The 72089-nt window shown below is 50.0% G+C and overlaps 1 pseudogene; it reads right to left on the bottom strand.

Annotated features, from left to right (window-relative positions):
* Window positions 1-39945: 39945 nt before the first annotated feature.
* LOC149338259 (uncharacterized) lies at window positions 39946-71674 on the bottom strand (annotated as a pseudogene).
* Between the last annotated feature and the right edge of the window lie 415 nt (window positions 71675-72089).

Genomic DNA, 72089 nt, shown 5'->3' with positions numbered 1-72089 from the left:
GCACTCCTCGGCGGCGGCCGAGATGGAGGCGTCCGTTACGACGAGGGAGGCGTCCACTACGTCTACAATGATCGTGGACAACCAAATGTGCGTTCAAGTTCAACCGTACTCCTCGGCGGCGGCCGAGATGGAGGCGTCCGCTACGTCTACAATGATCGTGGACAACCAAATGTGCGTTCAAGTTCAAGGCAAAGAGATATCACCAGAGGAATACCACAACGACGCCGGATGGACGCTCGCGGGGGAACGCATGTCGAGGCTGCGCCAGCGGACCCCCGACGGCGGCAAGCCTGACGGACCCAGCGGGAGTCAAACAAGCCCGAGATCGAAATTCCACAAGAACGTCAGAGCCTCGGCCATCAAGGCAGCACGCATGCCAGCCATGCCACTGGAAGAGAGCAAGATAGTCGTCAGACCCAGAGGGGGACTGGACATCGTCAAGACCGGCACCACCACCGTCGCTGCGGCCATACTCGCCGCGGCCAAGATCACGAGCGAGGAAAGCGCCGCGGACACCATCTGCCCCAACACGCAACAGATCATGGTCGTCAGTACACCGAACGAAGACAACGCGGCTAGGTACGCTAAAATCCAGGAAATCTATATTCAAGACAACTCCTACGAAGTCAGCGCATATCGCACGGCTCCTCACGACACCGTAAAGGGCATCATCAGAGGCATCCCCATCGATGCAAGCACCGACGAGATAGATAGGAACATCGTCAACGAGAGAAACCCGCTAGCAGTGGGCGCAAAGAGGATCGGCAGCATGACCACCGCGATCGTGGTGTTCCAGGGACCCAAGGTACCGAACGTCGTCCGATACGGAGTCACCCTGATACCGTGCCGCCTCTACAGGAAACAGATCGACGTTTGCAAGCAGTGCGGCCGAGTGGGACACCGAAAGGACGTGTGCCCGACCCCCAATATCAAGACGTGCCTGGCCTGCGGACTCGCCAACCCCAAAGAAGACCATCGCTGTACCCCTAAATGTAAGCTGTGCGGGGACGAACACCCGACCGGAGACCGAACGTGCAAGGCGAAATACAAGATCCCCTACGTAGTGCGCAAGCGACAATGGGAGCGCCGACAGGCCGAACGCCAGCTGCTGTCGGAGAGCGATTTCCCGCCACTCGACAAGCCGCCAGCTGCGGGAAAATCAAGGACTCCATCTGAGAACCGCGCGCCAAATTCCAGAGACAGCAGCTGCAAGAGAAGCCTCAGTAGGAAAAGGTCACCATCACGTGAGCGAGTCAGCTGGGCTGACGCAGCTAAAGGGAACAATATAAGGAACGCGCATAAAATCACCGAAGCCACGAAGAAAGACGATATAAACAAGATGCGAGAAGCCAACGAGACATTAAGACAAGAGAACGCGGCGCTGCGCACGACCATCAACAGCCTCACGAGAGAGATCGCCGAGATCCGTAAGTTGCTGCAATGCAACAACGAGCCTCCACAGAGACTCACGTCAAGCACAAGCACGACCGACGAAACAACCATGAACACCCAGGAGACAGCCGTAGAGGAACCGGCACCTAAGAAGCGAGCCGCCGAGGCCACGCGCAAGCAAACAGATAACAATCGAATCGACAACCCCGAGGCCAAATTCGAAGCGACGTTCACCAAACTCGAACAATTAATCACGGCGAACATCGCAGCAGTGACAGCAATGAAACAAACAATGGAGATCTACCAAGCCGAGAACACGAACAGATTCGCCTACATCGAAAGGACCCTACAGCCGATAGTGAGCCACCCGACGTTTGCGCCCCTCTTCGCGCAACACCCACCCAACCAGGGAACCGCGTACAAACCAACGCAACCATGGCTGCCAACGCAACAGCAGCAGCAGCCGTAACAGCGTGGCAGTGGAACTGTCGCGGCCTCGCAAGGAAAAAGGCAGTCATCCAACAGCACATCGCACATGCCGCGCGCAAACCAGACGTGATCCTATTACAAGAAACGCTCACCGACGCACCGTCCCTGCCCGGCTACAGAGTGCACAAGGGCCAGCCCGACGGGAGAGGCCTGTGCACCCTGGTCAGGAAAGGAATCACGTTCGTTGAGCACGAGCTGCAAAGCAATATCAAGATCGAGCACACACTCACCGAAATCATCCCGGGCAAGAATAGAAAAGGAAGCATTTTTCTGCTCAACATATACAGCAACCCATCGCAGAGAAAACAGAGATTCAAAACAATACTACACAGAGCCAGCACCGCGGCAGGCCGCAACAATGAACCCGCAATGAACCCAGCCTGGGGCTACAACAAGTACACAGCAAAGGGCCGCGACCTGTACCAAGACGCCATGGAACTCGACTTCACCCTCATCACGGACCCGGCGCACCCGACGACAATCGGTAACTCTGTGTCCCGGGACACCACTCCGGACCTCACGTTCGTCAAGAACGACGTCCGGGGCGCGATCACCTGGCGAAACACGGGAACCGACCTCGGCAGCGACCACACCATCGTGGAAATCAGCATACCGGAACACAACGACTCCAGCATCAAAACACACAGATGGGTAGACTGGGATGCCTTCCGAGACGCCAGAAGCCAGAAGACTGACGCTGACGGCGAGATCGAAGACATAGAGACGTGGACGGCCGAAATCACCAAGAGCGTACGCGACGCGACCAAAGAAATTGAAACGGACGCTGCGATTGATAAAGTAGACAGCCGGCTGGCGCATCTCATCGAAGCCAAGCAGTCAATACTCAGTCGCTGGAAGAACCAACGGCTCAACCGCAGACTCAGAAAGAAGGTGGCGGAGGTCAACCGAGCGATCGAGGAGCACTGCCGCGCTCTATGCACGCAACAGTGGATCGAGATCTGCAACGCGGCAGACGGGCAGATGCATAGCGGGAAGACGTGGAACCTGCTGCGGCACCTGCTCGACGAAACCAAGACCAAGTCGCACCAAAGGGATAGACTCGCCAAGCTCATACATCGGGCTGTCTCGGTACAGGGCGCTGATGAAGTCACCAGGCGCAGCAATGACAAATACCTGCCCACTACGCCCACCGAACAACACGCGCCGTACGGCGGCCTACCCAACGCGAAGCTCGATCGTGACATCGACGTCGAGGAGGTCCGCGCGGCCCTGCACGCCCTCAACAGCCGTTCGGCAGCTGGCCCGGACCTCGTCACGAACAAGGCGCTCAAGAACCTCGACGACGGCTCGATTGAGAACCTCGCAAAATACTTCAACAAGTGCTGGAGAGCGGCCGCGCTACCAAAGCAGTGGAAGACCGCCAAGACTATCCTGATACCCAAGCCGGGGAAGCCACCGGACACGGACAACCTTCGGCCCATCTCGCTCACGTCCTGCGTGGGCAAGGTGCTGGAGCACGTCCTGCTCAATAGGTGGCAAGACTACCTGGAACGAGAGGGGCTGTATCCGGCCACGGTGATCGGCTTTAGACAGCACTTCAGTACGCAGGACGCGATGCTGCAGCTCAAATACCAAATCATAGACAATGGCGGCAGCGCCCGCGACAACAAGGCAATCCTGGGTCTCGACCTAAAGAGCGCCTTTGATAATGTGAAACACTCGGCGATTCTGTCCCAAGTCTCTAAGCTCAACATGGGCGAAAGATACTACAACTACATCAAGGACTTCCTCACGGACAGGACTGCCCAGCTACGAGCAGGCGACCTACAAACGCAAGAGAAGAAGCTCGGGAGCACCGGCACACCGCAGGGATCGGTCATTTCGCCGATGCTGTTCAACCTGGTAATGATCGGAGTGGCCGAGAAGCTCGCGGACATCGAAGACGTCAGGCACACCATCTACGCGGACGATATCACACTGTGGGTGACCGGCGGCAGCGACGCCCACATCGAGGGCGCTCTGCAAGCCGCCGTCGACGCGATAGAAGACCACCTGGAAGGCACCGGCTTGAGATGTTCGCCGAGCAAATCGGAGCTCCTCATACTCCCACCTACCAACAATGGCAGATGCAAGACCAGACAACGTGAATGCGAAAAAATCAGAATCGTAACCAAATCCGGCAACGTGATCCCCGAGGTCAGCAAAATCAGGATCCTAGGCATGGTCATCGAAAAGCATGGAAGAAACGGCGAAACCATCGCCCGTCTCACGGCAAAAGCGGCCAACGCTATGCGACTCCTCAAAAGAGTCACTTCCCGGAAGGCTGGCATGAGAGAGGAGAGCCTAATCAGGCTCGTCCAATCCTTCATCATCAGCCACGTAGCGTACGTTGCAGCCTACCATAGATGGCTGCAACACGAACGCAACAAAATTAATGTAATCATCAGGAGAGCGTACAAGGCGGCGCTGGGCCTGTTCGAGTCCACGAGCACGACCCGCCTCTTACAACTCGGGATCCACAACACGCTCGAAGAAATAGCCGAAGCGCAACGGACCTCTCAACTGGAGCGGCTGTCCACGACCAAAGCCGGGAGGAAGATACTGGACGACCTGGGAATAGGACACTCGAACGACGCGGAGACGAAGCTCCCCGTCCCCGAAGAGGTCCGACGCCAGACCAGAATCGACCCCATACCCAAGAACATGAACCCCGAGTATAACAAGGAAAGAAGAGCGGCGAGGGCCAAGGCTCTCATCGACCTGCACGCCAACGACGAGCACGCGCGGTACGTGGACGCGGCCGAATACCAACGGGACGCCTTCGCAGCGGTCGTCATAGAGGCGTCGACCGGCGCCACGAGGACGGCAGCGAGCGTGAGAGGCGCCGGAGCGGAACAAGCGGAGGAGGTGGCCATCGCCCTGGCCATCGCCGACGCAGACTGCTACACGGTGCTGAGTGACTCGAGACAGGCGGTGCGAAACTTCGCCAAAGGCCAAGTCTGCAGGGAGGCCGAGCGCGTACTACGAGCGACTAAACTGCAAGACAGAAGAGTAAGAATCAAGTGGTTTCCGGCGGACGCGGGCGACGCGTCGGAACGCAGTGCGAACCACAATGAGACGGCACATGCAGCGGCGCGAGCGCTAACAGACCGTGCCCCGGCAACACACCGTCCGACGTGGTTCGGAGCCAAGGACCGCATGACCGACTACAGCGAAATCACGAAGGCCTACCGCCTGGCTCGCAGGACTCTCCCACCCCCGCACCCGAGGCTGAGTCGAGCGGAGGCGGTACTACTGAGACAGCTCCAGACCGGATCGCTACCGAGCCCGGGACTGATGCATCGCATGTACCCCGAGACCTACCCGACCGATACGTGTAGAGTCTGCCGGAGGGAGCCGGCAGATCACACGCACATCTTGTGGGACTGCATCAGAAATCCAAAGGAAGCAAGATCAGGAACAATCCCGCCGCGGCTGGAGGCAGCCGCGAAGAGCAACGACCATGACCAACAGCTATGGGCCGTCCAGCAGGTCCTCGGGGCGCTCGAAAGGCAGGGACCCAGCGAGCCGGCAACGGCGAGCGGAGACCCGCGCCGAGTAACGGCAGCCTCGTAGACGACGTAGGCCCTCGTCGGGGAGCGCGAGCGCCCAACTGCAGGCACAAATAAAGTTTACTCCAATCCAATCCAATCCCAGGTGGACACCACCGCCACGTGAATGAAGGCGTGATTGAGGTGTCCACTGACCCAGCGGTCCAGTTATGCGCGTCTTCAACTTTTTCGTCGTCAATTTACTCAATGTACAGTCGCCGTCAAAAGTAAATGCAAGGCGACCTTGTCAAAAAAATTTAATTTCTTTAAATCTAAAGCATAATGGTCCATGTTAGTTGGTGCAAAGTGCAATTCGCACAATAACAATTAGTCTGCACATATGTATTCAAGGATGCATGAATTGAACGGGCAATGATTAAATTTTTTCGTTAATATTGTCATGTTGTAGTGACGGCAGTCCAGCGGTCAGGAAGACACCAACAAGACTTGCAAACGAAGCTCTTTATTTGGGCTGACTTGCGCCCGCAAAAGAACTGAGTCACTCGGCGGCGGTGTAAGCAACAAACGTGCTCGTCGGTCGTCGAACTACGTATGTCCGCCGCTCGCGGCATCGCTCAATTTAAAGCCGGCAAGGAAACTTCCAGATAGCAGGACAAGATAATCTACAGTAATCTGGAAAAACCTAGATGCAGCCTTTCATGGCTGCGATCAATCGAGATTAGACTGGTCGCTTCTCGCGTCACGAACAAAAATGATAACACCCCTTTCCTGCTACCTTGCGCGAACGAACGGGCCCTACAATGATACGCGGCATTACCCCCCTCCCAAAGAAGCATCGTCTCGATGTTTTAAAATGAAAATAAGCACGGAGAATGCAAACTTCGAGTCCTTTAGCGTTCATAATATGGCTTCAGGCGTACGACATGTACGACTTCCGGGCATGTGCGGCGTCGCTGAGATGCTGTAGTGGCGTCGGGGATGACTTCATAGTCGAGGTCACCGATGCGACGGAGAACCCTGTACGGGCCAAAGTAGCGTCGCAGTAACTTTTCACTCAATCCACGGCGGCGAACTGGCGTCCATATCCAAACACGATCACCTGGCTTGTAATGCCTGTCTCGTCGGCGCAGATTATAGAGTCGGGCGTCGGTGTGCTGCTGGTCTTGAATGCGAAGCCGCGCAAGTCTGCGGGCTTCCTCGGCGCGATGAAGGTAGGCGGCGACGTCAAGGTTGTCTTCGTCGGAAACGTGCCGGAGCATTGCGACGAGTGTTGTCGTGGGCTTCCTGCCGTATACCAGCTGGTCTCCTGGACGGCAGTATTATAGGCGAAGATCACGTAGGGCAGAATGGAGTCCCACGTCTTGTGTTCGGCGTCGATGTACATGGAGAGCATGTCTGCGATGGTCTTGTTCAGACGCTCTGCGAATGATAGGCAGTCGTCCTCCGATGGCTTGTCCGGCTGTAGTTTAAAATGGCTTGCGTCAGCTCCGCTGTAACCGCCGTTCCTCTGTCTGTGATGAGCACTTCCGGGGCGCCGTGTCGCAGGAGAATTTGTTCGGCAAAAAATTTTGCGACTTCTGTTGCGGTACCGCTTTTGCTTCGGCGTAGCGGGTCATGTAGTCAGTGGCCACGATGATCCACTTGTTTCCTGATAAAGAGGTCGGAAAGGGGCCGAGGAGGTCCATCCCTATTTGCTGAAAGGGCTTGGTTGGCGGTGGTATGGGGTTCAGGAGTCCGGCTGGTCTAGTCGGAGGCGTTTTGCGTCGCTGACACTCACGGCACGTTTTCACATAATGGGAAACGTCGGCAGCTAGCCGCGGCCAATAGTACTTCTCCTGGATGCGGTGCAACGTGCGAGTAATTCCGAGATGCCCCGCAGTCGGTTCATCATGACATGCCTGCATAATTTCTTGCCTAAGATTCTTGGGCACGACAAGAAGATGTACTGTCCTGTTGGACTCGAAGTTCTTCATCAGGAGGACATTATTGTGAACGACGAAGGACGACAGTTGGCGCTTGAATCCTCGAGGAGGCGATGCAGTCTTGCCTTTCAGGTAATCAACTATGCTTTGCAACTCAGGATCGGAGCGCTGCTGCTGCGCGAAACTGCTGGCGCTTACCAGTCCTAAGAAAGCATCGTCGTCGTCTTCTTCGCTTGCTGCGTCGACGGGGGCTCGCGACAAGCAGTCTGCGTCAGAATGCTTGCGGCCAGATTTGTAGACTACAGTTATGTCGAATTCTTGAAGACGCAGGCTCCAACGGGCAAGGCGGCCGGAGGGATCTTTCAAATTGGCTAGTCAGTACATAGCATGGTAATCGCTCACAACCTTGAATGGTCGTCCGTACAGGTAGAGGCGAAATTTCGAAGTGGCCCAAATAATGGCGAGACATTCTTTCTCGGTCGTCGAATAGTTGGCTTCGGCTTTCGACAGTGAACGGCTAGCGTACGCGGTAACTTTTGCCTCTCCACCATTTTTCTGAACGAGCACAGCTCCTAAGCCCACACTGCTCGCATCAGTATGGATTTCGGTTTCAGCGTTTTCATCAAAGTGCCCGAGCACAGGAGGGGACTGTAAGCGGCGCTTTAGCTCTTTGAAAGCTTCCTCTTGCGGCATATTTCCCATTTAAAAGGCACGTCCGCCTTGGTAAGTTGGGTCAAAGGCTCAGCGATGCGCGAAAAGTTCTTGACGAATCGCCGGTAATAAACGCACAATCCAAGAAATCTGCGTATAGCTTTCTTGTCATTAGGCTGTGGAAACTCTGCGATCGCAGCCGTCTTCTGAGGGTCTGGGCGAACTCCATCCTTGCTTACGACGTGACCATGGAACAGCAGCTCCCCGTGGGCGAAGGGGCACTTATCTGGTTTCAGTGTTAGGCCTGAAGACTTGATTGTTTCCAGCACTGTCCGAAGCCTTCTGAGGTGGTCTTCAAAGCTTGTGGAGAAGACAACAACGTCATCTAAGTAGACTAGACAAATTTTCCACTTCAATCCTGCGAGCACCGTATCCATTACTCGCTGGAACGTCGCTGGGGCAGAGCAGAGGCTGAATGGCATCACCTTGAACTCGAAGAGTCCGTCTGGTGTGATGAACGCAGTCTTTTTGCGATCTCTTTCGTCGACTTCAATTTGCCAGTAGCCGCTCTTCACGTCCATCGATGAGAAGTACTTAGCGTTGCACAGCCGGTCCAGTGTATCGTCGATGCGGGGGAGGGGGTAGACATCCTTCTTCGTAATGCTGTTCAGGCGGCGCGGTAATCGACGCAAAAGCGAAGGGTGCCGTCTTTCTTTTTCACTAGGACGACTGGTGCTGCCCAGGGGCTCCTCGAATGCTGGATGACGTCGTCACGAAGCATTTCCTGAACTTGCTTGCGGATAGCTTGGCGTTCTAGCGGCGATACGCGGTAGGGGCTCTGTCGCAGTGGTCGGGCGTGTTCGTCTGTGACAATGCGGTGCTTGGCAAGCCGGGTTCGTCGCACATTCGATGCTGATGAGAAGCAATCGCTGTACTTTTGAAGAAGACCGCGTATTTGGTCTTGTCTGCGCCGTGGTAATGCTGAGAGAGAGAAAGGAATTTTAATGAGGGAAAAGTGGAGAGGTCGGCCGGTGGTAACATGGGCCTGGCCTGCTACTCCACACAGGGGAAAGGGGAGAGGAGGAAAAGGAAAGTGCGAATGAAGGCTGATGATGGCATAATACAATGAGTTTCACGGGTGATGTCTACACACACACACACACACACACACACACACCACATTGGCTGGCACTCGCATCGCGGTTAGTAGACGCACATAAAACTCATAAAACTGGTGTCTGCAACACAAACACCGACACATGTCATTAACCATGTAGGTTGTGCACAGGCGGTCACAGACGAGTATCCAGGCCTGTTTCAAACAAAAAGTTGAGCAGGGCCTTTATCACACGCCACCAATCAGAACGTCTCGTCCTGGCGCCCAGAAGAGTTTCCTCAGAGAGAGGGCGAGAGTCCAGTAGTTTCACGGTCGCCTCCAATGTTCTTCTTTCAGCAGTATAGTTCGGGCACTCACAAAGAAGGTGTCCAATCGTGGTAATGCTGGGTTGATATCAAACTTTGGTTGATGGCGTTGGTCAGATGGTTCTACGGGTTGGTCGGGTAGGGCAAATATCTCTCTGATGTCTGCCAACTCGTCGAGGAAAGCGATCGTCGTACCTTTGTTTAGATGCCGGTATTCATCGATGAAGTTGGTTAGCAACACCTGGGCTTGGCCATTTCGGATTTGGGTGACCCCCTTGCGACGCCCAGTCCTCGATCAAGGAGTTACTGGGTGTTCCCCTCGATGACGCCTTTGGCAGTTTCGATGTCTCCTGTACCTATGCAGGCGACGACACTTGATCGGGCGGCACGCTCAGTGCTTCGTCGAGGACGTTTAAGGCAACGCGATGAGTCGCTGTCGTCGCTGCAGATATGGCTTTGTCCGTGGAAAGCTTTATCGACTTGGATCGAAGGTCGATGATCGACCGATGTTCATTCAGGAAGTCCATTCCCAAAATCACGTCTCGCGAGCATTTCTGTAGGACCAGGAAGGTTGCAGCATAGGTTCGCCCATTTGCTGTAACTCTCGCGGTGCAGCGTCCTGACGGCGTAATAAGGTTGCCACCTGCGGTGCGGATCTGCGGGCCATCCCAAGTTGTTGTCACTTTCCTGAGTCGGACAGCGAATGGCCCACTCATGACGGAGTAGTCAGCTCCCGTGTCGACCAAATTGATCAATTCGCGCTACAAGGAACATACACACGGAAACACAAACGGACGAAGCACATACTTCCTTATGCGCTTCGTCCGTTTGTGTTTCCGTGTGTATGTTCCTTGTAGCGCGAATTGATCAGTATGAAGCACCAACTACCCCCCGCTCTTGCATTGTGTCGACCAAGGCAGCAACCGCGTGACCGTCGACCGTAACTTCAAGGTCACTTGTTCGCGTTCTTGTATTGCACGTTGTCTTTGGTGTCCGATCTCGGCTTCGTCGGTTAGTGAGGCTGCGGTGGGCGTACTCCGACGTTAATGCTATGGGCAGCGGTAAAGGCGTCAAGTCTGGCCGCGTCGTCGTCGTCGTCGGTGTTGTCGTCGAAGTTGTCGTCGTAGGTGTCGTCGGAGTTGTCGTCGATGGAGGATCTTTGTCCTTGCGCTTAGAAGCAACCTCACCTCCAGAGGCTGCTTTATTCAGTTTAACCTTCGGGGGCTGGGGGAGCGTCCACGCACGGCGTAGCCTCGGCTAGGAGATAAGAAGCGCGGTGACGATGGCGACGGGGAACGTGATAGGCGGCTGGGCGTTGAGTATTCTTCCCGACGCAAGAACTCATCGATTTCGGCTGTTCGCTGGCCGGGTCGGGGTCGTGGGGCGTCGTAAGAGAACCCTCGGATGCCCAGTCCTCTGTATGGGCAGTGCCGGAGGACGTGACCGGCTTCGCCACAGTGGAAGCATAGTGGGCGGCGCTGGTTGGGAGTTCTCCACTCGTCGCATTTCTTCGGCTGTATGCGTCGCTCGTAGGACGGGCGGGTTGGGGCGAGAGGGCAGCGGTCCAACGCAGCTGACTGAGGGCGATAGGGGCTTGGGTCCCGTCGTCGAGGGGCAGGACGGCGCACTGCTGCGGCGTAAGTCATGGCTGGGGGCTGCAGAGGCTGCGTGGGTGTCGGCGTCACACCCAAGGCCTGTTGAACCTCGTCCCGGACGACGTCAGTGAGCGATGAAAGCTGCGGCTGCGTTCCTGTTGGCAGCATTCGTCGGAGCTCTTCTCGCACAATTTCACGTATAACCTCCCGCAGGTTGTCGTTTTTAGCGGTGTCCATGCAGCTTGCTGACAAAAAGCGCTGCTGGCGGTCATACTGGCGGGCTCTGGCATCAAGAGTTTTTTCCATGGTGGATGCCTCTTCGACGAATTCCGCGACGGTTTTGGGTGGGTTCCGTACGAGGCCCGCAAAGATTTGCTCTTTGACTCCTCGCATAAGAAGCTTTACTTTTTCTTCTTCTTTTATGTCTGCGTCGGCACGCCGGAAGAGACGCTTCATCTCCTCAGTGTACATTGCAACGGTCTCGTTTGGATGTTGTATGCGAGACTGTAGCAGCTGCTGGGCTCTCTCTTTTCGCACGACGTTCGTGAAGATCTTCAGAAGCTGATCCTTGAAGGTTTCCCAGTTCGTGAGGCTAGCTTCCTCATTCTCAAACCAGATTCTTGCTGGTAAACCCACATTGGTGTGTATCTAATAGTTGCCGAGATTCAAGTACGAAGGTCAGTCTGATGTTTATTATTACAATTTCGAAAGATTTAGCAATGCAGCTGGTGAGGGCTATTGATCTGTAACTGCTGTTTTCCGGGTTTGAGAAAAGGTATTATGACTGCTTTTTTCCACTCGTCAGGTATATTTCCAGTTATCCAGATTTCATTAAAGAATTTTAACAGTGCCTCTACAGCAGCCTCGGAGAGATGGGCAAGTATAGCGTAATGCACGTTGTCTGGTCCTGGTGCTATCTTTTTTCCGGAAGATAATACCTTATTTAATTCTTGCAGTGTGAGAGTGTCATGATATCGTGGGGGGCTTGAGTTTTGGTTGGCGCCGAAATTATATTTAATCGGGCCAACCTGCCCACTGCTGCACTCTCCGTAAGTTCGGAGGGGGAGGAGCGACAAACCTCTCCACCCCGCGTGCGGAATATGTTCGGAAGATGTGCGGAAGAAGAGAAGCACTATGTTCTCCCACGATGCTGGTGTCTTCTTCATGACATGCGCGGCCGCAGTTAGGAGAACAATTCGCAGAACTCGTGGGCGCGCATACGGCTGCCCTCGGGACAGGGGAAGGCTTCGCTGAAGAACCTCTGCACCTGGAGGACTTCGTGCCCCTTACGCTACCAGTAGGATCCGCAGTGGCGGTACATGGCGGCCACGTAGAAGAGCTGCCGGGATCGCAGGCTCTCCAGGCCGACGAGGTGCTGCCTGTCGGGCTCGGAGCCACGCTTGACGAGGAAGGCCGTGAAGGAGGCCTCCATGCCGGCCACCTCCTCCACGTGCTCCTTGCCGATGTTTCCGGCCACGCACTTGCGGAACTTTTCGGCCGCTGGTGGTAGCTCAGTGCGTGTGCCCAAGAAGTAGAAGGCTTACGCAGTGAGCACCGCCAGCGACGACCCCGGGCTGCCGTACCTGCCGCACAGCGAGTCAAGTCGACTCAAGTCGTCCTTACGCTCTAAACACAAATGCACAAAGATAACGGTGGGGCTCTGAACGCTCCCGCCTTTACAGCTTCGCCCCATTTCCCATAGCCGCTAAGGGGAAACCAGCGGAAACACGGCGGTCAGTAGAAACACGCGCCCATGTTGGAACAAGGGAGATCGCCCCCTCTAGGTCGGAGATCATACGCTCTCGATAACGATTTAGAGGTAAACGATGGGCACCCGGGACGTCACGTACGCGTACGGTCTAGGTAGTGACATTCCACCTGAAATCAGGAAGATCAGAGGATCATAGGTGCAGAGAATTGTGTGAATAAACAGCTGACATGGATCAATAGAGTAGCGGAGCGGAACAGGAGGTGGAAAACACTTGGATAAGTACATTAGATAAAGAATTTGCGTGGTTAAGATGGCTGCGACTGGCCACCACAGTGTTACACTGCAGATTAGTCAGAGAGGCATTCAACCTGTAGTGGACGTAGACAGCCTGATGATGATGACGCATTCGGGCTGCACTGTCAAAAAGAATTTTAAGACGCTGCAACTACACGTCCGTACTCTCCGGGCCATGCATTGTGGCAAACAGCACATAAGACGACGGACTAGGAAACATGAAGTACACAGTACACGTTCTTATCCTCAACTGAGGCTTTATTCACAAAAAATATAGTTTAAATAAAAAAACACAGAAGATATATGAGATGACAAGCGATAAGGACAAAAGGAAAAGAAAATGTTATGCGCAGTCATCAAGAAGCTGCCGTATGGTTCGCCGCAATCACTTCCCGAGTGGTCCTATTTATATGCATAAGCGGTTAATGTGTGCGTTCAAGCTATACGGTGCAGTCTACCTCGCCACTCCTAGTCATCCGTTAGATGAGAGTGTAGGTTACCATCTGCTCGTTTCTTGATAGGCGCACATAACCCTTAAGGCTTTCCTTTAGCACGATCCCTTGTCATGCACTTTATCGTGTGTATTTTTTTCCTATTTAAACAAATAAAGCAAATAAGCCTCGGCTGAGAGTCCACGGTCAGCCTGTGTACTTCTTGTTTCCTATTCCATCGTCTCCTGACACTGGCGCTAGGTGGAGGGGGGGGGGGGCTAGCCAATCTATTGTAGTGTAGCAGCCGTGCTCGCTCACTGTGGTGAACTGTAGTAGTGAAAGAAGACGACGATCCTGAGGTGTGACGCTCGCTCGCAGCCCGAACGTTTGGCCTGCCCCTTACGAAAATGGCAGATATGGGCCAGATATATTTTATATATGGCTGTATATACTCATATATGGGATCATATACAGTTAAATAGGTCCATATATGGTCGTATATACGGCCAGATATGACCATGGGAAACCTGATATGCCGCAATATACGGCTATATATGGGTGTATAAGACCACAAATACGGGCAGATACGGCCATAATGTACCTTATATAGTGCCATATACTGCTATATATAGTCGTATTTGCGTCCTTATATAGATGCTCTTTCTTTATATGGGGACCTTCAAATCCTTATATGGAAACAATCTCGCATATATGGAACATATCCGACCTCATATATGGGATTCTTGTGCCATATACTTCCGAACTTAAATAATTAACTTTGTGTCAAACATGATATTATTGGTTAATTAAGATGGTGAAACACACCGCACAACAAGATACTAAGCTTTTTATGATTGCGGCTTCAATCAAATTAGACTGCTATTACGTAGTGGTGTTTAATTAATGTGAATTAAAGTACAGTGCTATAAATCACATTAAACTTTGCTATGATTTAAATGCACTAATACATGCATATATGCGCTTTCTATCTTCGGTGGACTTCGAACCTTCCTGACGAACTGAACCTTCCTGACTGGGTCTAAATAAGCGGATTACAAGTCCAACGAGTTGGTTGCGATCGAAATCATAGTTTCTAGGAACATTGATAGATTATAGAGTCCCGAACGTACAACAAGCGCTTGGGGATCGAACTCAGCCCTTTCGCAAACATGATGAATACTCAAACCATCAAGCCGGTGGTGCGGTGTACGTTCCTTCTTTGGGCGCTGTTCCCCAAAACTATGTCGTTCTTAAGGAAGGGGAAACCTGCATTGTTTGCGGTAATGCCAGACAATAAACGTTTGCAAAACCGCTGCAGCATACAGGCATTTCTTGTCCAGGAGCCTAAATAACACATCGCTGCTTGCGGCACAGGGATGAAGATTAAAACGCTCTGGTATAATTGTCAGAGAAAAAATACAAAATGTTTGGAAATTCATCTATCTAGAGTTGCCAGCAAAACGTTTACAATGCAGACGAGAAAAACTCAACAGCTGCACGCAAATCTTTTACCCATCGCCTGTTCCGCGCCGCCGAGTCTCCGTGGTGTATTGACCAAGCTCGCCATTCTACTCCGACTGTTGTGCCACAGCTGAACAGTTTGTAAAAAATCTTCTGCAAATAGTTTTTGATACTATGCGCGTTGGTCTGTTTCTTTTCACCTCAACTTTTTCTTCCCTTTATAATCCACCCTCCCCTGCCGGCCGATATTCAGATGCCAGTTCTCAGACCGGCAGTCACGGGGAAGCAAGACATACTTTATTTGCGTAATAAATGAGTCGCCGCTGTGTCCACGGTCAGCCAGCACCCACGGCAAAATGTTCCTTACCCTACTGAGCGAGAGATGGCGCTGCTGAGGCGGTGAAAAAGCGGACCCTCGAGAACCCCCCTCCCAGAACAGCAGAAAAGCGACACATCGCCGCCTTCGGCAGTGCTCAGTTAGAAGATAGCTGGCGGGTGGCTAGTCAAGCTCCGTGTCACTTTCTCTCTTTCTTTCGCTCCGGAAGGCACGCCGAGGGAACCAGAGCTTGGCAGAAGGGCGCTACAAGCGCGAGTGAAAAGCAGCGTCTCCCGCGACTCCCCACAATTGACCGGGCAGACCTGTCACCCCTCCCATTGAGCCCTTTCTTTCGAAAAAAGACCAGTTCCGCACATGTTTTACACGTGTTGGACTGCCTGGAAATCTGTTTGCGCTGACGCTTGCTTTTTCCTTCGTGCTAGAACGCAGACGAAATTAAGAGGACTAGGAAAATGTACAAGGGCGATAGAAAATAATGTGAACAGCATGTTGCCTACGCACTGCGAAACTGGAATTCATGTCTGTAGCGTACTTATGTTCGAATTAGGCGCCGCGCTGTTCGCATTTCCTTCAATCGCGACAGTACCCTCTCCGGTGTAGGTTTCAAGAAAGAGTGGTCAGCGATTTTTTTTTCTGCGCCGACTTGAAAAAAAAAAGAGAACTGACAGTGCATCAGGTCCACTTCGTGGAGCAGATTGTTTACGAAACCGTCGTTACCGTTGCGGCGAAATGTGTGTCGCAAGAAAATGGCAAGTTTATTTATGACGCGGAATTCGAGCTTAATACCTTTTTTTTTTATGGCAGGGAAATTTTCGCAAAATACTTAATTTTGTTGGGTAGCTGAGCAGTTCGATGTACGCAACTTTCTTTGCCAAATAGTTGGAATTTCATTACGTTTTTCGCTGAATAATAACGAGTATGTGTTTATTTGGACGTAAAATAAAGATAGGCGAGGCTGAAAAGAAAAACAAAACACGCGCGAAATGCGTTTACCAGATGCTGGCTGACGGCTAACAGAAAAAATGCTCTAGTTTGGTCAATCACTACGCAGTGGTTGTTACATTTAATGTAATGCCGATTGCAGCGCACGTGCATTCCCAAAAGAATTTATTTGCAGAGCCATCTCTCATATTCAAACGCTCGCTCATGTGCAAGCTAATATCTTTACTACTTTTACTTTGAGACATTTTTTACATCTAGCAAAATAACTTCGGAAATTGAGCCGGGCGTCACACAAAGGAACAATGAGGCGATCACTGACCTTGCCTCACACGCGTCTGCCTAACGCAGCTGTTGATGTCAGCCTCCAAAATATTTGTTTGAGTTACCTGACCGGCGGAGGGCTTTACTGGCAAAAAAAAAAAAAATTGTTTCCTTAGCGCGAGCTGTACGACTAAACACTGCATGCTTAGTGAATTACAATGAAAATTCGTCAGAAATAATACACACGCGCAACATACCAAACCAATTTAGCAAGAGAAAACCGCCTACTTCAGCTTGCGCACAGAAGTTATCCAGGCTTGCCGTCTCGTTCTCAATCATTTCACAGACAATTCCGAGGAAAACCATTTTTGAATGGGAAAAAGTGTATGAACGCATTTTTTTTATACACTGGAAGATTTCACTATACCAACCTCCCGTCGACATGCTTGCATTGTTTTTGTTTTTTTCTGTCTTGCTATTAAGGTTTTTGTTATCGCTCGATGCGAGCGATGGAAAAGTTTTGCAAGATTTTGCTACACATCGAAAAGATTCACCATTACCTCCAAAATTTCCTCGGCAGTAGATTACAAATTTCGAGTATTGAATTTTTTTTTTTTTAGGAATGTGTCCAGGAAATCTATAGAGTTCCATGGGCTGCTCTTGGCCGTTGATGTTGTGAGAACTATTGTGGCAGCACCCGACACAACAATACGTTTCTTCACTCCCTCAACGTCGCGGCATTCCAGTCATGACTCACAACGAGCGGCAACCCCTCTTTTGTGCACCCACGAGCAGGACGGCACGTGCTCACAATGAAAGAGAGTGTCAGCAGCGCGAGCAGCACGGGTACCAGTCGAGGCGTTGCTGACTCCATGCGCTCCGCCGGCGACGTGCCCACACAGAATTTCGAAAATGGAAATGACAAGCAGGCATGAAAAAAGTGCAATATAATCGCTGTTTTACATTAGTTACAAGTCCGGATAGTGAAGCTGGCTGACTGGTTTCAGCATTGTAGGGAATTAAAACGAGGACGCAGCGATTATATCGCAGTTTTTCATGCCTCACTCACTGACGTCCCACTCATAGTTGAGTTATTGAACTTTAAACAGCAAGAGAAAAAATCGGTAATAAATTATTTAGCAGTTGTAGGAACACCACGTGGTACTCCATGTATAATAATGACTCACGCATCATTACAAAGAAGAAAACACGCACCCAAAAGTTAGGTGTCCATACTCCTTTAAGTGCCCTTGCAGATTGAAGGACAGGTGTCTAATTCACTCACATAATGAAATCAGCCGCATACCTAACATCCACATACATAACATGGTCGGCTGGAATTGCGGAAAACGCATCGTTACTACACACAGACAATGGTAGTGCTATATACTAGATGTCTTCAGGATGAACACTGCTTTGTTTTATGTACATGTATTCCGCTCAGAGAAGCATTGGTGTAAGTAAACAAAAAAACTAAGCATTTCTTGCTGAGTATGTTACAGGACTTTTGTGTTAGGTATTTCCTCAGGGCATTAATTTAATTAGGGACAGCAAAGGAATTTGGCCGTGATGTATCGCATTGTGATGGTAAACTTCAGGAAGGGTTTAGTGATGTAAAATTCAATAAATTACGTGACAAAATGTAAAGTATTTTCTAGTTTTTTTTCTATTGATCCAGAAAAGGATTTTAGATGGCGGGAATTCACCGGTATCAATATAAAAATTTTAAATCCGCTCTATGCAACGTGATACAAACCCATACAGAAAAACTTATAAGCGAAACATCGTGAAAAACTGCATAAGCACGCTCAGAAAAACTACATCGTACCCACAACGCGCACGCACGCATGTAAAAAAAACTGCCCTAACCCGCTGAACCACACAGATGTATAAAAAACCGTAGTCTGAAACTAAAGATGTCCTCTCCAAGAACGCCCCCAAAAACCACTGCCTATTATTCAGCGCATTCCCTCTCTTTACACAAAGAAACAAAACAACTCCTAGGACTCCTACCAGTGATGGCACCTTGAAAACACCCCAGATTATGTAAATCCGCTCCCAGTTTGCACTCATGAATTTAGCTCCAAAATAGACTCCGTTCCAGTGGACCCTCATATGCATGCGCAAGCATGCATGGTCTCCATGAAAAGAGATGAAATTTTAATTTTGATATATAAACACAGCAGTAGGTCGAGCCTCCCATCATTAGCGAAATTTGTTTACGGTTTGGGAGGGAATATCTTGGCGCTCTCCTAGCTGACTGCAAACTGAACGAGAGAGCAACGTCCACCTCCCCCCCCCCCCCTTCCCTGTTACCCAGATGACGTCACTCGTGCTCGCCAAACTGCAGCGCATGGTGCCAATACTTAACTTCGACATCCCAGCCGGCTATTAAAACCCCATTCGAAACACCATGAGAGAAAAAAAATGCAATGTATATTATTTACTGGTCACATGTTAATAGCCCATTTTGTTCCGTCTACAGCATGGCAAGCGAACAGCGCATGCGAAAAAAACAAAATATTTTGCCTGTCTACTTTCAACTGTAGTGCAGAACTAGCCTGATTCCTGTGTCTGGGTGAAGGGTCTACCGAAGTACATATTTTTAAACTGGCTGCAAGTGAACACCTCTCTGCAATGTAGAAAAAGAAGGCGATATGCGTGTTCGCGTTTCATTCCGGCTGGATTGTACAGCCTGAACCTTATAATGAACCTGACGCTCACGATCCTTCTGTTTGCTTCTTAGTATGATGACTCCCCATATTACTGCAAAAAATACTAAATCAGAGAAAGATAGCTTTTGTCTCTAGAATTGAACTCCATTGTGCATGCAACCAGACCATATCACGGCGCTTTCCGAGCTCTCCAGCGCCGTCATTAGCTGCTTCGATGAGACCCTTGCTTTCGACGAATAAGAGCTAGTCGGCATTGTTCGCGTATGTGGTCTCGGCTTTTGTGGAGAGCGAATACACAAGTTTGGCGAATGCAAATGGTCATAAGTGAAGTTTTGGAAACTGCAACCCTTAGCGGAGGATTGCTGATATCGCAGGACGAATAGAACGACCGGGAAGCACCGGTGTCACCCGGCATGCCGAGCATTGCTTTAGGGAGCCGTCAACAGTCGACCACTGGCGCCGCTCGTGGATAACAAAAGAGATCATTTTCGTCGATGCGATTAATCGTCGAACATGCTTCTGGATAAAGCAGTTCAGCACCGAATATTTGTGGTATGGAAGAAAGCGGATCTACCACGACCGGAAAGCGCCAGTTCTCCGGCTATCAAGTGTTTCGTCGCAAACATCCGGTCTTCTTGCAGTGATCATGCTCTGTAAACAAGTACAGTTACAATCCGCGCATCAGAAAGGGAATATTTAACATAGCTTGCGTTTTATGCCATACAAACGATCACAGGTATGCAGACAACGGTGGTACTGCAGTGCAGTCGACATTTGTGTATTCCCGCTGAAATTTCACGCACACGCTGTAAATGCTGAATGACGAGTCATTAACTTGAAGCACTAAATTAGCGACAACGCAAGCAGTGTGCTAAACAAAGAGGAGAAGAAACAAGTGAGCAGCAGATGTCGAAATCAAGAGGGCCGAAGCAGTTGCGGGACGCGGCTCTGAGGCAAGATAACGGTCACCGCCAATCACAGGGGCGGTCTCTGTTCGCATTTCGTAAGCATTTGAAACCGTCGAATGTCGGCCGGACGCCGAAGAGTGCTCAACTTTCCGCTAAGATATCTTTTTCTCAATTTCCGCAAAGCTCCGTCGACTCGAGTGGCGATCGGTTCGACGGGATTTCAAGCAACGACACAGCAGGGGTATCGTTAGTTATATTTATTTTGATAAAGATACACGCGATATAAAGCCCCATCTCGATGGACACTTCTAAGGCATACACGCGAAGCGCCTGCGCGCCCAGCACGTGCCGCGACGGGCGTCGAAAAGTGGCATGAACCTCCATGCTCCTGGTGCTGGCTCGCTCCCCCTCGGGAGCCGACTGAAAAAAATGTCAAGCCGTGAACAAGAGATGGTTGGGGATCTGCAAGGATTCCAAGAAAATTTAGGGGAGGCTGAAAGAGCTTCAAGCCATGAAGAAAAAGAGTCCCCGAGAGCCCCCGCGGTCCTCCCATTGTTGTAAACCGGACCCCGCTTCTGACGCGCGCGTGAGCGCCCGTGCGCAGGTGCCGATGTCTGACATGCACAGACAAGCACAGATATCTGCTAAGGAAGGCATTGGTGGCGCCACCCTTGACTGTCGTCTGTTGCATAGAGCTAGAAGCCGGAATCTGCAGTAGGCTACGCACTTTCCTGCCGGACGAGCAATTTCCGGTTATACCCGTTGTTGCATCCACTTGTTTTCCCTTTGAAATCATGGTACAGCGCCACACTTGTGCGTTTTGAGGAAGAAGACACTTTTGACGGCGTTAAAATGACCTGCGCCAAGCATGCATGGGATGATGAGCCATCGGAAGGATCCAGGGTGCAAGTGAGCGGGAAATACCAAGGTTTCTGTGAACCTGCAATCATCAATATTTCAGGTAAGCGTGAACAACCATTTACTGTTTTTCCCGTATTGCTTTGTTGTTTACCTTTGCCAATGCTGTCGGCAGTTTTCGATGATAGGGCTATAAATTAAGCTAAATGGTATCATAATGCATGATTTATTTGTAAGCTGGGCTATGTGCAGTCGGAGAGTAATCTCTCATTTTTCAGTAGCGAAATTTTTACCGCCACCGAGTTGCGTTCCTGCCAGCGGTAGTTCAAGTGCATGACATCAATTGTGTAACGCAAAAAACATAGACTAACCTCACTAAGCACATTGCGGGGCTAGTTAGGGATGTATTTTCTAAGTAACGAGACGTAGACAGCAAGCTGTAATGGATTCTCTCATATGCACGTGTCAGGAACTGAACCCTTTTAATTGTCGTAAGTAATAGTGCTAATTCTATTTTAACACGGGATCAGCATTGCTGCGTTCTGCGTATCCAATTAGGTTACAATGGCCCCATTACATTTGCCACAAGGCTTGCGCTCTACAGCTAAGCAGGAGCAGTGGAATGAAGAGCTTTTACGCGTTTTATTTCGGGTGGTTAGTGCGAACGAACGTGTTTCAGAAACAATTGGCGTATACCTGTTTCTGTTCGCGGTTGTGCCAGGAAACTTTAATGGTAAAGCCCGAAAAAGGGGCATCGCGATGATTTGCTCTGTACCAGTTAATATTATTAAATAGATTCATCATGCGTTCCAGAGACCAGAGCAAAAAGAATTATTGAAATCGGGGCATGCAAGCGAAAGTTATTCCGCTCTGAAAATTCGAAATGAAAAGCTCAGACGAAAACGCATTTCACTCTTCCATTTCACTCACCCAGTACCGACATTGGGCGCTACCAATCAGAACCGCACCTAGCGCCCACGCAGCGGAAGCGTGCATGCAGTTGTTGCTTTGTCGGGGCTGTAGACAGCCGCGCATTTTGACGGCGTCTTCCCCCCGTGTACGCGACTAACGACAAAGGAAGCTCCCCGAATTTACTTTTTTAGTCGGACTGTAAGGCTGTCAGCGGTAGCCCCCCTCCCCCCCAAACTCGACTCCCGTCTCCTGTCCGGCCTTTCTCTTCACATTTTGGGCAAGGTGTGTCGACTGGCTTTTTTTTCGCTGCCGTCTTGGTATGGTCACGGCCGGTCTCGACGCGCGCGCTTTCTGGTCTGAGCCAACGTTTTTTGAACAGCGCTGGCCGCCATGAAGGTTTGAAGCGGAATCGAAAGTGTCGCCCCTAGCTGTATTCTTGTTAGTTTTCGTTCGCTTTCCCTGCTTCTTTCCAGTTTTTGTGGCATGCGAAAAAGCTTGCAGTACTCAGAGACATAATATTTTGGATCCATTTCGCAAGTATGAAGGAACAATATGCAAAATGGACGCCCAACCAATGAGAAAGGCAGCACCCTATCTAGATGCCACCTCATTTCCGCTGCCGCAAATGGCCGCCGCGTTGCGACACCATCGGCTCGAAACAAGCATTTCTAGCGAAGATTAAAATATCAAATATTATGATTTCGGTGATCTCATTGCGCGTTCGGGACTCACAATGTCCCTTACTCTGCATACAAAGATTAAAGAACCCATGCTTTATGTACGTCGCAGGGCACCTTTAATAGTCCACAATGGATTTTATGGTAGGCTGTCTCAGATTCAGTGCATAATTCTGCGCAGATTTATATCATGATCGCTCTAAATTATCTCCCACGCAGCCTACACAACGGGCCTGCCGACCAAGAAGGGGCGGGAGCTCTCCGGAAAGCTGCTGTTGCTGGCCGTGGGCACTAAACTCAGCGAAATAAGGAGCGAGAAAGAAAAGCATCGACGATAAGAAGCATACAGAACTATAGAACCACAAGAGCATTAAATGTACCCCAATAAAATTTCCTGCGCAATTTCTGTGTGGTATTTGTGTTACTTGTGTTACCTATGCTATATGATTATCAGGAGCTTTAGAGCAGTATAAAACCGAGTGGTTTTTCAATTTAAAGCAGCGCTTAGAGATGTATTGGATGACATTTTTTAACGTTTACAGATTTTTATTTTACAAAGTGCGAGAGATATGTTGGTTTGGTCAGTGAAGGTGGACCGTACAGCAAGACGGGCATTATGTACGTAATAGAGCTCAATAATCTGAAAAATGATTAATTATATCTAACTAATCAGCTTTCATAATTTTGATTTTGGGACGTAAGTCTGTATCGCGAAAATGAAGGCCGTCAGTAAAGAAAGATAACCTTAGCTTTTAAATTTTCGTAATCGTTAATGTGGTTCGAAATACTGAACATACACACTTGCAAGCTCAGTGAATTGCCTTGTCCGCTTCGCATATTCATAAACGCGTCGCTGCGCGTCGTATCATCGCCGAATTCAAAGAAACTTTTTCTACATCATAAAATACACAAACGGTGTCCGTGTTTGATGCATAAAAAAAGTGACCGACAGTTTTATGCATTTTCAATGCGGGTAAACCAACTCAGCGAGCTTTGAAATGCGCAAAATCTGGCGCTCGATATTTCAAACTCCTATACCAATTAAAAAAAAAAAGTTAGAAACTAGGCTCACCTTTTACGATGACGGCCTTTAATTTCGCAACATAATATCGCCCCTTAGAATCAAAATAAAATGTTCATTAGTTAATATTAGTTAATTAATTGTCTATTAAATCAGGTTTATCGCTTACATAATGTTAACCATCCTGTATAACCCCCCTACACAGCGCCAACGTATCTCAAAGTTTTAAAATAAAAATCTACGTCAAAAATTTAAGCTGTATTACATATCTGAAGTAGTAGCAGTAAGGGCGTACTGCACAGTCGCTCACGTCTGCATGTGGCGAAAACGGCATATGTATGACAGCATTCTGCAATGGTTGTAACTAATTTCATTACATCTTTTGTTTGGCCGCCCTCCATCACTGTTTGGAGACGCCACGCCCCAGGTTCACTCTTTATTGGCTAATGTGATATTAGCAGCCTGCAACATTGGAGAAGGGGAGCCTAGGTGCTTGCAGAGATTGCAGATGAAGCGCGCCGCAAATCGTTGGATTTCTTCAATTTTTTTTTGTACCGTCTCCTTCGGTAGATCTCGCCGTATGAGGGCACATATACATAGGCTGTCATTTATTATATATTTCCGTATGAAAGCTTATAAGGTTTTAATAAGGGAGTAATCACTCATTTTCATTCCGCCAAGCAGTCACACGGCTACAAAGGGACCTGACACAGCTTCCACAGAAACTTTTGCTCTTTCTTAAAAAGATTCGTCCTGGTCTGGGGACATGGTGTATGACTGTGCTTGGATGGATGCGAATAAGTAATTAATACCTTAATGGAAGTCTGCTCCGCCTTAGGGAAAATTTCCTCTCAACATTTAACCAAAAGTATATAAGGTTATGTGCAGATCTGTCAGTATATGTTCGTATATAGAACTAGCTCCATATATAAGCTCTAGCCAAATATGGACATTACAGATTTATCTATATTTGGCCATATATGGCCCATATAAGTATATTCATCCATATATGACTGTTCGCAGATATGGCTATATACGGATTTGGCCGTATCTGGGTATATAAAGACCATATATAGAAATCCCATATATGGGCTCCATCAGATATGGTCATATAAGGATAGGACATATCTGGCTATATAAGGACCATATATACATATATTTCCATATATAAGTTCAAACCATATATGAATATATAGGGAATTGGGCATATCAGGCTATATATGCCAGATATATCCATATATGAGTTCAATCATGATATGGATATATAGGGAATGGAGCATATCAGGCCATATATGCCAGATATATCCATATATGAGTTCAATCATGATATGGATATATAGGGAATTGGGCATATAAGGCCATATATGCCAGATATATCCTTATATGAGTTCAATCATGATATGATTATATAGGGAATTGGGCATATCAGACCATATATGCCAGATATATTCATATATTTTCATATATGAGTTCAGTCATGATATGGATATATAGGGAATTGGGCATATCAGGACATATACGACCATATGCACATATATTTCCTTATATGAGTTCCATTCACATAATGGTATATAGGGAATTGGGCATATCAGGCTATATACGCCCGTATATTCATATAAGACCTTATATGCCCAATTCCCTATTTGTTCATATCTGGATTTTTTCATATCAAACCAGATATGACATTTCCGTACGGGCCACTCTTTCCTTACCTTCTCGGAGCAGCTTGCGCCACTCAAAAAATGCCTGGTCTACCGATGGCAGCGTCACCGTAGGCCTCCTTAATCATGTCGTGAGTCTCTTTGCCCGTTTTACCAAGATTTACACAAAATTTGATCGCGTATCGCTGATCCGGTAAACGCGCCATGATCTTGCGTGACGAGACGTTTCGACAAGGGTTCACAGTACAAGCGACCTGCTCTCTTCAACGGCCGAGAGTCACATGGCGATTTTCCCCAGCATTCCCAATATCCCCCTTCAACGATCCTGCACGCATAGACCGCTTCTCGTCCGCCCGTTCGCCCAGGAAAAAACCAGTCCTACTACTTTCAGAACAGACCCTGTATATCAAAGAACGCTGTGACGTCATTGCTAGGTCATCGCGTGGCGTCATATCAGGCGATGCGAATCTCTAAAGGTCAAAGGGCAAACGGCAAGGTCAAGTGTCCCCTGGTCATTGGCCACCTGGTTTCCGGTCATTAGCTATGACCATACCATACAGGCTAGCTACACGCAGCAATACACATTCAAACATTGTACAGCCTTTATCAGAAGTTTAGAGCCCACGGGGCTTGCTTCTGGGCCACACTGTTTTGCTCGTAATGCGCGCTCAGCGTCCCAAATCTCCTGAACGTAAGAAGCTTATTTGTCCTGCTCCCTCCGATGCGTAGGACTTCAATGAGTGCTACAGGAGCGCCACAATGGTGCTTTGAAGCAAACCCCCTGTGTTCTAAACTTTTGACAAAAGGCTGTACGTCTTGGGTGTGTGACCTTGGTTTGACCTTGGTCGGGCTTCAAGGTTAAACGCGCGAAGTCAGGCAAATTCTGAGTTGCACGTCGAGTAGCACAACTTTTGCTCTACAATCAGGCGTTCTGTTATAGTCTTAAAACAGGTTTATTTGACCGGAACGATATGTCAGTTGGAATGAACCGGCAGTTTTGACGCGATAACGTTAAGACTCCCCTTGTGCAGAAAATGGGACGTTGCGTCCTTGTCGCCGGCGTTCTGAGCGAGAAATCTGGATTGTGTTACCTGCCCATAAAATTGTGAGCAGCCTACCCACCGCGGTAGGTGGCAGTTAATGATTGTGCTCGACTGGTTGTTAGGGGAGAGCTACCTTGGTCTCACAAGCCAAGGTAGCTGTGTTTGAGACAACCACCTGCTGAAGAATTGCTTAACAGTTGCTCCACTGCGCCAGAAGTGGTGTGAGGATTCCCTGCCATCTATGGCTATTTTGCAGAGAGTCCCCATTGCCGCATATATGGGCATAATGGTAGAACCTTGGCGACATAGAAGACGCACTTGCAGGGGAGGAATCTCTATTGCTGTCGCTGTGTAGGCCAGCATTATGTGGCGGTGAAAGAAAGAACACTATTCGTATCTGCAAACTGATACGCAAATTTGAGAACCCCAGGTTGCTGGAGAGACCCATTAACGATATCGCGCCATAGCCTTGAGACTTGACTGAACTACCACCACAAGTTTTCCCTGAATTTTTTTAGTTAACGTACTCCCGGGACCCGCCAAGGGTCTCGACAGAACCGAGGAGTGCCACCTTAGACGGCTCCAAACCGGGTCTTTCTTAAAACCCGCCGTACTGAAACACGTGGACCTGTCATTCACGGGCAGGTGCAAATTCTGCGGCCAGTATGCTGACATATACCACATGGTGTGGGCCTGCCAGCACAATGCGCATATAGCCGTTACAAGTCAGCCAACTAGAGAGGGCTGGGAGGAGGCCCTGTCCAGCTCGGACCTGGAGGCCCAGCGGGCCCTGGTCCAGAGAGCACGGGCAGCGGCGGCAGCCACTGGCGTCCCGGAATAGGAACTGCCACCAAGCTCAACACCATCCCCACCTCCCTTTCCTAATTCAGTACAGTATTGCAATAAGCGTTTTCTCCTCCTCCTGGAAGAATTAATAATAATTTTTGTCTCGAGCTGACCTAGTTTCTCTGAGTTATATCTGTCCCGCTATTTTTGCGAAGGCTGAAAAGAATACAAAAAAAATGTTAACCTGCCGTAGCCACCCCTGAAAAGACGCTGTTGTGTGCGATGGCTTGGACCGGGGTGAGAGAACGAAGTGGTAAAAATCAATAAGAGGTGGATAGCAGTGGTAGCGCAGATGACGAGGATTTGAGGCTTAAGGCAAACAAGGAAAAACAAAATGTCAAACTCTTAAGTGTGGCTTGAGCTCCAATACCCTGCCACTTTAGTCTAAAATATTCACTTCAGAGCGTGTGGGACTGTGCCTGTGATACATATTGGGTGCTTGTATACCCAGAAGCAAGTGTCTCGTTTTACGACAGTCTGTCAAAAAAAATAAACTGGCGGTTTAGCATTGCTAGCACGAGATATTGCCCGAAAGCAGAGTTTTTCACAGGTGGCGAACGCTGGATTCATGCCGCCGGAGCAGACGTGTTCACATCGGCTCTGTCACTGCTAACCAATTACGCAGTGCTAATTGCCTCGAAACAAAGTTTTCCTTGCACCAATGTGTCCGTGAAGGCGAGCGGCATCGACCGATACCAGCTGACCCTAGAGGTGCGTTTTTCTTTGCCAACTTTTGTGACTTTCTCTACCGCTGCCGTGTGAAAGAGTGCTAGGCCTAAGCTTGTCCCGCGGACGCTAGGCCCAGCACCGTCGCACCGGTCGCCGCCTGCCGCACTCCTCGGCGGCGGCCGAGATGGAGGCGTCCGTTACGACGAGGGAGGCGTCCACTACGTCTACAATGATCGTGGACAACCAAATGTGCGTTCAAGTTCAACCGTACTCCTCGGCGGCGGCCGAGATGGAGGCGTCCGCTACGTCTACAATGATCGTGGACAACCAAATGTGCGTTCAAGTTCAAGGCAAAGAGATATCACCAGAGGAATACCACAACGACGCCGGATGGACGCTCGCGGGGGAACGCATGTCGAGGCTGCGCCAGCGGACCCCCGACGGCGGCAAGCCTGACGGACCCAGCGGGAGTCAAACAAGCCCGAGATCGAAATTCCACAAGAACGTCAGAGCCTCGGCCATCAAGGCAGCACGCATGCCAGCCATGCCACTGGAAGAGAGCAAGATAGTCGTCAGACCCAGAGGGGGACTGGACATCGTCAAGACCGGCACCACCACCGTCGCTGCGGCCATACTCGCCGCGGCCAAGATCACGAGCGAGGAAAGCGCCGCGGACACCATCTGCCCCAACACGCAACAGATCATGGTCGTCAGTACACCGAACGAAGACAACGCGGCTAGGTACGCTAAAATCCAGGAAATCTATATTCAAGACAACTCCTACGAAGTCAGCGCATATCGCACGGCTCCTCACGACACCGTAAAGGGCATCATCAGAGGCATCCCCATCGATGCAAGCACCGACGAGATAGATAGGAACATCGTCAACGAGAGAAACCCGCTAGCAGTGGGCGCAAAGAGGATCGGCAGCATGACCACCGCGATCGTGGTGTTCCAGGGACCCAAGGTACCGAACGTCGTCCGATACGGAGTCACCCTGATACCGTGCCGCCTCTACAGGAAACAGATCGACGTTTGCAAGCAGTGCGGCCGAGTGGGACACCGAAAGGACGTGTGCCCGACCCCCAATATCAAGACGTGCCTGGCCTGCGGACTCGCCAACCCCAAAGAAGACCATCGCTGTACCCCTAAATGTAAGCTGTGCGGGGACGAACACCCGACCGGAGACCGAACGTGCAAGGCGAAATACAAGATCCCCTACGTAGTGCGCAAGCGACAATGGGAGCGCCGACAGGCCGAACGCCAGCTGCTGTCGGAGAGCGATTTCCCGCCACTCGACAAGCCGCCAGCTGCGGGAAAATCAAGGACTCCATCTGAGAACCGCGCGCCAAATTCCAGAGACAGCAGCTGCAAGAGAAGCCTCAGTAGGAAAAGGTCACCATCACGTGAGCGAGTCAGCTGGGCTGACGCAGCTAAAGGGAACAATATAAGGAACGCGCATAAAATCACCGAAGCCACGAAGAAAGACGATATAAACAAGATGCGAGAAGCCAACGAGACATTAAGACAAGAGAACGCGGCGCTGCGCACGACCATCAACAGCCTCACGAGAGAGATCGCCGAGATCCGTAAGTTGCTGCAATGCAACAACGAGCCTCCACAGAGACTCACGTCAAGCACAAGCACGACCGACGAAACAACCATGAACACCCAGGAGACAGCCGTAGAGGAACCGGCACCTAAGAAGCGAGCCGCCGAGGCCACGCGCAAGCAAACAGATAACAATCGAATCGACAACCCCGAGGCCAAATTCGAAGCGACGTTCACCAAACTCGAACAATTAATCACGGCGAACATCGCAGCAGTGACAGCAATGAAACAAACAATGGAGATCTACCAAGCCGAGAACACGAACAGATTCGCCTACATCGAAAGGACCCTACAGCCGATAGTGAGCCACCCGACGTTTGCGCCCCTCTTCGCGCAACACCCACCCAACCAGGGAACCGCGTACAAACCAACGCAACCATGGCTGCCAACGCAACAACAGCAGCAGCCGTAACAGCGTGGCAGTGGAACTGTCGCGGCCTCGCAAGGAAAAAGGCAGTCATCCAACAGCACATCGCACATGCCGCGCGCAAACCAGACGTGATCCTATTACAAGAAACGCTCACCGACGCACCGTCCCTGCCCGGCTACAGAGTGCACAAGGGCCAGCCCGACGGGAGAGGCCTGTGCACCCTGGTCAGGAAAGGAATCACGTTCGTTGAGCACGAGCTGCAAAGCAATATCAAGATCGAGCACACACTCACCGAAATCATCCCGGGCAAGAATAGAAAAGGAAGCATTTTTCTGCTCAACATATACAGCAACCCATCGCAGAGAAAACAGAGATTCAAAACAATACTACACAGAGCCAGCACCGCGGCAGGCCGCAACAATGAACCCGCAATGAACCCAGCCTGGGGCTACAACAAGTACACAGCAAAGGGCCGCGACCTGTACCAAGACGCCATGGAACTCGACTTCACCCTCATCACGGACCCGGCGCACCCGACGACAATCGGTAACTCTGTGTCCCGGGACACCACTCCGGACCTCACGTTCGTCAAGAACGACGTCCGGGGCGCGATCACCTGGCGAAACACGGGAACCGACCTCGGCAGCGACCACACCATCGTGGAAATCAGCATACCGGAACACAACGACTCCAGCATCAAAACACACAGATGGGTAGACTGGGATGCCTTCCGAGACGCCAGAAGCCAGAAGACTGACGCTGACGGCGAGATCGAAGACATAGAGACGTGGACGGCCGAAATCACCAAGAGCGTACGCGACGCGACCAAAGAAATTGAAACGGACGCTGCGATTGATAAAGTAGACAGCCGGCTGGCGCATCTCATCGAAGCCAAGCAGTCAATACTCAGTCGCTGGAAGAACCAACGGCTCAACCGCAGACTCAGAAAGAAGGTGGCGGAGGTCAACCGAGCGATCGAGGAGCACTGCCGCGCTCTATGCACGCAACAGTGGATCGAGATCTGCAACGCGGCAGACGGGCAGATGCATAGCGGGAAGACGTGGAACCTGCTGCGGCACCTGCTCGACGAAACCAAGACCAAGTCGCACCAAAGGGATAGACTCGCCAAGCTCATACATCGGGCTGTCTCGGTACAGGGCGCTGATGAAGTCACCAGGCGCAGCAATGACAAATACCTGCCCACTACGCCCACCGAACAACACGCGCCGTACGGCGGCCTACCCAACGCGAAGCTCGATCGTGACATCGACGTCGAGGAGGTCCGCGCGGCCCTGCACGCCCTCAACAGCCGTTCGGCAGCTGGCCCGGACCTCGTCACGAACAAGGCGCTCAAGAACCTCGACGACGGCTCGATTGAGAACCTCGCAAAATACTTCAACAAGTGCTGGAGAGCGGCCGCGCTACCAAAGCAGTGGAAGACAGCCAAGACTATCCTGATACCCAAGCCGGGGAAGCCACCGGACACGGACAACCTTCGGCCCATCTCGCTCACGTCCTGCGTGGGCAAGGTGCTGGAGCACGTCCTGCTCAATAAGTGGCAAGACTACCTGGAACGAGAGGGGCTGTATCCGGCCACGGTGATCGGCTTTAGACAGCACTTCAGTACGCAGGACGCGATGCTGCAGCTCAAATACCAAATCATAGACAATGGCGGCAGCGCCCGCGACAACAAGGCAATCCTGGGTCTCGACCTAAAGAGCGCCTTTGATAATGTGAAACACTCGGCGATTCTGTCCCAAGTCTCTAAGCTCAACATGGGCGAAAGATACTACAACTACATCAAGGACTTCCTCACGGACAGGACTGCCCAGCTACGAGCAGGCGACCTACAAACGCAAGAGAAGAAGCTCGGGAGCACCGGCACACCGCAGGGATCGGTCATTTCGCCGATGCTGTTCAACCTGGTAATGATCGGAGTGGCCGAGAAGCTCGCGGACATCGAAGACGTCAGGCACACCATCTACGCGGACGATATCACACTGTGGGTGACCGGCGGCAGCGACGCCCACATCGAGGGCGCTCTGCAAGCCGCCGTCGACGCGATAGAAGACCACCTGGAAGGCACCGGCTTGAGATGTTCGCCGAGCAAATCGGAGCTCCTCATACTCCCACCTACCAACAATGGCAGATGCAAGACCAGACAACGTGAATGCGAAAAAATCAGAATCGTAACCAAATCCGGCAACGTGATCCCCGAGGTCAGCAAAATCAGGATCCTAGGCATGGTCATCGAAAAGCATGGAAGAAACGGCGAAACCATCGCCCGTCTCACGGCAAAAGCGGCCAACGCTATGCGACTCCTCAAAAGAGTCACTTCCCGGAAGGCTGGCATGAGAGAGGAGAGCCTAATCAGGCTCGTCCAATCCTTCATCATCAGCCACGTAGCGTACGTTGCAGCCTACCATAGATGGCTGCAACACGAACGCAACAAAATTAATGTAATCATCAGGAGAGCGTACAAGGCGGCGCTGGGCCTGTTCGAGTCCACGAGCACGACCCGCCTCTTACAACTCGGGATCCACAACACGCTCGAAGAAATAGCCGAAGCGCAACGGACCTCTCAACTGGAGCGGCTGTCCACGACCAAAGCCGGGAGGAAGATACTGGACGACCTGGGAATAGGACACTCGAACGACGCGGAGACGAAGCTCCCCGTCCCCGAAGAGGTCCGACGCCAGACCAGAATCGACCCCATACCCAAGAACATGAACCCCGAGTATAACAAGGAAAGAAGAGCGGCGAGGGCCAAGGCTCTCATCGACCTGCACGCCAACGACGAGCACGCGCGGTACGTGGACGCGGCCGAATACCAACGGGACGCCTTCGCAGCGGTCGTCATAGAGGCGTCGACCGGCGCCACGAGGACGGCAGCGAGCGTGAGAGGCGCCGGAGCGGAACAAGCGGAGGAGGTGGCCATCGCCCTGGCCATCGCCGACGCAGACTGCTACACGGTGCTGAGTGACTCGAGACAGGCGGTGCGAAACTTCGCCAAAGGCCAAGTCTGCAGGGAGGCCGAGCGCGTACTACGAGCGACTAAACTGCAAGACAGAAGAGTAAGAATCAAGTGGTTTCCGGCGGACGCGGGCGACGCGTCGGAACGCAGTGCGAACCACAATGAGACGGCACATGCAGCGGCGCGAGCGCTAACAGACCGTGCCCCGGCAACACACCGTCCGACGTGGTTCGGAGCCAAGGACCGCATGACCGACTACAGCGAAATCACGAAGGCCTACCGCCTGGCTCGCAGGACTCTCCCACCCCCGCACCCGAGGCTGAGTCGAGCGGAGGCGGTACTACTGAGACAGCTCCAGACCGGATCGCTACCGAGCCCGGGACTGATGCATCGCATGTACCCCGAGACCTACCCGACCGATACGTGTAGAGTCTGCCGGAGGGAGCCGGCAGATCACACGCACATCTTGTGGGACTGCATCAGAAATCCAAAGGAAGCAAGATCAGGAACAATCCCGCCGCGGCTGGAGGCAGCCGCGAAGAGCAACGACCATGACCAACAGCTATGGGCCGTCCAGCAGGTCCTCGGGGCGCTCGAAAGGCAGGGACCCAGCGAGCCGGCAACGGCGAGCGGAGACCCGCGCCGAGTAACGGCAGCCTCGTAGACGACGTAGGCCCTCGTCGGGGAGCGCGAGCGCCCAACTGCAGGCACAAATAAAGTTTACTCCAATCCAATCCAATCCCAGGTGGACACCACCGCCACGTGAATGAAGGCGTGATTGAGGTGTCCACTGACCCAGCGGTCCAGTTATGCGCGTCTTCAACTTTTTCGTCGTCAATTTACTCAATGTACAGTCGCCGTCAAAAGTAAATGCAAGGCGACCTTGTCAAAAAAATTTAATTTCTTTAAATCTAAAGCATAATGGTCCATGTTAGTTGGTGCAAAGTGCAATTCGCACAATAACAATTAGTCTGCACATATGTATTCAAGGATGCATGAATTGAACGGGCAATGATTAAATTTTTTCGTTAATATTGTCATGTTGTAGTGACGGCAGTCCAGCGGTCAGGAAGACACCAACAAGACTTGCAAACGAAGCTCTTTATTTGGGCTGACTTGCGCCCGCAAAAGAACTGAGTCACTCGGCGGCGGTGTAAGCAACAAACGTGCTCGTCGGTCGTCGAACTACGTATGTCCGCCGCTCGCGGCATCGCTCAATTTAAAGCCGGCAAGGAAACTTCCAGATAGCAGGACAAGATAATCTACAGTAATCTGGAAAAACCTAGATGCAGCCTTTCATGGCTGCGATCAATCGAGATTAGACTGGTCGCTTCTCGCGTCACGAACAAAAATGATAACACCCCTTTCCTGCTACCTTGCGCGAACGAACGGGCCCTACAATGATACGCGGCATTACCCCCCTCCCAAAGAAGCATCGTCTCGATGTTTTAAAATGAAAATAAGCACGGAGAATGCAAACTTCGAGTCCTTTAGCGTTCATAATATGGCTTCAGGCGTACGACATGTACGACTTCCGGGCATGTGCGGCGTCGCTGAGATGCTGTAGTGGCGTCGGGGATGACTTCATAGTCGAGGTCACCGATGCGACGGAGAACCCTGTACGGGCCAAAGTAGCGTCGCAGTAACTTTTCACTCAATCCACGGCGGCGAACTGGCGTCCATATCCAAACACGATCACCTGGCTTGTAATGCCTGTCTCGTCGGCGCAGATTATAGAGTCGGGCGTCGGTGTGCTGCTGGTCTTGAATGCGAAGCCGCGCAAGTCTGCGGGCTTCCTCGGCGCGATGAAGGTAGGCGGCGACGTCAAGGTTGTCTTCGTCGGAAACGTGCCGGAGCATTGCGACGAGTGTTGTCGTGGGCTTCCTGCCGTATACCAGCTGGTCTCCTGGACGGCAGTATTATAGGCGAAGATCACGTAGGGCAGAATGGAGTCCCACGTCTTGTGTTCGGCGTCGATGTACATGGAGAGCATGTCTGCGATGGTCTTGTTCAGACGCTCTGCGAATGATAGGCAGTCGTCCTCCGATGGCTTGTCCGGCTGTAGTTTAAAATGGCTTGCGTCAGCTCCGCTGTAACCGCCGTTCCTCTGTCTGTGATGAGCACTTCCGGGGCGCCGTGTCGCAGGAGAATTTGTTCGGCAAAAAATTTTGCGACTTCTGTTGCGGTACCGCTTTTGCTTCGGCGTAGCGGGTCATGTAGTCAGTGGCCACGATGATCCACTTGTTTCCTGATAAAGAGGTCGGAAAGGGGCCGAGGAGGTCCATCCCTATTTGCTGAAAGGGCTTGGTTGGCGGTGGTATGGGGTTCAGGAGTCCGGCTGGTCTAGTCGGAGGCGTTTTGCGTCGCTGACACTCACGGCACGTTTTCACATAATGGGAAACGTCGGCAGCTAGCCGCGGCCAATAGTACTTCTCCTGGATGCGGTGCAACGTGCGAGTAATTCCGAGATGCCCCGCAGTCGGTTCATCATGACATGCCTGCATAATTTCTTGCCTAAGATTCTTGGGCACGACAAGAAGATGTACTGTCCTGTTGGACTCGAAGTTCTTCATCAGGAGGACATTATTGTGAACGACGAAGGACGACAGTTGGCGCTTGAATCCTCGAGGAGGCGATGCAGTCTTGCCTTTCAGGTAATCAACTATGCTTTGCAACTCAGGATCGGAGCGCTGCTGCTGCGCGAAACTGCTGGCGCTTACCAGTCCTAAGAAAGCATCGTCGTCGTCTTCTTCGCTTGCTGCGTCGACGGGGGCTCGCGACAAGCAGTCTGCGTCAGAATGCTTGCGGCCAGATTTGTAGACTACAGTTATGTCGAATTCTTGAAGACGCAGGCTCCAACGGGCAAGGCGGCCGGAGGGATCTTTCAAATTGGCTAGTCAGTACATAGCATGGTAATCGCTCACAACCTTGAATGGTCGTCCGTACAGGTAGAGGCGAAATTTCGAAGTGGCCCAAATAATGGCGAGACATTCTTTCTCGGTCGTCGAATAGTTGGCTTCGGCTTTCGACAGTGAACGGCTAGCGTACGCGGTAACTTTTGCCTCTCCACCATTTTTCTGAACGAGCACAGCTCCTAAGCCCACACTGCTCGCATCAGTATGGATTTCGGTTTCAGCGTTTTCATCAAAGTGCCCGAGCACAGGAGGGGACTGTAAGCGGCGCTTTAGCTCTTTGAAAGCTTCCTCTTGCGGCATATTTCCCATTTAAAAGGCACGTCCGCCTTGGTAAGTTGGGTCAAAGGCTCAGCGATGCGCGAAAAGTTCTTGACGAATCGCCGGTAATAAACGCACAATCCAAGAAATCTGCGTATAGCTTTCTTGTCATTAGGCTGTGGAAACTCTGCGATCGCAGCCGTCTTCTGAGGGTCTGGGCGAACTCCATCCTTGCTTACGACGTGACCATGGAACAGCAGCTCCCCGTGGGCGAAGGGGCACTTATCTGGTTTCAGTGTTAGGCCTGAAGACTTGATTGTTTCCAGCACTGTCCGAAGCCTTCTGAGGTGGTCTTCAAAGCTTGTGGAGAAGACAACAACGTCATCTAAGTAGACTAGACAAATTTTCCACTTCAATCCTGCGAGCACCGTATCCATTACTCGCTGGAACGTCGCTGGGGCAGAGCAGAGGCTGAATGGCATCACCTTGAACTCGAAGAGTCCGTCTGGTGTGATGAACGCAGTCTTTTTGCGATCTCTTTCGTCGACTTCAATTTGCCAGTAGCCGCTCTTCACGTCCATCGATGAGAAGTACTTAGCGTTGCACAGCCGGTCCAGTGTATCGTCGATGCGGGGGAGGGGGTAGACATCCTTCTTCGTAATGCTGTTCAGGCGGCGCGGTAATCGACGCAAAAGCGAAGGGTGCCGTCTTTCTTTTTCACTAGGACGACTGGTGCTGCCCAGGGGCTCCTCGAATGCTGGATGACGTCGTCACGAAGCATTTCCTGAACTTGCTTGCGGATAGCTTGGCGTTCTAGCGGCGATACGCGGTAGGGGCTCTGTCGCAGTGGTCGGGCGTGTTCGTCTGTGACAATGCGGTGCTTGGCAAGCCGGGTTCGTCGCACATTCGATGCTGATGAGAAGCAATCGCTGTACTTTTGAAGAAGACCGCGTATTTGGTCTTGTCTGCGCCGTGGTAATGCTGAGAGAGAGAAAGGAATTTTAATGAGGGAAAAGTGGAGAGGTCGGCCGGTGGTAACATGGGCCTGGCCTGCTACTCCACACAGGGGAAAGGGGAGAGGAGGAAAAGGAAAGTGCGAATGAAGGCTGATGATGGCATAATACAATGAGTTTCACGGGTGATGTCTACACACACACACACACACACACACACACCACATTGGCTGGCACTCGCATCGCGGTTAGTAGACGCACATAAAACTCATAAAACTGGTGTCTGCAACACAAACACCGACACATGTCATTAACCATGTAGGTTGTGCACAGGCGGTCACAGACGAGTATCCAGGCCTGTTTCAAACAAAAAGTTGAGCAGGGCCTTTATCACACGCCACCAATCAGAACGTCTCGTCCTGGCGCCCAGAAGAGTTTCCTCAGAGAGAGGGCGAGAGTCCAGTAGTTTCACGGTCGCCTCCAATGTTCTTCTTTCAGCAGTATAGTTCGGGCACTCACAAAGAAGGTGTCCAATCGTGGTAATGCTGGGTTGATATCAAACTTTGGTTGATGGCGTTGGTCAGATGGTTCTACGGGTTGGTCGGGTAGGGCAAATATCTCTCTGATGTCTGCCAACTCGTCGAGGAAAGCGATCGTCGTACCTTTGTTTAGATGCCGGTATTCATCGATGAAGTTGGTTAGCAACACCTGGGCTTGGCCATTTCGGATTTGGGTGACCCCCTTGCGACGCCCAGTCCTCGATCAAGGAGTTACTGGGTGTTCCCCTCGATGACGCCTTTGGCAGTTTCGATGTCTCCTGTACCTATGCAGGCGACGACACTTGATCGGGCGGCACGCTCAGTGCTTCGTCGAGGACGTTTAAGGCAACGCGATGAGTCGCTGTCGTCGCTGCAGATATGGCTTTGTCCGTGGAAAGCTTTATCGACTTGGATCGAAGGTCGATGATCGACCGATGTTCATTCAGGAAGTCCATTCCCAAAATCACGTCTCGCGAGCATTTCTGTAGGACCAGGAAGGTTGCAGCATAGGTTCGCCCATTTGCTGTAACTCTCGCGGTGCAGCGTCCTGACGGCGTAATAAGGTTGCCACCTGCGGTGCGGATCTGCGGGCCATCCCAAGTTGTTGTCACTTTCCTGAGTCGGACAGCGAATGGCCCACTCATGACGGAGTAGTCAGCTCCCGTGTCGACCAAATTGATCAATTCGCGCTACAAGGAACATACACACGGAAACACAAACGGACGAAGCACATACTTCCTTATGCGCTTCGTCCGTTTGTGTTTCCGTGTGTATGTTCCTTGTAGCGCGAATTGATCAGTATGAAGCACCAACTACCCCCCGCTCTTGCATTGTGTCGACCAAGGCAGCAACCGCGTGACCGTCGACCGTAACTTCAAGGTCACTTGTTCGCGTTCTTGTATTGCACGTTGTCTTTGGTGTCCGATCTCGGCTTCGTCGGTTAGTGAGGCTGCGGTGGGCGTACTCCGACGTTAATGCTATGGGCAGCGGTAAAGGCGTCAAGTCTGGCCGCGTCGTCGTCGTCGTCGGTGTTGTCGTCGAAGTTGTCGTCGTAGGTGTCGTCGGAGTTGTCGTCGATGGAGGATCTTTGTCCTTGCGCTTAGAAGCAACCTCACCTCCAGAGGCTGCTTTATTCAGTTTAACCTTCGGGGGCTGGGGGAGCGTCCACGCACGGCGTAGCCTCGGCTAGGAGATAAGAAGCGCGGTGACGATGGCGACGGGGAACGTGATAGGCGGCTGGGCGTTGAGTATTCTTCCCGACGCAAGAACTCATCGATTTCGGCTGTTCGCTGGCCGGGTCGGGGTCGTGGGGCGTCGTAAGAGAACCCTCGGATGCCCAGTCCTCTGTATGGGCAGTGCCGGAGGACGTGACCGGCTTCGCCACAGTGGAAGCATAGTGGGCGGCGCTGGTTGGGAGTTCTCCACTCGTCGCATTTCTTCGGCTGTATGCGTCGCTCGTAGGACGGGCGGGTTGGGGCGAGAGGGCAGCGGTCCAACGCAGCTGACTGAGGGCGATAGGGGCTTGGGTCCCGTCGTCGAGGGGCAGGACGGCGCACTGCTGCGGCGTAAGTCACGGCTGGGGGCTGCAGAGGCTGCGTGGGTGTCGGCGTCACACCCAAGGCCTGTTGAACCTCGTCCCGGACGACGTCAGTGAGCGATGAAAGCTGCGGCTGCGTTCCTGTTGGCAGCATTCGTCGGAGCTCTTCTCGCACAATTTCACGTATAACCTCCCGCAGGTTGTCGTTTTTAGCGGTGTCCATGCAGCTTGCTGACAAAAAGCGCTGCTGGCGGTCATACTGGCGGGCTCTGGCATCAAGAGTTTTTTCCATGGTGGATGCCTCTTCGACGAATTCCGCGACGGTTTTGGGTGGGTTCCGTACGAGGCCCGCAAAGATTTGCTCTTTGACTCCTCGCATAAGAAGCTTTACTTTTTCTTCTTCTTTTATGTCTGCGTCGGCACGCCGGAAGAGACGCTTCATCTCCTCAGTGTACATTGCAACGGTCTCGTTTGGATGTTGTATGCGAGACTGTAGCAGCTGCTGGGCTCTCTCTTTTCGCACGACGTTCGTGAAGATCTTCAGAAGCTGATCCTTGAAGGTTTCCCAGTTCGTGAGGCTAGCTTCCTCATTCTCAAACCAGATTCTTGCTGGTAAACCCACATTGGTGTGTATCTAATAGTTGCCGAGATTCAAGTACGAAGGTCAGTCTGATGTTTATTATTACAATTTCGAAAGATTTAGCAATGCAGCTGGTGAGGGCTATTGATCTGTAACTGCTGTTTTCCGGGTTTGAGAAAAGGTATTATGACTGCTTTTTTCCACTCGTCAGGTATATTTCCAGTTATCCAGATTTCATTAAAGAATTTTAACAGTGCCTCTACAGCAGCCTCGGAGAGATGGGCAAGTATAGCGTAATGCACGTTGTCTGGTCCTGGTGCTATCTTTTTTCCGGAAGATAATACCTTATTTAATTCTTGCAGTGTGAGAGTGTCATGATATCGTGGGGGGCTTGAGTTTTGGTTGGCGCCGAAATTATATTTAATCGGGCCAACCTGCCCACTGCTGCACTCTCCGTAAGTTCGGAGGGGGAGGAGCGACAAACCTCTCCACCCCGCGTGCGGAATATGTTCGGAAGATGTGCGGAAGAAGAGAAGCACTATGTTCTCCCACGATGCTGGTGTCTTCTTCATGACATGCGCGGCCGCAGTTAGGAGAACAATTCGCAGAACTCGTGGGCGCGCATACGGCTGCCCTCGGGACAGGGGAAGGCTTCGCTGAAGAACCTCTGCACCTGGAGGACTTCGTGCCCCTTACGCTACCAGTAGGATCCGCAGTGGCGGTACATGGCGGCCACGTAGAAGAGCTGCCGGGATCGCAGGCTCTCCAGGCCGACGAGGTGCTGCCTGTCGGGCTCGGAGCCACGCTTGACGAGGAAGGCCGTGAAGGAGGCCTCCATGCCGGCCACCTCCTCCACGTGCTCCTTGCCGATGTTTCCGGCCACGCACTTGCGGAACTTTTCGGCCGCTGGTGGTAGCTCAGTGCGTGTGCCCAAGAAGTAGAAGGCTTACGCAGTGAGCACCGCCAGCGACGACCCCGGGCTGCCGTACCTGCCGCACAGCGAGTCAAGTCGACTCAAGTCGTCCTTACGCTCTAAACACAAATGCACAAAGATAACGGTGGGGCTCTGAACGCTCCCGCCTTTACAGCTTCGCCCCATTTCCCATAGCCGCTAAGGGGAAACCAGCGGAAACACGGCGGTCAGTAGAAACACGCGCCCATGTTGGAACAAGGGAGATCGCCCCCTCTAGGTCGGAGATCATACGCTCTCGATAACGATTTAGAGGTAAACGATGGGCACCCGGGACGTCACGTACGCGTACGGTCTAGGTAGTGACATTCCACCTGAAATCAGGAAGATCAGAGGATCATAGGTGCAGAGAATTGTGTGAATAAACAGCTGACATGGATCAATAGAGTAGCGGAGCGGAACAGGAGGTGGAAAACACTTGGATAAGTACATTAGATAAAGAATTTGCGTGGTTAAGATGGCTGCGACTGGCCACCACAGTGTTACACTGCAGATTAGTCAGAGAGGCATTCAACCTGTAGTGGACGTAGACAGCCTGATGATGATGACGCATTCGGGCTGCACTGTCAAAAAGAATTTTAAGACGCTGCAACTACACGTCCGTACTCTCCGGGCCATGCATTGTGGCAAACAGCACATAAGACGACGGACTAGGAAACATGAAGTACACAGTACACGTTCTTATCCTCAACTGAGGCTTTATTCACAAAAAATATAGTTTAAATAAAAAAACACAGAAGATATATGAGATGACAAGCGATAAGGACAAAAGGAAAAGAAAATGTTATGCGCAGTCATCAAGAAGCTGCCGTATGGTTCGCCGCAATCACTTCCCGAGTGGTCCTATTTATATGCATAAGCGGTTAATGTGTGCGTTCAAGCTATACGGTGCAGTCTACCTCGCCACTCCTAGTCATCCGTTAGATGAGAGTGTAGGTTACCATCTGCTCGTTTCTTGATAGGCGCACATAACCCTTAAGGCTTTCCTTTAGCACGATCCCTTGTCATGCACTTTATCGTGTGTATTTTTTTCCTATTTAAACAAATAAAGCAAATAAGCCTCGGCTGAGAGTCCACGGTCAGCCTGTGTACTTCTTGTTTCCTATTCCATCGTCTCCTGACACTGGCGCTAGGTGGAGGGGGGGGGGGGGGGGGGGGGGGGGGGGGGGCTAGCCAATCTATTGTAGTGTAGCAGCCGTGCTCGCTCACTGTGGTGAACTGTAGTAGTGAAAGAAGACGACGATCCTGAGGTGTGACGCTCGCTCGCAGCCCGAACGTTTGGCCTGCCCCTTACGAAAATGGCAGATATGGGCCAGATATATTTTATATATGGCTGTATATACTCATATATGGGATCATATACAGTTAAATAGGTCCATATATGGTCGTATATACGGCCAGATATGACCATGGGAAACCTGATATGCCGCAATATACGGCTATATATGGGTGTATAAGACCACAAATACGGGCAGATACGGCCATAATGTACCTTATATAGTGCCATATACTGCTATATATAGTCGTATTTGCGTCCTTATATAGATGCTCTTTCTTTATATGGGGACCTTCAAATCCTTATATGGAAACAATCTCGCATATATGGAACATATCCGACCTCATATATGGGATTCTTGTGCCATATACTTCCGAACTTAAATAATTAACTTTGTGTCAAACATGATATTATTGGTTAATTAAGATGGTGAAACACACCGCACAACAAGATACTAAGCTTTTTATGATTGCGGCTTCAATCAAATTAGACTGCTATTACGTAGTGGTGTTTAATTAATGTGAATTAAAGTACAGTGCTATAAATCACATTAAACTTTGCTATGATTTAAATGCACTAATACATGCATATATGCGCTTTCTATCTTCGGTGGACTTCGAACCTTCCTGACGAACTGAACCTTCCTGACTGGGTCTAAATAAGCGGATTACAAGTCCAACGAGTTGGTTGCGATCGAAATCATAGTTTCTAGGAACATTGATAGATTATAGAGTCCCGAACGTACAACAAGCGCTTGGGGATCGAACTCAGCCCTTTCGCAAACATGATGAATACTCAAACCATCAAGCCGGTGGTGCGGTGTACGTTCCTTCTTTGGGCGCTGTTCCCCAAAACTATGTCGTTCTTAAGGAAGGGGAAACCTGCATTGTTTGCGGTAATGCCAGACAATAAACGTTTGCAAAACCGCTGCAGCATACAGGCATTTCTTGTCCAGGAGCCTAAATAACACATCGCTGCTTGCGGCACAGGGATGAAGATTAAAACGCTCTGGTATAATTGTCAGAGAAAAAATACAAAATGTTTGGAAATTCATCTATCTAGAGTTGCCAGCAAAACGTTTACAATGCAGACGAGAAAAACTCAACAGCTGCACGCAAATCTTTTACCCATCGCCTGTTCCGCGCCGCCGAGTCTCCGTGGTGTATTGACCAAGCTCGCCATTCTACTCCGACTGTTGTGCCACAGCTGAACAGTTTGTAAAAAATCTTCTGCAAATAGTTTTTGATACTATGCGCGTTGGTCTGTTTCTTTTCACCTCAACTTTTTCTTCCCTTTATAATCCACCCTCCCCTGCCGGCCGATATTCAGATGCCAGTTCTCAGACCGGCAGTCACGGGGAAGCAAGACATACTTTATTTGCGTAATAAATGAGTCGCCGCTGTGTCCACGGTCAGCCAGCACCCACGGCAAAATGTTCCTTACCCTACTGAGCGAGAGATGGCGCTGCTGAGGCGGTGAAAAAGCGGACCCTCGAGAACCCCCCTCCCAGAACAGCAGAAAAGCGACACATCGCCGCCTTCGGCAGTGCTCAGTTAGAAGATAGCTGGCGGGTGGCTAGTCAAGCTCCGTGTCACTTTCTCTCTTTCTTTCGCTCCGGAAGGCACGCCGAGGGAACCAGAGCTTGGCAGAAGGGCGCTACAAGCGCGAGTGAAAAGCAGCGTCTCCCGCGACTCCCCACAATTGACCGGGCAGACCTGTCACCCCTCCCATTGAGCCCTTTCTTTCGAAAAAAGACCAGTTCCGCACATGTTTTACACGTGTTGGACTGCCTGGAAATCTGTTTGCGCTGACGCTTGCTTTTTCCTTCGTGCTAGAACGCAGACGAAATTAAGAGGACTAGGAAAATGTACAAGGGCGATAGAAAATAATGTGAACAGCATGTTGCCTACGCACTGCGAAACTGGAATTCATGTCTGTAGCGTACTTATGTTCGAATTAGGCGCCGCGCTGTTCGCATTTCCTTCAATCGCGACAGTACCCTCTCCGGTGTAGGTTTCAAGAAAGAGTGGTCAGCGATTTTTTTTTCTGCGCCGACTTGAAAAAAAAAAGAGAACTGACAGTGCATCAGGTCCACTTCGTGGAGCAGATTGTTTACGAAACCGTCGTTACCGTTGCGGCGAAATGTGTGTCGCAAGAAAATGGCAAGTTTATTTATGACGCGGAATTCGAGCTTAATACCTTTTTTTTTTATGGCAGGGAAATTTTCGCAAAATACTTAATTTTGTTGGGTAGCTGAGCAGTTCGATGTACGCAACTTTCTTTGCCAAATAGTTGGAATTTCATTACGTTTTTCGCTGAATAATAACGAGTATGTGTTTATTTGGACGTAAAATAAAGATAGGCGAGGCTGAAAAGAAAAACAAAACACGCGCGAAATGCGTTTACCAGATGCTGGCTGACGGCTAACAGAAAAAATGCTCTAGTTTGGTCAATCACTACGCAGTGGTTGTTACATTTAATGTAATGCCGATTGCAGCGCACGTGCATTCCCAAAAGAATTTATTTGCAGAGCCATCTCTCATATTCAAACGCTCGCTCATGTGCAAGCTAATATCTTTACTACTTTTACTTTGAGACATTTTTTACATCTAGCAAAATAACTTCGGAAATTGAGCCGGGCGTCACACAAAGGAACAATGAGGCGATCACTGACCTTGCCTCACACGCGTCTGCCTAACGCAGCTGTTGATGTCAGCCTCCAAAATATTTGTTTGAGTTACCTGACCGGCGGAGGGCTTTACTGGCAAAAAAAAAAAAATTGTTTCCTTAGCGCGAGCTGTACGACTAAACACTGCATGCTTAGTGAATTACAATGAAAATTCGTCAGAAATAATACACACGCGCAACATACCAAACCAATTTAGCAAGAGAAAACCGCCTACTTCAGCTTGCGCACAGAAGTTATCCAGGCTTGCCGTCTCGTTCTCAATCATTTCACAGACAATTCCGAGGAAAACCATTTTTGAATGGGAAAAAGTGTATGAACGCATTTTTTTTATACACTGGAAGATTTCACTATACCAACCTCCCGTCGACATGCTTGCATTGTTTTTGTTTTTTTCTGTCTTGCTATTAAGGTTTTTGTTATCGCTCGATGCGAGCGATGGAAAAGTTTTGCAAGATTTTGCTACACATCGAAAAGATTCACCATTACCTCCAAAATTTCCTCGGCAGTAGATTACAAATTTCGAGTATTGAATTTTTTTTTTTTTAGGAATGTGTCCAGGAAATCTATAGAGTTCCATGGGCTGCTCTTGGCCGTTGATGTTGTGAGAACTATTGTGGCAGCACCCGACACAACAATACGTTTCTTCACTCCCTCAACGTCGCGGCATTCCAGTCATGACTCACAACGAGCGGCAACCCCTCTTTTGTGCACCCACGAGCAGGACGGCACGTGCTCACAATGAAAGAGAGTGTCAGCAGCGCGAGCAGCACGGGTACCAGTCGAGGCGTTGCTGACTCCATGCGCTCCGCCGGCGACGTGCCCACACAGAATTTCGAAAATGGAAATGACAAGCAGGCATGAAAAAAGTGCAATATAATCGCTGTTTTACATTAGTTACAAGTCCGGATAGTGAAGCTGGCTGACTGGTTTCAGCATTGTAGGGAATTAAAACGAGGACGCAGCGATTATATCGCAGTTTTTCATGCCTCACTCACTGACGTCCCACTCATAGTTGAGTTATTGAACTTTAAACAGCAAGAGAAAAAATCGGTAATAAATTATTTAGCAGTTGTAGGAACACCACGTGGTACTCCATGTATAATAATGACTCACGCATCATTACAAAGAAGAAAACACGCACCCAAAAGTTAGGTGTCCATACTCCTTTAAGTGCCCTTGCAGATTGAAGGACAGGTGTCTAATTCACTCACATAATGAAATCAGCCGCATACCTAACATCCACATACATAACATGGTCGGCTGGAATTGCGGAAAACGCATCGTTACTACACACAGACAATGGTAGTGCTATATACTAGATGTCTTCAGGATGAACACTGCTTTGTTTTATGTACATGTATTCCGCTCAGAGAAGCATTGGTGTAAGTAAACAAAAAAACTAAGCATTTCTTGCTGAGTATGTTACAGGACTTTTGTGTTAGGTATTTCCTCAGGGCATTAATTTAATTAGGGACAGCAAAGGAATTTGGCCGTGATGTATCGCATTGTGATGGTAAACTTCAGGAAGGGTTTAGTGATGTAAAATTCAATAAATTACGTGACAAAATGTAAAGTATTTTCTAGTTTTTTTTCTATTGATCCAGAAAAGGATTTTAGATGGCGGGAATTCACCGGTATCAATATAAAAATTTTAAATCCGCTCTATGCAACGTGATACAAACCCATACAGAAAAACTTATAAGCGAAACATCGTGAAAAACTGCATAAGCACGCTCAGAAAAACTACATCGTACCCACAACGCGCACGCACGCATGTAAAAAAAACTGCCCTAACCCGCTGAACCACACAGATGTATAAAAAACCGTAGTCTGAAACTAAAGATGTCCTCTCCAAGAACGCCCCCAAAAACCACTGCCTATTATTCAGCGCATTCCCTCTCTTTACACAAAGAAACAAAACAACTCCTAGGACTCCTACCAGTGATGGCACCTTGAAAACACCCCAGATTATGTAAATCCGCTCCCAGTTTGCACTCATGAATTTAGCTCCAAAATAGACTCCGTTCCAGTGGACCCTCATATGCATGCGCAAGCATGCATGGTCTCCATGAAAAGAGATGAAATTTTAATTTTGATATATAAACACAGCAGTAGGTCGAGCCTCCCATCATTAGCGAAATTTGTTTACGGTTTGGGAGGGAATATCTTGGCGCTCTCCTAGCTGACTGCAAACTGAACGAGAGAGCAACGTCCACCTCCCCCCCCCCCCTTCCCTGTTACCCAGATGACGTCACTCGTGCTCGCCAAACTGCAGCGCATGGTGCCAATACTTAACTTCGACATCCCAGCCGGCTATTAAAACCCCATTCGAAACACCATGAGAGAAAAAAAATGCAATGTATATTATTTACTGGTCACATGTTAATAGCCCATTTTGTTCCGTCTACAGCATGGCAAGCGAACAGCGCATGCGAAAAAAACAAAATATTTTGCCTGTCTACTTTCAACTGTAGTGCAGAACTAGCCTGATTCCTGTGTCTGGGTGAAGGGTCTACCGAAGTACATATTTTTAAACTGGCTGCAAGTGAACACCTCTCTGCAATGTAGAAAAAGAAGGCGATATGCGTGTTCGCGTTTCATTCCGGCTGGATTGTACAGCCTGAACCTTATAATGAACCTGACGCTCACGATCCTTCTGTTTGCTTCTTAGTATGATGACTCCCCATATTACTGCAAAAAATACTAAATCAGAGAAAGATAGCTTTTGTCTCTAGAATTGAACTCCATTGTGCATGCAACCAGACCATATCACGGCGCTTTCCGAGCTCTCCAGCGCCGTCATTAGCTGCTTCGATGAGACCCTTGCTTTCGACGAATAAGAGCTAGTCGGCATTGTTCGCGTATGTGGTCTCGGCTTTTGTGGAGAGCGAATACACAAGTTTGGCGAATGCAAATGGTCATAAGTGAAGTTTTGGAAACTGCAACCCTTAGCGGAGGATTGCTGATATCGCAGGACGAATAGAACGACCGGGAAGCACCGGTGTCACCCGGCATGCCGAGCATTGCTTTAGGGAGCCGTCAACAGTCGACCACTGGCGCCGCTCGTGGATAACAAAAGAGATCATTTTCGTCGATGCGATTAATCGTCGAACATGCTTCTGGATAAAGCAGTTCAGCACCGAATATTTGTGGTATGGAAGAAAGCGGATCTACCACGACCGGAAAGCGCCAGTTCTCCGGCTATCAAGTGTTTCGTCGCAAACATCCGGTCTTCTTGCAGTGATCATGCTCTGTAAACAAGTACAGTTACAATCCGCGCATCAGAAAGGGAATATTTAACATAGCTTGCGTTTTATGCCATACAAACGATCACAGGTATGCAGACAACGGTGGTACTGCAGTGCAGTCGACATTTGTGTATTCCCGCTGAAATTTCACGCACACGCTGTAAATGCTGAATGACGAGTCATTAACTTGAAGCACTAAATTAGCGACAACGCAAGCAGTGTGCTAAACAAAGAGGAGAAGAAACAAGTGAGCAGCAGATGTCGAAATCAAGAGGGCCGAAGCAGTTGCGGGACGCGGCTCTGAGGCAAGATAACGGTCACCGCCAATCACAGGGGCGGTCTCTGTTCGCATTTCGTAAGCATTTGAAACCGTCGAATGTCGGCCGGACGCCGAAGAGTGCTCAACTTTCCGCTAAGATATCTTTTTCTCAATTTCCGCAAAGCTCCGTCGACTCGAGTGGCGATCGGTTCGACGGGATTTCAAGCAACGACACAGCAGGGGTATCGTTAGTTATATTTATTTTGATAAAGATACACGCGATATAAAGCCCCATCTCGATGGACACTTCTAAGGCATACACGCGAAGCGCCTGCGCGCCCAGCACGTGCCGCGACGGGCGTCGAAAAGTGGCATGAACCTCCATGCTCCTGGTGCTGGCTCGCTCCCCCTCGGGAGCCGACTGAAAAAAATGTCAAGCCGTGAACAAGAGATGGTTGGGGATCTGCAAGGATTCCAAGAAAATTTAGGGGAGGCTGAAAGAGCTTCAAGCCATGAAGAAAAAGAGTCCCCGAGAGCCCCCGCGGTCCTCCCATTGTTGTAAACCGGACCCCGCTTCTGACGCGCGCGTGAGCGCCCGTGCGCAGGTGCCGATGTCTGACATGCACAGACAAGCACAGATATCTGCTAAGGAAGGCATTGGTGGCGCCACCCTTGACTGTCGTCTGTTGCACAGAGCTAGAAGCCGGAATCTGCAGTAGGCTACGCACTTTCCTGCCGGACGAGCAATTTCCGGTTATACCCGTTGTTGCATCCACTTGTTTTCCCTTTGAAATCATGGTACAGCGCCACACTTGTGCGTTTTGAGGAAGAAGACACTTTTGACGGCGTTAAAATGACCTGCGCCAAGCATGCATGGGATGATGAGCCATCGGAAGGATCCAGGGTGCAAGTGAGCGGGAAATACCAAGGTTTCTGTGAACCTGCAATCATCAATATTTCAGGTAAGCGTGAACAACCATTTACTGTTTTTCCCGTATTGCTTTGTTGTTTACCTTTGCCAATGCTGTCGGCAGTTTTCGATGATAGGGCTATAAATTAAGCTAAATGGTATCATAATGCATGATTTATTTGTAAGCTGGGCTATGTGCAGTCGGAGAGTAATCTCTCATTTTTCAGTAGCGAAATTTTTACCGCCACCGAGTTGCGTTCCTGCCAGCGGTAGTTCAAGTGCATGACATCAATTGTGTAACGCAAAAAACATAGACTAACCTCACTAAGCACATTGCGGGGCTAGTTAGGGATGTATTTTCTAAGTAACGAGACGTAGACAGCAAGCTGTAATGGATTCTCTCATATGCACGTGTCAGGAACTGAACCCTTTTAATTGTCGTAAGTAATAGTGCTAATTCTATTTTAACACGGGATCAGCATTGCTGCGTTCTGCGTATCCAATTAGGTTACAATGGCCCCATTACATTTGCCACAAGGCTTGCGCTCTACAGCTAAGCAGGAGCAGTGGAATGAAGAGCTTTTACGCGTTTTATTTCGGGTGGTTAGTGCGAACGAACGTGTTTCAGAAACAATTGGCGTATACCTGTTTCTGTTCGCGGTTGTGCCAGGAAACTTTAATGGTAAAGCCCGAAAAAGGGGCATCGCGATGATTTGCTCTGTACCAGTTAATATTATTAAATAGATTCATCATGCGTTCCAGAGACCAGAGCAAAAAGAATTATTGAAATCGGGGCATGCAAGCGAAAGTTATTCCGCTCTGAAAATTCGAAATGAAAAGCTCAGACGAAAACGCATTTCACTCTTCCATTTCACTCACCCAGTACCGACATTGGGCGCTACCAATCAGAACCGCACCTAGCGCCCACGCAGCGGAAGCGTGCATGCAGTTGTTGCTTTGTCGGGGCTGTAGACAGCCGCGCATTTTGACGGCGTCTTCCCCCCGTGTACGCGACTAACGACAAAGGAAGCTCCCCGAATTTACTTTTTTAGTCGGACTGTAAGGCTGTCAGCGGTAGCCCCCCTCCCCCCCAAACTCGACTCCCGTCTCCTGTCCGGCCTTTCTCTTCACATTTTGGGCAAGGTGTGTCGACTGGCTTTTTTTTCGCTGCCGTCTTGGTATGGTCACGGCCGGTCTCGACGCGCGCGCTTTCTGGTCTGAGCCAACGTTTTTTGAACAGCGCTGGCCGCCATGAAGGTTTGAAGCGGAATCGAAAGTGTCGCCCCTAGCTGTATTCTTGTTAGTTTTCGTTCGCTTTCCCTGCTTCTTTCCAGTTTTTGTGGCATGCGAAAAAGCTTGCAGTACTCAGAGACATAATATTTTGGATCCATTTCGCAAGTATGAAGGAACAATATGCAAAATGGACGCCCAACCAATGAGAAAGGCAGCACCCTATCTAGATGCCACCTCATTTCCGCTGCCGCAAATGGCCGCCGCGTTGCGACACCATCGGCTCGAAACAAGCATTTCTAGCGAAGATTAAAATATCAAATATTATGATTTCGGTGATCTCATTGCGCGTTCGGGACTCACAATGTCCCTTACTCTGCATACAAAGATTAAAGAACCCATGCTTTATGTACGTCGCAGGGCACCTTTAATAGTCCACAATGGATTTTATGGTAGGCTGTCTCAGATTCAGTGCATAATTCTGCGCAGATTTATATCATGATCGCTCTAAATTATCTCCCACGCAGCCTACACAACGGGCCTGCCGACCAAGAAGGGGCGGGAGCTCTCCGGAAAGCTGCTGTTGCTGGCCGTGGGCACTAAACTCAGCGAAATAAGGAGCGAGAAAGAAAAGCATCGACGATAAGAAGCATACAGAACTATAGAACCACAAGAGCATTAAATGTACCCCAATAAAATTTCCTGCGCAATTTCTGTGTGGTATTTGTGTTACTTGTGTTACCTATGCTATATGATTATCAGGAGCTTTAGAGCAGTATAAAACCGAGTGGTTTTTCAATTTAAAGCAGCGCTTAGAGATGTATTGGATGACATTTTTTAACGTTTACAGATTTTTATTTTACAAAGTGCGAGAGATATGTTGGTTTGGTCAGTGAAGGTGGACCGTACAGCAAGACGGGCATTATGTACGTAATAGAGCTCAATAATCTGAAAAATGATTAATTATATCTAACTAATCAGCTTTCATAATTTTGATTTTGGGACGTAAGTCTGTATCGCGAAAATGAAGGCCGTCAGTAAAGAAAGATAACCTTAGCTTTTAAATTTTCGTAATCGTTAATGTGGTTCGAAATACTGAACATACACACTTGCAAGCTCAGTGAATTGCCTTGTCCGCTTCGCATATTCATAAACGCGTCGCTGCGCGTCGTATCATCGCCGAATTCAAAGAAACTTTTTCTACATCATAAAATACACAAACGGTGTCCGTGTTTGATGCATAAAAAAAGTGACCGACAGTTTTATGCATTTTCAATGCGGGTAAACCAACTCAGCGAGCTTTGAAATGCGCAAAATCTGGCGCTCGATATTTCAAACTCCTATACCAATTAAAAAAAAAAGTTAGAAACTAGGCTCACCTTTTACGATGACGGCCTTTAATTTCGCAACATAATATCGCCCCTTAGAATCAAAATAAAATGTTCATTAGTTAATATTAGTTAATTAATTGTCTATTAAATCAGGTTTATCGCTTACATAATGTTAACCATCCTGTATAACCCCCCTACACAGCGCCAACGTATCTCAAAGTTTTAAAATAAAAATCTACGTCAAAAATTTAAGCTGTATTACATATCTGAAGTAGTAGCAGTAAGGGCGTACTGCACAGTCGCTCACGTCTGCATGTGGCGAAAACGGCATATGTATGACAGCATTCTGCAATGGTTGTAACTAATTTCATTACATCTTTTGTTTGGCCGCCCTCCATCACTGTTTGGAGACGCCACGCCCCAGGTTCACTCTTTATTGGCTAATGTGATATTAGCAGCCTGCAACATTGGAGAAGGGGAGCCTAGGTGCTTGCAGAGATTGCAGATGAAGCGCGCCGCAAATCGTTGGATTTCTTCAATTTTTTTTTGTACCGTCTCCTTCGGTAGATCTCGCCGTATGAGGGCACATATACATAGGCTGTCATTTATTATATATTTCCGTATGAAAGCTTATAAGGTTTTAATAAGGGAGTAATCACTCATTTTCATTCCGCCAAGCAGTCACACGGCTACAAAGGGACCTGACACAGCTTCCACAGAAACTTTTGCTCTTTCTTAAAAAGATTCGTCCTGGTCTGGGGACATGGTGTATGACTGTGCTTGGATGGATGCGAATAAGTAATTAATACCTTAATGGAAGTCTGCTCCGCCTTAGGGAAAATTTCCTCTCAACATTTAACCAAAAGTATATAAGGTTATGTGCAGATCTGTCAGTATATGTTCGTATATAGAACTAGCTCCATATATAAGCTCTAGCCAAATATGGACATTACAGATTTATCTATATTTGGCCATATATGGCCCATATAAGTATATTCATCCATATATGACTGTTCGCAGATATGGCTATATACGGATTTGGCCGTATCTGGGTATATAAAGACCATATATAGAAATCCCATATATGGGCTCCATCAGATATGGTCATATAAGGATAGGACATATCTGGCTATATAAGGACCATATATACATATATTTCCATATATAAGTTCAAACCATATATGAATATATAGGGAATTGGGCATATCAGGCTATATATGCCAGATATATCCATATATGAGTTCAATCATGATATGGATATATAGGGAATGGAGCATATCAGGCCATATATGCCAGATATATCCATATATGAGTTCAATCATGATATGGATATATAGGGAATTGGGCATATAAGGCCATATATGCCAGATATATCCTTATATGAGTTCAATCATGATATGATTATATAGGGAATTGGGCATATCAGACCATATATGCCAGATATATTCATATATTTTCATATATGAGTTCAGTCATGATATGGATATATAGGGAATTGGGCATATCAGGACATATACGACCATATGCACATATATTTCCTTATATGAGTTCCATTCACATAATGGTATATAGGGAATTGGGCATATCAGGCTATATACGCCCGTATATTCATATAAGACCTTATATGCCCAATTCCCTATTTGTTCATATCTGGATTTTTTCATATCAAACCAGATATGACATTTCCGTACGGGGCACCTTTGCTGAACGTTGGAAAGCGACCTAGGTTCTGCTCAGCCACAACCCCATCCTACATTTGGTGGAGGCTGCTGTAAGTTCCCCCCTCTCGTCCTCATCCTGGAGCTCCGTAGCCGCACCTTACCTTCGCCGCCAGTTATGCCTGAAGTCACCAGCCAGACAGCCCCCATCCCGTCGCCTACCATCCTGTGTTCTGGCGGGCTCCGGCAGCGAGATCCCAGCGTCTTCAGCGGTGCCGACGACCACGATGTTGACGACTGGTTGGCGACTTACGAGCGCGTCAGCGCCCACAACAAGTGGGACGATGCCACCAAGCTTGGTAACGTACTATTCTATCTCAGCGACGTTGCCAACTTGTGGTTCCGCAACCACGAGGCCGACTTGCCTACCTGGTCGTCCTTTAAGACCAGCTTCTCGGAGGTATTCGGCCGCCCAGCTGTGCGCAAACTGCGCGCCGAACAACGCCTCCGCGCTCGCGCTCAGCACGCCACTGAAACCTTCACCAGTTACATAGAAGATGTTCTAGACCTGTGCAAGCGCATCAATACATCCATGCCGGAGACCGAGAAAATTAGCAACATCCTGAAGGGCATCTCCGACGACGCGTTCCAAATGTTGCTCGCCAGGAATCCGCAAACGGTGGTGGATGTCATTCAGCTTTGTCAGAGCTATGACGTCCTCAGGAAGCAGAGGAATTCTACTCGCCGTTCCGGAGTCCTCGACGAGTCCCTTCCTGCGCCGGCGGTCTGCAGTCTGGTCTCTGACTCGGCCTCCCTGCTTCCCCAGATCAAGGCCTTCATACGGGAAGAAGTGGCCCGCCAACTGCCTGTGTCTGGCGACCCTGCGTCACCCATAGATCCCACCCTTCGACGCACCATCCAAGAGCAGGTCGCCGACGCTTTGCCCTCTAGCCCTCGGCCTCCGCCTGTGGCTGCCCCCCTCACCTACGCTGAGGTTGCCGCCAGACCCCGACGCCCCGAAGTCTACGTTAACCACCCATCTGTCGCACCGCTACCACCTCCGCCGGCACCTGTCCGTCGTCGCCTGCCGCCTCGCCGTGCCGTCATGAACCCATGGCGTACCTACGACAACCGCCCCATATGTTACTCCTGTGGCTTGCCGGGCCACGTCGCCCGGCTTTGTCGCCAACACCCGCCGAGTTTCCGGGACGAGGCAAGCCCATTCCACTACGACCCTGCGCCTCCCTCGCAACCAGTTCCCTCCGGCACCCCTGCGGACTCCTTCCACCTTGACCGCTCTTCATATTCTTCACGCCGGTCGCCTTCTCCCCGTCGCCGATCTATCTCTCCCATGCGCCGGCGATCACCCTCTCGTCCGGAGGAAAACTAACAGCCGCAGTTCCGGAGGCAAGAACTGCGATTCCATCGAACTGCCCAAGTCCTCCGTCTTCACCTGCGAATGTTATCGAAGTATTTGTTGATGGCGTCGCCGTTCTCGCCCTTGTAGACACGGGCGCTGCTGTATCCGTTATTAGCGCAGCCCTTTGCCGTAGACTCCGTAAAGTGACGACGCCTGTTTCGAACTTTTGCCTCCGCACTGCAAGCTCGCACCGCATTCAACCTCTAGCATTATGTACAGCTCGCCTTGTAATCCGGGATGTTGTGTATATCGCCGAGTTTTTCGTGCTGTCCTCCTGTTCTCATGACGTCCTTCTGGGCTGCGACTTTCTAACCCTTCATCATGCGATCATCGACTGTGCCCGTGCCAGCATTGAACTGTCTCCGCTCTGCGCTACTCTGCCGTGCGACACCTCTCTCCGCCTCGGTAAAATGCTGGTCGCTGCAGATACTGACATCCCTGCCTTCTCTGCTGCCCTGGTTCCCCTCACTTGGGCCTGCGATCCTGATTCAACTGTTCTCTTTACTCCGACCGATGCCGCTGCCCGTCGCCACTGTTTCCTCCTTCCGTTCGCTCTTCTGACTGTCTGCGATGGCCACAGCGCCATCTATGTCACGAACCCTTTTTCTTGTCCATCAACGCTTCTCCGCGGCGAATGCCTGGGCCATGTAGAATCAGTCGATCACGCTCTTCCATACTCCGTCTCTGATGAACCTGCCCCTCTCCAGATAGATGCCATTGGTCCGCCTCCTGCTACGCCAAACCAAGACACCGTTTCTGTTTTTTCCCGATCTATCGATGCCAGCCTTTCGCCGCACCAACGTGATCAGCTCGTCGCATTACTTCAACGTTTCCGTACGTCCTTCGACTTCCCGCACAGCTCTCTTGGCCGCACATCCGTCGTCACACACAGCATTGACACCGGAACGCATGCCCCTTTGCGCCAGCGTCCTTATCGCGTGTCGGCTCCTGAACGCACCGTCATTACCAAGGAAGTGGACGACATGCTTCAGCGCGGCGTAATCCAGCCTTCTCACAGCCCCTGGGCCTCTTCCGTTGTTCTCGTGCGGAAGAAGGACGGATCCATCCGCTTTTGCGTTGATTACCGTCGCCTCAACAAGATTACGCGCAAGGATGTGTATCCACTTCCCCGTATTGACGATGCCTTCGACTGCCTGCAAGGCGAAGAATTCTTTTCCTCATTGGACCTCCGCTCCGGCTATTGGCAGGTGCCCATGGCTGCTGCTGATCGGCCAAAGACGGCCTTTGTTACGCCCGACGGCCTCTACGAATTCAATGTCATGCGGTTCGGCTTGTGCAATGCGCCGGCCACATTCGAGCGCATGATGGACACAGTTCTCAGCGGACTCAAGTGACCAGGGTGTCGAACCGGAACCGAACCCGAACCCGAAACCGGAACCGAACCCGAATTTTCGCCCGGAACCGGAACCGAACCGAACCCATATTTTTTTCGCCATCTTGGAACTGAACCCGAACCGGAACGATTCAAAGGAACCGTTCCGAACCGGTTCGGGACCCGGTTCAGCCCCACTTATTTGCATTCCGGCATACCTCATGTTTACGCACAAAATGAGATGATCTAGCGCATAGATTTACCCATCCGTAGCTCTCTGCACTGGGAAGTGCGAAAATGGTACCCAGTATATGCGACAGCAAGCTTACAGGAAGTCTGGTGCCTGGGAAGAAGCCTAATTGACGTTTCTGTAATGTACTACCGCCAATTCTAAAGACTTGTACGTCAGGTTTATGTGAAATCTTGAGTTACTACTCCTCCCCTTTTGCATATTTGCGTAAATATTTAATCAGATTGTTAGGACTGCTCGAACTCAATAAAGTACTGCAGACACCAAATTTTTGCTTGCGTGATTTCTTCTTTCAAACGATGCGTTAGACATTGGGGTGCATGGAGCACCCCGTGGTATTCACCAAACACATAATAAATAATTTATATTCGAATTTCTTCTTGACCCTGTTTCGGTTTCACCAACATAACGGTGGCTGTGACGTGTAATGGAAATTAGGTCGCGTGAGGTGCAATAAAACGGCAATATAACTGCTGATACGTCGTTCATTTTAATTATAGGTCTTGGAGCCGCCGGCTGATTAAAGTGCTATAGAGAGTGTAAGCAACGTATCAGCGTTTGTATTAGTTTTCCCGTGCCTCTCGTGACCTAATGTTGAACTCACGTCACAGCCATCATTCGGTTGATAAAACCGAAACAGCATGAGAGGAAAAATTATTTTCTAAATTATTTATTGGCAGTACGGGAATACCACACGGTGAACTATGTATTCTAAAAACTATGGCGTTATTTGAAAGGAGAAAACACGCAACAAAACTGGGTGTCTATAATCATTTCAGCACCGATTGAGAATGCCTTCTTTTTATTTGCGTCATTTCCCACAAATAGATGAAATATTAACGCGAGGACCCAACAACGTTGTGATGGTGGTTTTTGAGGAAAGGAAATGGCGCAGTAACTGTCTCACTCCTTGATGGACACCTGACCCATGGGTGAGAGTGAAAGAAGAAATAGAAACAGGCGCAGTAGGGGAGGGCTCAGCAATAATTTCTACCAGCTGGGGATCCTAAACGTGCACTGACATCGCACAGCTCACGGTACCTTTTGCGTTTCGCCTCCATCGAAATGTGGCCCCCGGGTACGGGCTCGAAACCGGGTACACCGAATAAGTAACCGAGTGCCCTAACCACTGAGCCAGCGCCGTTGGTAGTGCAACATTTACTTTTGTAGGCGCTCATTGTCTCCGACAGCAGGTTCTAAATAAAACCCCTCACGATGGGTCTGTAGGGCAATAAAGGAGAAAAAATGGCTCAATGGCTGTCCAGCTCGGCTGCTGATTCCAAAAATACAAAAACCAATGAGTTCTGTCGCACGTTGCAAATCCCCAGCTGGTGTCGTCAATCTGGAGCCCGCCATAACACCGTCTATCCTATAGCCCCAATGTCTACTCGACACGTTAAACCCGAGATATTGCTACTAGTGTTAACAAAAGAAGAATGTATAAATTGGTGCATTTTCTTTTTTTTTTTAGAATCCACATATTCTTGTTTTAGCGCGACGGAAATAGCAACGATAGGCGGGCCCTTGTCAACGGTGGAGATGTACTAATAAGAAAAAAAATTAAATACCGATTGTATAAAAGGACAATGCGGAAATACATGCGCTCGCTGGCATGCGATAGTGATTACGCCCAGAAAGATGCTGCGATGAAATGTAACTGCGATGAAGTGATTTCGTTATGCCGATTTTCTGAAATCGTTCTGCTTCTAAGAAAAAATATCTGCCAGTCGCCAGCCCGCGGCTCAAAGCCTCATGCCAGCATAACTCCCTTTCTCCGCCCGCATATGGAAATTACAGACGGTGCACACGTCAAGAAAGGGGAACCAGTCAGGAGGTTGAACTTGCGCAGCATATTCCTCCTGCATTAAAGTGCACTGTTAACTTAACAGTGAACGCGTTGAACGCGGCGGTTTTGCGTGTTCATCCATCATGCGGGTTTTCCACACGCTAAACAGTCCTATGAACACGAAGAGTTCGCACGGAATTCCGAAGTTTTTCATCGCAGCCATAAATGTTATAATCAAATGTGTGATGTCAATGGGTTCTTTAAGAGACTGCTTAAGTATGTCCCAAAAGAACACAGCATCGCGACAAAAATATCATTTTATTGCTCAAATTGATTCTCGGTGCTCGCACAGGTAGAAATGCACTGATCACGGCACAAATGTCCATTTGGTACTGTCTGTTGTACTGTCTGTTGCAAAAGTTTACAGCCCACCACACCATTGAAATAAACAGCGCGGTGGGCTGTAAACTTTTGCAACAGACGGTACGTCCTAACATGTAAGGCCCATGTCTGAAGCGTGAAAAAGGTTTTTGTGTCCGATTGAATCTACAGTCGAGCCCACTTCTAACGAACCTGACAGTCACGCGAGTTCAGTTCGTTATATCTGATGTTCATAGCAAGTGGATTCTTCTTACAACAGCCAAAAACACTAATTCCGCTAAAAGTGGCGTTTATTTCTTATAAAACTGCGACATACTTGTGCAAAGCAGAGCCTGTCGCAGCTCTTTCCAGGCTATCTAGGGCGGTCATTTAATCCTCGTCGAGACCTTGCTGCCAACTATCAAATTCAGGGACGGGGTATCACTAATCATGGATGAAGTGTGCATGGAAACCGGTGGCAGGTCGGCCACATAATTGAGATTCCTGGCAGTTGGGAGAGCTCGCGCTTGGTGTTCAACGTCTCCGTCAGAGCAGGAGCTTCTGCGATATAGTGGTCCGCAGGAACGCAGTTATCCGAGGAAACATCTGGTCGGCTATGGATCTACGAAGCGCGTTGCCACAAATCTGCATGTTCCTGGTCACGCGTGTTTTCGAGCTTCTTCTACCGTACCTGGCTTGATGCAGCGACGAAGTAGGGCAGCGCTTCTGGCGCAGAATGCATCCGTTGCACTGTCCGCTGTATGACAATGGCTGCACATGGTAGCGGCGCTAAAGATGGAGACGACTGGGCAGGCTATGCATGCCACGTGACCGGCATGGCCAGCAAGGATTTCAGAATTGTGAAATCGTTGCTCTTAGTTGGTCCGCGACCATGGTCAGCAGCTTCGCTTTCGACGATGCCCCTTTCTCACGCGCACCGCGCTTCTTCCATTCGGGATGCTTTGCCCAGCCAGCGAACGCGTAGGCAATGATTGCCCTCGTAGGCCATCGACGCGGGTTTGGCTGGCGGTTACTTACTATTTCAATAGAGAGTTATAGCATATCGTTCCCGTGTTTACTTCACCGTTTACAGTGTTACCGGATGCCGGACTTTCCGGTTAGCGCTGCGCACGCCAGTGCCGCCTTTTAATTCCATTTCTGGGTTGACATGTTCTTTCCGAGGCGGTGTCGTGAAGGTTGAGAGGCGGTATTTCATCTGCGTGCTTAGCGGAAGAACTACCTCTACAACTTCGGGGTAGTTCACCGTGCCACCTCGTTCTCTGTAACCCAGTGGTGTGGCCAGAGTTGTTCGCTGTATCTGCGACGAATTTGCGTTGCCCTTATGCATATTTTCACAGGAGCCCCACACCCGCCCGTAATATGCGAGCGTTCGTTATATGTGCGGCGATTAAAGTGGGCTGCACAGTACATCCGCTGATGATACACTAGTATCAAGAAAGTCTAGGTAAGGCTGTATATTTAAGGGTAGAGGAAGTAATGACCGATCGCAACATTTGCCATCTGCCTTGTGGAGAGGCCGCACAGGTAAGTAACAGCGAAGAGTGAGAAAAGCGAATGAATCAGCACAAAGCTTTCTCGCGAGCATGTCCAGAAAATACAGGCTAGCAATTAGTCGCCTATTAAGCACAGCTGCCAGAAAGGGGTTGTTTGTAGCTTTGAAAATAAATGGCTGAAACAAGTTGGTGGAAAAATGGTGCAGGCCAGATTAACCACTCTTTATTACTCCATCAAGGGCGCCAAAAATTCTGTTGGCATAAAGGTCGCATTTGATAGCGCCCCAGGAAAAGTCACATTTGTATGTTTGTATGTTTTTTTATGGCTACTGCTTTTTCTTTTGATGTGTATTGGGCACATGCGATGCATTCTTGCTGCTATTTTAATTTTTGTTGCTCGCGGTGATGTATGTCTTGTAGTTACGTTTTGCCCTGTATATTTATAATTGTGTTTAATTTTTGCCTTGTATCACGCGTTGTTTTTAATTTATTCTTCCTATTTGCTTAATCTATTGTTTTTGCCCCCCTTACTCAATGCCCTTCTGGGCCCTGTAAGGTATTTTGAATAAATAAATAAATGAATAAACAGTCAATGTAGTGCAAGTATATCTACTTCCTCGCCCAATGCTGTACTTGCAAGAACGTTGCAGCTCAACGTCGCAATGAAGATGCTGCCAATTCGTGTCCGCGCAAAAACGAAGCTTTCGCAACCCATACAAGCGTGTGTTTTTTTATCATACTCTTTTTATCAGAAGAAAAGAGGTTGACGTCATCATATTAAGCCAATGTCGTACTTTCTTATTGCATTATAGTGAGAAGCCACGATTAGCTGTGTTTTTGAAGATACTGAGCTATAGGGGCTCGGGATATATAACGTGAGTCACAAAGGTGATATCGAATAGGTGATTTAAATAAAATATATTTGCTAAGTTCTGGATCTTAGGGAGAGCCAGTGCTCCCATGAGGCTCTCGTTGGGCGGCGGATGGGCGGTGGAGGGACTCTCACACATTTTTTTACCATGCTAAAGTGAAGGAGGGGGGGACTGGCAAGTCGGTTTCGGGGCGACGGAAAGGTCTCTGTATGTAGGTGCCGCTATATGACAGTTTCGTTTCTCAGTAGTGCGCGGGAACGTACAGGGTGCGTGCGGCGGCAATTTTGGGGCCCTGTAAGTACACTGCGAACAATAAGGTCCCAACTGACTTAAGCTTCAGGGGAAATCTATTACTCGCGCGACGGGGTCTCCCAAACTGCTGAAGCAGGAGGGCTTTGTAGATGTAAAATCCACCGGTTTTTCGCCTTGCACCTCATAAGGTGGATTATAGCGTATACATAGCCGATTTTCATTAATTTCGAGTTCATTTCATTTTGCGGTTGTCGCCGTAAATTCATCCTTTTGCTGCGGACAATAAAATAAAATGAGTAAATTGAGAACATCTCGCATTAAACAATTTATTCATGCTTAAGTAACGCACTAAACACGGCAAAAGGAAGGCAGGAGACGACACGAGCGCTGACTAACAACTGGCTATTTTTTCTGGGAAAAGTATATAAAGGCGCAGGACACAGGGAACAACCCCAAAAACAAAAGAACAGAGGTTAAACCTTAAAAACCATACTGCGCATGCACATCGCATTCGAGTCATGATGTCTTTTTCAACGAAATTCGAAGACTATCTTCCATAGTAGACGGCACTCTCCTATCTCCTGAACCTCACACAATTGCCAGAAAGCCTGACTCCTTATCTACAAAATAGACAGATGATGAGCAATACACTCATCTGCTTCCTTCCTGATCATAAAGGCCTCGAAAACTCCCTACAAATGCAAACAGGGTTACTAAACAAGACAGTTGTCTTCTTTACTGAGGGAAGCAATTGTGGCACTCGCGGCAATGCAAAGCCAAGTTGTACGACACCGCTACTTTTTTCACACATCTGTGATGTTCGAACAAATGCCCACTGCTTCCCCACTTAGAAAGACATGTCTCCTGTTTAATCACCCTGATCGAAATTGTAGGGAGATGGTAGAGGCCTTTATGATGAGGAAGGAAGGAGATGGGCGTATTCCTTCACCATTTATCAATTTCCTAGATAAGGAGTCAGGCTTTCGTGGAATCTGTGTGAGGTCCAGGAGATAGGGGAGTGCCGTCTACTATGGAATATAGTCTTCGAATTTTGTTGAAAAAGATGTCATGACTCGACTATGATGTGCATGCGCAGCATGGTTTTTTTTTATCTTCGTTATTCTGTTTTTGGATTGTTGACTGTGTCCTGCGCCTTCATATACTTTTCCGAGAATGTAATAACCAGTTGTTAGTCGGCGTCTGTGCCGTCTCCAGACTTCCTTTTGTCCTTTTTCCTGCGCTACTTAAGCATTAACCCTTACCAACTAGCCCAGTTTTATGTTCTCGTAAACAAATCTTTGCATTTTTTATTTTGCATACCGATGTGCCAGAAAAAAGAAAACCCATAGCAAGGTTGACTGAAACCCACCTGAATTCTATTTTTTTTTGTCCTGAACCCGTTTGAACCCGTTTGAACCGGTTCGAGACGTCCGAACCGGTTCGAACCGGAACGGAATGGCCCTCTGGAGCCGAACCCGGAACTGAACCCGAAAGGCGTGAACCCGAACCCGAACCGAACCCGAAAAAATGCCGGTTCGACACCCTGCAAGTGACACACGTGTCTGTGCTATCTGGACGATATCGTCGTCTTTTCTCGAGACTTTTCGTCCCACCTGGCCCGCCTCGAGCGTGTCCTGCAATGTTTGACCGACGCCGGCTTGCAACTGAATTTAAAGAAGTGCTGCTTCGCAGCCCGGCGGCTTACCATCTTGGGCCACGTCGTGTCCAAAGAAGGCGTCCTTCCCGATCCTGCAAAACTGCGCGCAGTCGCCGAGTTTCCCCGACCCACCTCCCTGAAAGAGCTGCGTAGCTTCATCGGGCTGTGCTCTTATTTTCGCCGCTTCGTACGCAATTTCGCTTCCATCCTGTCACCCCTGACTGATCTGCTTGCCGGCGACACCAGCCTCTCGTCTTGGACACCAGACTGTGACGCGGCGTTCACAACGCTTCGGCGCCTGCTTGTGTCCCCGCCGATCCTCCGCCATTTCGACCCCAGCCTGCACACTGAAATTCACACTGACGCCAGCGGCGTGGGCCTCGGTGCCGTGCTGGCTCAGCGCAAGCCCGGCTGCGCCGAACATGTTGTTGCGTATGCCAGCCGCACTTTGACAAAGGCCGAGCGCAATTATTCCGTGACAGAGAAGGAGTGCTTGGCAATAATTTGGGCTATTGGAAAGTTCCGCCCTTACCTATATGTCGCCCGTTCTCTGTCGTTACCGACCACCGTGCCCTCTGCTGGCTGTCATCCCTCAAAGACCCTTCAGGCCGTCTTGCTCGTTGGGCGTTGCGCTTACAAGAATACGACATTGAAGTCATCTATCGATCTGGCCGTAAGCATTCTGATGCCGACGCACTATCGCGGTCCCCGCTACCTTGTGACTTAGACTCCACATCTTTCGCCACTGCTGATGCGTCCTCCCTTGATATTGCCGACATGCCGTTTGAACAACAACGGGACCCCTGGATCGCTTCCCTCCTCGCTCTCCTGTCTACACCATCTCAGCGACCTGCGACCCGCACTCTCCGTCGTCAAGCCCGCCACTTCGCAATACGGGATGGCCTCCTTTACCGCCGCAACTACCTTCCCGACGGTCGCAAATGGCTCCTTGTCATTCCTCGCCACCTGCGTTCCGACATCTGCGCCTCTTTTCACGCCGACCCCCAGTGCGCTCACGCCGGTGTGGTGAAGACCTACACGCGCCTTCGACTCCGCTTCTACTGGCGGGGAATGTACCGTTTCATTCGACAGTACGTTCGCTCCTGCCCGGAATGCCAACGCCACAAAACCCCTTCTCGCCGTTCCATTGCTCCGATGCACCCCTTGCCTTGCCCCATGCGCCCATTCGACCGCGTTGGCATCGATCTCTACGGGCCCCTTCCCATAACTCCGGCTGGACACCGCTGGGTCATAGTGGCAGTCGATCACCTTACCCGCTACGTCGAAACGTCATCTTTGCCATCCGCGTCTGCGCCCGACGTTGCGTCTTTCATCCTGCATCATCTCGTTCTACGCCATGGTTCTCCTAAGGAGCTTCTGAGTGACCGCGGCCGTGTCTTCCTCTCAGACACCGTCGAAGCCCTACTTCGCCAATGCCGCATTGTTCACCGCTCTACTACGGCCTACCACCCTCAAACGAACGGCGTTACTGAACGTTTCAATCGCACATTGACCGACATGATCGCCAAGTATGTTGCCTCGGACCACTCAAACTGGGACCGCATTCTCCCATTTGTGACATATGCGTACAACACTGCCACACAGAGCACAACTGGCTTCTCTCCGTTCTTTCTTCTTTACGGCCGCGAGCCTTCCTGTACCATGGATACCGTGCTTCCGTATCGCCCTGATATCTCCGAGTCTCTTACCCTTTCTCAAGCAGCGACCTATGCTGAAGAATGCCGCCAGCTTGCCCGCTCTTTTACAACGCAAGATCAGAATCTCCAGAAGCACCTTCGCGCCCCTACCAGTCCGCTTCCGTCCTATACCCCAGACTCGCTCGTGTGGCTTTGGGTTCCCTCCACCAGTCCCGGTCTCTCCACAAAACTCATTTCAAAGTACCACGGCCCGTACCGTGTCGTCTGCCAGACCTCTCCAGTCAACTACATCATTGAACCGCTTTCGCCGCCGCAAGATGAGCGCCGTCGTGGCCGTGAAACAGTGCACGTTGACCGTCTCAAGCCGTACTACGATCCGCCTACCATCTGTGCGCCCTAAGTCGGCAGGATGCCTCCTTTTTCGCCGGGGGGTAATTGTAGTGTAGCAGCCGTGCTCGCTCACTGTGGTGAACTGTAGTAGTGAAAGAAGACGACGATCCTGAGGTGTGACGCTCGCTCGCAGCCCGAACGCTTGGCCTGCACCTTTGCTGAACGTTGCAAAGCGACCTAGGTTCTGCTCAGCCACAACCCCATCCTACACTATATCAACTCGCTCAACTCAGGCATCGCTAAACGGCATTTTCAGTGTATTAGCATTAAAAGCAATAATACCGGCTCATCTGCTCAGACTCACCTGATGGACAGCGGCACGTCGGGAAGTTGAGGGCCAGCGGAAACATCGAGTAAGCCATGGTGCCGGTTTGATTGTCTATGTGCGTATAGTAGAGGCTCGACTCATAGAGATGCGCGGACAGCCTGTACGCCTTGATCCTCTCGGCGAAGCTTGGATTGTCGAGCAGTAAGACTTGCACCTTGCGCAGGTCCTCCGGGAAATTGCGGCTGATCTCCGGGTCCAGAGCAAACTTGCTCTTCAGGTCGGTGAACTGCGATCCGTCCAGAAACTCAGAGACGACTTGTGTTGCTCCAATCGTAAGTGCCGTGGGTCAGCGTCTGGAAGCAGGCCAGGCGGATGGACCGAGCCGTATCGCCCACGTCGGAGCGGGTCTCCTGCGCAGCGAGCAGGGAGCGAGTGGGTGCAGTGTGCAGAGTTGGACAGACGCGCGGAAAGACAGTTAGTTTGCACAAGCCTCCCCTTTCTTCGACGCATCGACCCCGTTTGCAACTCCCACATGACGCGTAGACAACAAGGAACCCAAGCTGGAGTTTGCACCGCGAATTTTTCCTCTGGTGGAGAGAGCCGAAAGGCTACCGGCAACAACACAACAGTCTCGGAGAACTCCAGGAAGCGCAAATAATAGCGCAAATCCAAAGACTAAAACTATCGCAACGGACAAAAGACTCCTGAGCAGATACGGCGATGAAGCTACGATAAAGGAGACAACGCACGGAGACGATACCAGACGAATACAGAAACACCATCAAAGTAGCACCGATAATAAGGAATATGGACCAGAACCTACACATGGTGAGAAAAGAAGCAAGAGCAGAGTATGTACAAAGAACACTGGCAACTAGAAACGACACAGTGTACGTAGACGCCGCTACATACACTGAGGACAGAAACCACAAGAAAAGCAAAGTGGCAACGGCGATCAACTCGGACCTAAAAGAAATCACCAGCGCATCAATCCGGAACTGTACGGTAGTCGAGGCCGAAGAGGCAGCCGTGGCTCTAGCAGCAGCGGAGGGCTACCGATCCAACAGGTCGTTAACCATACTCACCGACTCACAGCTGCATGCCGCAACTACCAAAACAGCAGAATCAGCCAGAGCGTGCTCCGCATTCTCCGCTCAAGTGGCAAAACCGAAAACAACCAGGCCAAACACACAATAGTTTGGGTGCCGGGACGCGTATTCGCCAACTGCAGCCTGTACAGCCACAAGGCTTGAAACCACGGTGAATTGATCACGGTGACTGAAGATTGTCACAATGGCTTACCTAAAAGGGATTATTATTCCACAAATAATGCTTAAAAGTATATACCAACCTATTGTTACTAACCATGCAATATTTAGTTGAAATTCAAAACTGATATTCCAGCGCTGTGAATAATCTGTGTAAAAGTATGCAGAAAATGTTTTGAAAACCTTAAACGGCGTTATATGCCACTAAGCATCATGATTTGCGACCTAAAAGGGAAAGAAATAAATAAAAAGAAAACAATAAAATTACAGTACAGAGAGCGGAGTCGAACGGCCGACCTTCGATGCACAACACGTGCCTCTAATCCACTGCGCCATAGCGGCGATGCCAAGCCGTTGTCCTGAATGAATATTTTAACAAGCCTTAATGGTGGCTGCTACCTGCCGGTGGGCGGCGCTGTCATCGCTGGCTGTACCGGCTGCATTTGGCGAACACGCTGCCGGGACATACGACATTACGGGAAATCAGGAGGCGGATAGGATAGCTCGACGGTACGCAAGAAACCGAGCATCCAGCAATCCCGACCCCGCTGAAGAACCCGAGCCGGTAGCCCAAAGCTATACAGAGATGCTTAACTACTACAGAGGGATCAGACGAAAATACCCGCCAACTAAATAGAGAGGACGCCGTAGCATGGCGACAGTTACAAACGGGAACATTCCCGTGCCTAAACATATGCTAAGCAAAATCTACCCCACGCAGTACGAGAGCGAGTGCCCGTGGTGTGGAGACAAACCAATCCTATACTATAAGACATGTGCTTGCCAGGAAATAGACGAGCTAGTCATAATAGAAAACCCGAATGCGGAACAGTGGGAGAGGGTGCTATCCAGCGACATCCTAAAAGTCCAACAAGGACTAGCAAGGCATGCACGCAGGGCAGCTACCCTCAGCGGAGCCCTGGACTAGGGGAACCGACCCTTAAGAGAAGATGAGACTCCATCTGAAGCCGCTAAAACCACAGTAAAATAGAGCAAATAAACGTTTTCCACCACCACCACCACCAACACCCTCTGAGCCGGCGCAGCAGCCTTTCTCTTCAAACGTGTCTGCTGGGAGAGGGAGAAAGGCACGTACAGATCTGGCGCTTTTCACCAACGTAGTGGGGCCTAGGGCACTGCACGGGCTCGGGCTGGCCCAAAAGGCCGGGCCGGGGCATGATTTGTTTTGCCGGGCCTGGGCGGGGCTCGGGCCTGAAGTTAGGGGCCGGGTCCGGGCTCGGGCTTAAAGCTGCGGACCCGAATCGGGCTTGGGTCAGTACACAAACGGCTGGTGTCCGACTATTCATTCACTATTGCAGAGCGAAGTACACGACTGCGGCACTGAGCAGCGACACGGATGAGCTATGGATAATAGTACGCGCTGAGAAAAAAGCTAAGCTTTATTCATTGACTTATTTATTTCCTTTCTTCCACGCTGTGGTGGCTTAGTGATCAAGGCGATTGATTACTGAGCCGGGGAACCAGGGTTTGCACCTAGCCTCGGCGGCCGCATTTCCCTTTAGGCGGCAAGCATGACAGCCATGTACTTTCCAGTATCATAGCTCGTTGAAGAAACCCAGGCGGTCGAAATGATCCGGAGCCCTCTGCTTCGGTGTCTCTCACAGCCTGACTGCCCTTGGGCCCTTAAGCCCCCAAAACATAGCTTTTGTTTCAGAGCTATATTTTTCTCATGTCAGAAAACTCACGAACTAAAGCGCGTTTGGTGTTCTTTTTCATCAGCTGACCGGAACGTCTCGAAAATGAAGTAGCCACAAAAGCTCGCGAGAGTTGTAAATCTCATCTCACAGCCACAACTATCCCTCCTCGCTTCTTCAGCCTGGTTGTCATGACAAGTGTTTTGCACTGTAAGTTATCACGTTTTTCGGCGTTATGTTCTGCTCCTCCAGTAAGGGTTAAATTCAACCGCTCTTAATTGGCCATTGATCGTTCGTCATCCCAAAACATACTTATATATTATTAGAATTGCATTCGGGCAAAACCAAACATACTTATACAATATTAGTGATTGCATTCGGGAAGAACACATTAGTTTAGGACGCTTATAGTCTTCAAAACACACACCGTGAAATACTCATACCTTTTAGCTTTTCGTTTCTGCTGAAAGGCGACCAGTTCGGCTATGAGTTCAACCTGTGAGATCGCGTTCACTAAAAAAATGTCATCCCACTGCTTGCTAGGCAGCTTTAATGTTTATGCTTCTGGGCGGCAAAATATAACTGATTAAAGTCATGAGGGAATGCAAAATAGCCTATTACGCGCGTATGCAGCTCTTTTTATTTGGCTCTCGGAACTTCCGAGTTTATCTTTGCGCACCTACACAAGATCACTGTCCAAAAGACGGGCCTGGCGAGCACTACTCTTAATCCCTTCCTTCTGGGTTAAAAAGAACAAACTTTCTGCAAGCCAAACTGTGGTTCCAGAGCGTTTGTCGGCCAGTCTCTTATCGGTCTAGTAGCAGTCAACTTGCTCAGAGTGAGCAGTAAGTCTCAAGCGTTACTGTGAAACGGGCCGGGCCCGGGCTGGGCTTCACTCCGGGATTCACGGGCCGGGCCGGGCTCGCTAGAGCGATAATTTAGCGGGCCTGGGCCGGGCCCGGGCTTGAAGCCGTGGGTTTGGGCCGGGCTCGGGCTTCAAGTCTCGAGCCTGGGCAGTGCTTGGGCCTCAGATTGAGGCCCGTGCAGTGCTCTAGTGGGGCCTCTCATTTTAGAGCGCTAGCTCCAGGCAGAGTTGTACGTCGTGCAAGTAATTCATAACTTCTAATCAAGTGCATTTTCTCGTAATTTCGTAATTAATCGACTACTGGTTCAAACAGTAACGCTCCGGGTATTTCAATTGTTTTATTACTTTAACTGGTTACTAGTAATAGGTTACTTATTTGCAAAACAAAGTTTAATCAACAGTACAGATTTCACAACCTCAACGTTACGGCAAACGCTGATGCTAGCGGGGATGTTTACTTCGTGACTGAACGACGACGGACCGGAAGCGTCGAGAAACACAGCACGTGATCAAGTCTGGACCACAAACGGGTCACCATGGACCGTCTTTACTACCATAGCTTGGGCCATACCACCACTCAGTTAAGTTCGGTTTGACCTTGTGAGGCACTGAAGATCATTGTCTCATCGACATAGAAATCAAAAGTTGTACCCTGAGGATTAGAACTCTCGTTTCAAAACTGACACGGCTATTACTAACTGCCGGCTAGAAGTCAGACATCGGTAATAGTTACAAAGTTAACTATTATAATTCAGTTAATCATTTCTCTAGTTAACATGACTGTTTTTGACGTCCGTCAGCAAAGGTACTACTACGCCGCAAAAGACTTCTCTTGGTCAAATATTTAGGGGAATCCCCCAAGGTGGAGTAGATTTGTTTTAACGGAGTAATTACTCATGGACATCCATCCGAGCGCACCCATACGGCTACAAAGGAAAGCTATACAGCTTTCTCAGCGATGGTCCCGGGTTCGAACCTCGGACAAGGACGAATTTTTCTTTAACTACGAAGTTTCTGAGAAAGCTGTATAGTTTTCCTTTGTAGCCGTTCGCTGCTGCGCTCGGGTGGATGCCAATGAGTAATTAGTAATTACTCCGTTATAACACAACAAGTCTTCTCTTTACTTCAAAAAGCGTATTTTCAAAAATTAGTGGTAGGCTGCCCTGAAAGACCTAATATATATTCTGTAATGTGGAAACTCGCACAGTTAGCGTGGACGGCCACAGTCCTTGTCCCAGCGGTGCCGCTCAGCAGGCCAGCGTTCGCAAGCGCAAAACCCGAACTTCGTCGGCTTCGCCTATCTTCTTCCTCGCCTTCGTCGGCGCTAGCTGCTGGGGCATCAAACTCCAACTATCTTTCTTACAATACTTACTTACAACACATACTTGCACGGACGTTTTTGCAGAAAGAGTACCCTGTTGAAGTGAGCAGCCACGTAGTGCGTGATGGAGGCGAGGCCCATGAGACCCGAGAAGAGGTCGAAGCACTGAAGCACGAAAGTATCCAGGGACTTGTTGCTGTAGGAATAGTAGAGTATGGCAAATTCGCGGTTGGCGTACCGCGACACTTCCTGCACGGCTCGCCATCCCAGCAACAGCACCACGTCCGACTCGTTGGCCGCGATCTGCTCGTGCCATGGCTCGTGCAGATGCTCCAGCTCTGCCTTGTTGGTCGTTGCGAATCCAATCTCCGGGAGGCCTTGTGCGATTTCGGTCGCCACCTCCCTCAGAGTGGTTCGCCAGCGCTCGGCGGTGCGCTTCCAGTTGTCGGAGAAGGTGTCGTCCGCAGTTTCCGTCGTGTTGGGCTGGCCCCCGAGGTGCCGGTCCTCGATCCACATGGGGGCCTCGAAGCCGTCCGCGGGACTCGAGGTGTTGCCGAATTAAGGCTCTCATCACCAGGGCGGCAAAGAACTCTGCGCGCCCCTTCCTGTTGGTCAGTCTGGACGAACGGATATTCTTGTAGTTCCGGAGGCTGTCCGAGGGCGAGAACACCACCTCCACCACTCCTGGAGGGAGCTCCTCCACCGCGAACTGGATCGGGGCCGGCCACGCGAGCTTTTCCTGCCGGCAAAAGTGTACTGCTGTCGCTTGCTCTGTTCGGCTATTTCATGAAGCGCAGTACAAGTGTCACTAACTAAACACAGACTCCAAATGAATTTGCAACTAAAACATGCCGGTCACAGCGGCAGAATTTTTATGGAGGAGAAATGCACAAACATCCGTGCTCTCTTGGCCCGTTCAGAATACCAAGAGGCCGAAATTATTCTGAAGCGCTCCCCCTAAGGCATCTATAGCGTAGCCTACCCAGTCAACAAACACAACAGAAAAGATTCTGTCAGTGTGATTAGACGCTATTTATTATTAATGAAATTCAGGGAGCACTTTGACTATTTAAAGTGCGTAGAGGCGAAAGCGTTTTCCGCACCACTTTGCCCATGTGACACTGGTGACGTTACCACTGGATGACGTCACACATAATTGATGGCGAAGTAATGACAAATTACTAATTAGTGGCTAATTACTGATTAATCACACAGCACTAATTGACTGCTAATTAATGACCCTTAAGCTTCGCCTTTAGGAGTAGAACGCGACAGCGTGTTGTAGCGCTGCCAGGCAGTCCACGGAACGCCACCATCCGTTCGGCGCGATGCCTTGCCCTTTGAATGCAACGCTCTTTGAGGAAAGGAAATGGCGCTGTAATTCTCAGTCATCTCGCTGGACACCTGAACCGCACCGTACAGGAAGGGAGGAAGTGGCAGTGAAAGAAGAAAGAGGGGCCGCAATGAAGGAAATGAAAATTGTATTTGAGGAAAGGAATTTACCAACTGTCTCACATATCTCGGTGGACACCCGTCAAAACGCGGGCACATATGTCGACACGGCTGCCGACACGGCTTCGACACGGCTGCCGATTGCTAACGACAGCATGAGGCATTAAAGGCTTTCGCCTTAAAAAATTTCAGGTGACAGTCAAGCCCTCCCTTGAGAGTATGACTCGATAGCGTAAAGGCCGGAATACATGGAGCGTTTTTACGGCTGCAAGCCGACGATTTCCGCCGACGGCGCGCACTCGACGCCCGGCGTCGAGAAAAACGCCCCCGCCGCCGATATGGTTCCGCCACTCATATAGTTATAGTGTTGCTCATTTCTGGCGTTCCATTCTCTGTGCTCGCGATACATGTGTGAGCATATATATGAGTTACGAATTTTTTTTTCTGATTAACCTGCCCCAGGTACTGTTGTACATCAGTATCATCGGCGAGCCACAGTTTCAGTGGCCACGGGCGTAGCCCGGGGGGTGTTTCGGTGTCATAACATCCCCCCCCCAAAAAAAAAAAAAAAAATTCTGAGCGCTACAACCCTCCCCTCCTCCTTTCGGCGTTTTTTCGGGCATGCTATTTACACACTGCATTGATATAGTAAAATGAAGAAACGAAAATAAGAGCGTCCATTTATTCTTAAAAAGATTGATGTACGTTGTCGCAGCTCCATAATAGGAATCAGAAGTTACCGCAGAAAAGAGTCACTCTTCTTCGCTGTC

The sequence above is a fragment of the Amblyomma mixtum genome, chromosome 6 (genome assembly GCF_055824585.1).
Source record: "Amblyomma mixtum isolate Tamu chromosome 6, ASM5582458v1, whole genome shotgun sequence".
NCBI classification, from domain to species: Eukaryota; Metazoa; Arthropoda; class Arachnida; order Ixodida; family Ixodidae; genus Amblyomma; species Amblyomma mixtum.
The sequence above is the reverse complement of the archived record's forward strand: the minus strand, read 5'-3'. Positions and strand labels throughout refer to the sequence as shown.